Below are 60,948 nucleotides of genomic sequence, written 5' to 3' on the forward strand. Positions count from 1 at the left end.
ACAGAAAGAAAAGGCTGCATATGATCAAACTTGGAATCGATTTTACCAAAGTGATTCTTGTGTGTGGGGGGGGGGGTCTGTTGCGGAAATCGACAAATAGAGACAAATAAGGGACATGGGGGCTCAGTGGCTAAGACGCTGAGCTTGTCGATCAGAAAGGTTGGCAGTTTGGCGGTTCGAATCCCCAGTGCCGCGTAACGGAGTGAGCTCCCGTGACTTGTCCCAGCTTCTGCCAACCTAGCAGTTTGAAAGCACATTAAAAATGCAAGGAGAAAAATAGGAACCAACTTTGGTGGGAAGGGAACAGCGTTCGGTGCGCCTTCAGCGTTGAGTCATGCCGGCCACATGACCACAGAGGCGTCTTTGGACAGCGCTGGCTCTCTGGCTTTGAAACGGAGATGAGCAACGCCCCCTAGAGTCGGGAATGAGGAGCACGTATGTGCAAGGGGAACTTTATTTTTTAAAGGAGATTGGAGGCTACCAGGAGGGTTTCTATGGACACAAATGGACAATGAAGAAGGACAGAAGGGAGAAGTAAAACATGACCGAAACTGTTAAAAATATTAAGTTCTACCTCCTATATGATTTCATAGAATGTAGTTTTCTTGATTCCTAGGCAAACTGTACAGTTCTTGGCTTGTTCGCATCTTTTTGCTTTGAGATGTTAATATTAGCTGCTGGGAAAAGTTACTTTCTGTTTGCCAAAACCTCTACTGCTGCCTTGGAAAGGAACATTGAAAATTATGACGCATATAAAATAAAGCTTTAATCCAACGTATGAAAGAAGCCAATTACAAAGTGAAGGTCAATAGGAGTGAAATGGACTGTAAATTGTCTTTAACATAAAGCTATGATGTGAGCATGGCTGAAATGTGGCATATATAACCTGCTTCAAACATTTAGTGAAAAGAGAAACGAACGCCATCCGAACAGCATCTGTGGGAGGAAAGATGATAACATCTGGGAAGTTGGGCAAAAAGATAATGAGGGAGAGAATTTACAGAAATAAAGTTTCGTTTCGTTTCCTTTCTTCTCCTCTCCTTCCTTCCTTCCTTCCTTCCTTCCTTCCTTCCTTCCTTCCTTCCTTCCTTCCTTCCTAGGGGGGCAACAGGCTGACTCTGTAAACCACTTCGAGAGGGGCTGGAAAGCACTGTGAAGCGGCATATAAGTCTAAGTGCTATTGCTATTCCTTTTCTCCTTCCTTCCTTCCTTCCTTCCTTCCTTCCTTCCATCCATCCATCCATCCATCCATCCTGCCTCCCTCCCTCCCTTCCTTCTCAGATTGTTGGGGGGGCAAGAGGCTGACTCTGTAAACCACTTCGAGAGGGGCTGGAAAGCACTGTGAAGCAGCATATAAGTCTAAGTGCTATTGCTATTCCTTTTCTCCTTCCTTCCTTCCTTCCTTCCTTCCTTCCTTCCTTCCTTCCTTCCACCCTGCCTCCCTCCCTCCCTTCCTTCTCAGATTGTTGGGGGGCAAGAGGCTGACTCTGTAAACCACTTCGAGAGGGGCTGGAAAGCACTGTGAAGCGGCATATAAGTTTAAGTTCTATTGCTATTCTTTTTTTCTTCCTTCCTTCCTTCCTTCCTTCCTTCCTTCCTTCCTTCCTTCCCTCCTTCCTTCCTTCCTTCTCAGATTGTTGGGGGCAAGAGACTGACTCTGTAAACCGCTTCGAGAGGGGCTGGAAAGCACTGTGAAGCGGCATATAAGTCTAAGTGCTATTGCTATGGCTTACAAGTTAAGTCCTTGACTTACGCAGATGGCTGAAGACGTCTGGGCATTAAAGTCCACACCTCTTCAGGTTGCCAAGGTGGAGAAATGATGCTTTGTGTAGCAGTGATCCAGACACCAATTGGCATTCTCAGCGGACATTCAACGCCTCCATCCGGGCCCAGCTGCTGCTGTCGGCGATCACAACTTCATCCTTGCCAGCGATGTCTGTCCCGGAGACCCCCCGGTGTGACGAGAGTGCCGAGGGGAGCAGCTTGGTGCCTTCAGTCGGCGGTGAATGAAATGATTTAATTAGCGCAGCTATAAAAAGAAAAACCAGCTTTGCACTTGAAACACCCTCCTCTCTGCCAAACAGCGAGGCTGGCGAGAAAGGAAGGAAAATCACCAAGGAACATATATATAACAGCATCAAAATATCCCTCATCGCTCAACCCAATACAACACAACCAACACAAACCCTGAAATGAATTAGCACCAGTGTCGGCGAAACTTTTCAGCCAAAACAGGAGCGTTCGCCGAAAATTCCAGTTTCTGGGGCTCCCGCATGTGTGAAGACCAGCAGACCAGTATTCCGGGAACTAGAAGAGCAACTGGTGATGGCTCATGTGCTGGGGGAGGTGGGTCTCTGTGCTACTTCCGGCACGCGTGGCATCGGTTCGCCATCCCGGAATGACACACTGCCGCACATCAAGAATATCTCAGAAACCTGTAAAATGGGATTGTACGGGGTTAGATGATATGTAGCCATAACAACATTCTTTCTAGAAAGCCAAGGTCATCCTTTGTCTCTGCACCAGTGGTGGGTTTCAAAAATTGTTCGAACCGACTCTGTGGGTGTGGCCTCCTTTGTGGGAGTGGCTTGCCACCCATGTGACCGGATGGGAGTGGCTTGCCGCCCATGTGACCGGATATGAAGATGCCGACGACACTTGTCAGAACCACCTTAAATGACCTCCCAAACAGCACTGGCATGCATAAGAATATGATGTCAACTTGTTTTTTCAAAGGCATCTTTGGTTTGCGTTAAAACAACCTCAACACACGCAATGTTCTGATTGCACCACAAACGCAGTAGTCCTCCTTACCTTTCGCAGAGGCACTGAGTTTTATAAATAGGAGCATAATAGTGTAGAATAATCATATCCAAGGACCAGTGGTGGGTTTCAAAAATTTTTGGAACCTCTTCTGTAGGTGTGGCCTGCTTTCCGGGTCCACTGGTGGAGCCTCTTCTAACCGGTTCGGTAGATTTGACGAACCGGTTCTACCAAATAGGTGCGAACTGGTAGGAACCCACCTCTGAATTATACCTAGCAAGAACAGATTGTACAGTTATAGAGACTAATTTGATTTTGAACTTAACAACGGCAGCAAGATTGTTGGTGGCGCAGTAGTGGAAGAAGGAAGAATTGCCTACTATTCAAGAATGGACGTTAAAAGTAGTAAACGTAGCAGAGATGGCCAAAATCTCAGCATATTTGAAGGACTATTCGGATGAGAAATACAAGTTGGAATGGAGAAGATGGATTGATTACATTCAAAATAAATATCGGACTAAGGAATTCCAATTAGCTTATGAATGAACAAGGTATGTTATAATTTATCCAAAGTTAGTTTAATAAAAGGGGAGTTAAAGTACGAGAGGGAGATAGGATGCTATATTTAGTTAGCTTATGTTAGTGTATGATTGCTAAACGTTTATACCCTGTATTTTGCTCTGGGAGGTTGGGGGGAAGGAGGGGTGGAGGGGGGTAGGGTTGGGGTGGAGGGAGGGAAGGGGAAGGGGAAATATTTGTAAAATCTATTAAAACTCTTTAATTTAAAAAAAAAGAATATCTCAGAAACTGAGAACGGTTGGAGACATTGATGGAATTGATTGAAATGGCAAAACTGAGTTCTCTGAACAGAATAGAATATCAGCGTTGGCAGGGACCTTGGAGGTCTTCTAGTCCAACCCCCTGCTTAGGCAGGAAACCCTACACCACTTCAGATAATGGGTTATCCGATCTCTTAAAAACTTTCCTGTGTTGGAGCATTTACAGCATTTCTAGTGGCAAGTTGTTCCACGGGTTAATGGTTCTCACTGTCAGGAAATTTCTGCTTAGTTCTAGGTGGCTTCTGTACTCTGATGAAAGAAAAGGACTTTTCTTCCACGTGGAAAAAACAGCTTCTGAATTTTGTGCTTGGTGGGTAAAAAGAATGTAATTTTGACTTGGGGTTTTATAGATGAGATGGATTATAGATCTTGATAGAAGTAACCTGTTCATATTAATATGGAAAAACAAAAAACTGTGATTGGATGCTAATGCCTTATTCTACTGCAATAGAAAGAGAAGTTAATTCTTTTTTCCCTACCTTTACTCACTCCTCTTCCCCCTTTCCCTTTCCTCCTCATTGTTCTCTTATTTACGTTGGCATTTTATAATACTTAAGGTAAAGGTTCCCCTCACACATACTCCGTTTTATAGCCGAAGAGCCAGCGCTGTCCGAAGACGTCTCCGTGGTCATGTGGCTGGCATGACTCAATGCCGAGGGCTCACGGAACGCTGTTCCCTTCCCACCAAAGGTGGTTCCTATTTTTCTACTTGCATTTTTTATCTGCTTTCGAACTGCTAGGTTGGCAGAAGCTGGGACAAGTAACAGAGAGCTCACTCCGTTACGCGGCGCTAGGGATTCAAACCGCTGAAGTGCTGCCCTGTCTGATCGACAAGCTCAGCGCCTTAGCCCCCTGAGCCACTGTGTTCCTTTTTATAATATTTAATAACCTAATTTAAAAACATTTGAATTGAAGAATATCTCAGAAACCACCAACCACATTGGATCAGAAGAGCACCGAAGCCAACTCATTCGTTTCCACCCATTCCACCCAAGCTCTTCTCCAAACCACCAGAGGGCAGAACAAGAAGCAATGGGTGGAAACTAAACAAGAAGAGAAGCAACTTAGAACTGAGGAGGAATTTCCTGACCGTGAGAACAATGAATCAGTGGAACAATTTGCTTCCAGAAGTTGTGAATGCCCCAACACTGGAAGTTTTAAAGAAGAGATTGAACAACCCTTTGTCTGAAGTGGTGCAGGGTTTCCTGCCTGAGCAGGGGGTTGGACTAGAAGACCTCCAAGGTCTGTTCCAACTCTGTTATTCGATTGGATTCGATTTGACTCTACTCTACTCTACTCTACTCTACTCTACTTTATTCATTTTCTATATTCTATTCTATTCTAATTTTCTCTTCTATTTTTCTCTTCTAATTCTAATTCGATTCCATTCCATTCCAAAAATCTGCATTTATTTTCCCAGGCCCCTAAAGTGCCTGGCTGGTGACATCTTGTTCTCTTTGTATGGTGGTTCTTTTATTGGGCCATCCATCTTTTTGTTCTTTTGTTTTAGTGTTCTCATTTTTCTTTCTTTCCAATAAGCCGAGTGTTGTTTGGCAGTTTGGTTTTTTTTTAAAAAAAAATCGATGCAAATAAATAAGTGAAGACAAAGCACTCCATTAAGGGATGCTAGAATTGGTCCTGCGACACTAGGAAAGGAAAGCAATGTGCCTTGAGCCCGGGAGAAGGTTGGGGAGGGTGGCGGGGAAGGGTCCCATCCTACGCTCGCTCGCGGGCCCCTCCCTCTCCCCCTCCCTCTCCCCCTCCCTCTCCCCTCCCTCTCCCCATCCCTCTCCCCATCCCTCTCCCCCTCCCCCTCCCCCTCCCTCCCTCCCTCCCTCCCTCCCTCTCTCTCTCTCTCTCTCTCTCTCTCTCTCTCTCTCTCTCTCTCACCTTAATTAAGTACCCACCTGGAATATTGCATCCAGTTTTTTGGTCATCACATTGCAAAAAAAAAAAAAAAAGATGTTGAACTTTTGGGGAAAGTGCAGGGAAGAGCAGCTAAGATGGTTAAAAGCCTTGGAGGCTAAAACATATGAAGAATGCTTGCAGGAATTGGGATAGGCTACAAGGTGACATGATAGCAATTTTCCAGGATTTGAGGGGCTGCCACAAAGAGGAGGGGGTCAACTTATTTTCCAAAGCACCAGAAGGCAGGACAAGAAGCAATGGGTGGAAACTAATCCAGGAGAGAAGCAACCTAGAATTAAGGAGAAACTTCCTAACCGGGAAGACAATTAACCAGTGGAACAGCTTGCTTCCGGAAATCACAAGTGCTCCATCACTGGATACTCTTAAGAGGAGTCTAGACAAGTCACTTATCTGTAACGTTCCCGTGGTTCGTCCAGGAGGCCAATGTGGAGAAAAGACAGGACACGATCTTTCTCGGGATGGAACGACCCAGATTGGGGGTCTGGTAGCCCCTTTTATTGAGATAGGACAAAGGCAGGAGGAGCAATAGCATGTGGTTAAAAACAGCCTGTAAAAGTACAATTTCTAATCTACTGCTCAGGGAAGTTCTGTCTATATATGGTCAAATCCTGGGCGTCATTGGTAGGGCACATCTCAGGATGTTATGTTATGAACTATCAGGATGTTATGGAGTTTTAGGAGTTTGTTTTCTCCTGTGTGGTTCAGCGTGGCTCTGCATGCCCTGGTATGAACTGGACCATGGGTGACCCACACCTACACAAGGAACTACAGGGCGTGGCATAACCTTTTCCTAGGGGGTCACAGCAACACTTGTAATAACAACACAAATAATTCATACACCATTCGAAAGCCCATCAAAAACTGAGTTTATTGACACGATTTAATAGTCAGTTTGACCACCATTAGCCCTTCGAACAGCATTCAAACGAGGTGGATAAGAACACAACAAATCTTCAAACAGTCATTATTTTGCAATTCTAGGGCGGGGCATAACCTTTTCCTAGGGGGTCACAGCAAGATCGACAGCAGTTTACAACTTCCGCGACACCTCATTTTAAAGCCCATAAAAAACTGAATTGAATGAGCTATTAAATGTTAAATTTGCTTTAAGAATGGCTGGAAAATTCGATTCGGAAGAACAAAGGATCATTGACAGAATAAAATGCATTGCCTTTCGAGAGGCACCTCGTTTGAATGCTGTTCGAAGGGCTAATGGTGGTCATACTGACTATTAAATCGTGTCAATAAACTCAGTTTTTGATGGGCTTTCGAATGGTGTATGAATTATTTGTGTTGTTATTACAAGTGTTGCTGTGACCCCCTAGGAAAAGGTTATGCCCCGCCCTGTATATTACAACTTATCTAAAATAGTATAGGTTCTCCGCAGGGGTGTGGACTAGAAGACCTCCAAGGCCCCTTCCAGCTCTGTTATTCTATTCTATTCCATTCCATTCCAATTATTTTCCATTCCATTATTCTATTCTGTTCTGTACTGTTTTATTCTAATTTTCTCTTCTATCTTCTCTTCTCCTATTCTACTCTACTCTACTCTTTCCTTATTCTATTCTATTCTAATTCTATTCTTTCCTTATTCTATTCTATTCTGAATTGAAAACTGATTGCCAGAAACCTTTGAAATAGCAGCTTCTGATTGTCCCAAGCTGAGAATAGCGGAGGAGTTGCGATGCTCCCAGACAATTTCTTCCCTTCTTTTTCTTTTTGGCACAATAGCTCATCAAAAGGAAGAAAATGCTGACTGCAGCAAAAAATAAAAACAAATCAGAAAAGAAAAAGATGCTCTTTCTTGCCAAAGGAACAGATCTCATTAGTCTTCATGCAGTACGGGATCAAAATAAGAACGAGGTTTTTTTTTTTTTGCTACGGTGCCAAAAATAATAAATCTGGTTAACCATTAGACGGTTAAAGAAAGAAGATTCAAGGATGCCTGTAAGGAAATGGTTAAAAAAACATGGCAGCCACAACCAGGCCATTAAAGCCACACCCCTTTTTCTATGTGTATCTATCCCATCTCCTCTCCTCTCCCAATTCCTATTCCATCCCATCCATTTCTATTCCAATTCCAATTCCTAATAAATTTATAGGTATTTTAGCTGGATATCTGTGCTTCACGATGAAATTATGTGATTGGGCAATGTAGGAGAAATCCGGTTCTTTCCGGTTCAATCCGTTGGCTCAGCAATGGTCGGTGATTGAAACACAAGGCTCCCGCCACCTTGAGTGTGGAAGCTGTTCCATAGGTGGAAGGCGTAGACATTTTGGTGAGGCACCGACATTTAGTACTGTAAGGAGCCCCTGACCGCCGCTGAGTGAAGGACTGGAACATCTGCCAGTTTGAACTGAGGTAACGGAATGTGAGGTAACTGGCAGTTGGAACAGAGTTCTTTTCAGGTGGGGAGGGGGAGTAGAATGTCTAACTCCTTAGCATCAGAGCCTGTTAATATAAGGCAACTGGCAGTTGGAACTATTCTTTTCAGGTGGGGAGGGGGAGTAGAACTCCTTAGCATCAGAACATGCTAATTACTGTATAAGAAATACTAATGATGTGGTGGCCAAAGGAACATACATGCCAAATTTCAAGTTTGTAGGCTTTACAGGTCTGGAGATTTTGTGTTAAGTGAGTGGTATTTGGCGCATATATATATATTTATATATTTATGTGTGTGTGTGTTTTCTGAGGTTTTCGCGGGTGTTAGTATGTAGGTTTTTGGTTATTTGGGTTTTCTCCCGCGTAAAATTGGAAGTGTCTTGGCGACGTTTCGACGAAGTCTCATTCGTCATCTTCAGGCTTGTTTGCTCGGCTTGGTGCTTCCATTTGCTCCTGGCAATATATAAAATGTTTTTTCTTTTGTCAAAGCACCCGATATGCCCAAATATAGGAGGGAACATACTGCTTCCCTTTCGCCTTTCAGCTCCACTCCAGGAGCCTTTCAGGAAGTCACTTAATCATTCCCCTGGCTCAGCTGATAAGGGAGGAGAGCTTGTGGCTTAGAGGTTAATACAACTGCCTAATATGTAAAAACAGCCCAAGCTTGAATCCCAGCAAGGCTATGGTTAGCTGATGAGAGCTAAGTTGCTTGAAATAGATCTATATTAGTCTCCATTTATTTATCAGCAAAAATGTAATATAGATAGATAGATAGATAGATAGATAGATAGATAGATAGATAGATAGATAGATAGAAAGAATCAGGATCTATTTTGTCTTCAACAGCTTGCTATGGGATGGCGATATAAACAGAGACAGGCAGACTATTTTGGTCAGCCGGCAAAATGATTAAACAGTCAGGGAGGAGGCCGTGGGAGAGCAGACTTGCTCAGTTTTGACAAAATCTTCTGGCAGTTCCATTTAAAAATAATTTGGTTTAAAAGTTGGCAGGAGATGCGGTGGGCTCAAGTTCACGTGGGAGAAGATCGTCCTCCGGGGACAGCCGACTTCCTCAAGGACACCGAGACCACCCTGAAGACAGACGTGGTCTCCCAAGGCCATCTGAAATTTGGGGAAGGCTTTAGCGTCCTAGTTGTTTTAAGTCACGTGATATAAATAGCTAAGTGACCATTGTAAAGGTGAGTGGAAATGATCTTGGGAGATGGAGAAGGGATGCTTAATAGATTAACAGAATGATAAAGAGTTGGAACCTTTCGGACCTCACTAAATTCCATAATTTTAAATCCCGCGGACCACTAATATGATCTGCCGAAGGGCTAGGTGGTCATGTGACTGGCTGGGCGTGGCCAACTCGATAGCACTCACATTGAGGGGGCGCCTCGCCAGCCCCTACTTGCCAACCCTAACCCTCCCAGTTTCGAACGGGATGCGGCCTGGTAGTGGGCCACATCCCGGGGAAGGCAGCCCTCCATCGGGCCTCACCTACAGCCTCTTCTACACCAGGACTATGAAATTTAAATTTCATTGAGGCTCAAATCAGAGTTGCTTTTGACCTCGGAGGAAGAGGGAGCATGATGTGACTGTCTGGGGTGCCTGTGGTAGCCCGAGCACTCCCGAGCACCGTTTTTGGCTGTGACGGCCTCCTGCAGCCATCTGCGAGTGAAAACGGAGCCGCGATTGGCCCCACGGACCAGTCCTTCGCTGTTTCCAGGGTGGCTCCACAGACCAGATCTAAGCACCCTGCGGGCCGGATCCAGCCCGCGGGCCACGAGTTTGACACCCCAGATCTACACCCAAGAGGCTTTCTCACGTTCAGGAGTAGTAGTAAAAAGAGAAACAGTTTTCCAGCTCCGTTAAGTGGTCATTATTGATTTCTTTATTGAGGTGGGAGAAGAGCAAGACCACAAGGAGATGCTGAAGGACGCCGCGGACATTCCCAGCTTACAGCTGCAACGTGGCAACTCGCGCAGCCCGTGGTTTCGACACACAAAAGCGCCTCAAGGACACGGCAGGCTTTGACACACACACACACACACACGCACGCACACACAGACATACGCGCGCACACAAAAATAGTGAGCCGGGTCTCCTTCGCCCCACCCCCCCTCGCTGCTCCGTTCTCCGACTTCCGCAGGGGTGGGGTGGGTGTGTCTCCATTCCTGCCGCTCGCAAAAGCCTGCCCGGATACCAGCCGTCCGATCCCAAAAATATCGGTCTTCCGAACAGGGGGAGGAAGGGGAGGAAGAAAAAATATAGAGAGTGGTTGGTTGTTGTTGTTGGAATTCGTCGTTTTTGTTTCTCAAAACTTGATCCCCGCCGGGCGGCTTTAGTTTTTCAGGATGGTTTCGTAGGCTTGGAAAACATGCTGGGTGACTTCGGGAGCGCGGCACTTCAGGGAGAGCTGCAAGGAAAGAAGAAGGAGGGGATGAGGAGAAGCCAATGAGGAGTCCTCGGAGGAGGCGACGGGGTTAGTAAATCAGAAGCGGGGGGGGGGCAGGGAGGCCCAGAAAAAGCTCAAAAATTAAAAGTTTCGGCCAAGTCGCTCAGAGCGGAGAGCAGAAAGCTAGCAGCTGCTGTGAACAAACCGACTATTGTTTACCGATCGCGACAGCACTGAGACTTATATACCGCTTGACGGCACTTCGGACAGTCACTAAATGGACTGTTGTAAGTCGAGGGCCATCTGTATGGATGCGTGGAAGTGTCAGATTCTACCCAGCTCCGTTGCAACCGGGAACTCGTAGCAAAAGTGCCTTTTCAATTCGATCAAATGGGAGTCGAGGGTTTCACTTTCCAAGGAGATCCGAGGTGGGACAAGACTGACAGTACTCTCTAAATTTCCGCCGTCTGCGATCAGCCGCCTTTTCCCGCCTCCCGGTGACAAAAAAAATCCCCCCCCCCAAACCCCCAGCTGTTTCCCTAACTTGCCTTGAGCAGAGGAAATGCATTTTGGTATTAAAAGGTGGTTAAAAAGCCAGGCTTGGAACAGTACGAGGAAAAAAAGCGGATGGCCTGTTAAAATCAGGGGGGAAAAGAGAGACGCTAACCTCTAGATCCTGTAAGTAGAGGGGGGGGCAGGCCCGAGGGAGGGGCCGATGGCCAGGCAGCAACGGAACAGAAGGAAACAATACAAAAAGAAAAGGGAAAAAAAAAAGAGAATTACATTGCTATCCCAAGGGAAAGGAAAGTCAGGGAGGAAACTGCAGGCAGTTCTCGACTTACAACAACGCGACTTAGTGACCGTTCCAAGTTCCAGTGGTGCTGGAAAGAGGGACTTGTGGCCGTTTTTCACACTTACGACCGTTGATCCAAATTCAGATGCTTGGCAAACAGTGTTGTATTTATGACGGTTATAGTGTCTCGTTTGTGTGTGTGTGACGCATTCCGCTTTTGCGACCTCCCCCCTAACAAGGCAGATTCCGGAAAGGCAGATTCGCTCGACAGCCACGTGACGAACGAAGCAACCGAAGGGATTCGCTTAACAACTGCAGCGAGAAAGGTCGTAAAACGGCTCAAAATTCCCTCAACCAACGGCAGAAATTTCGCGCTCAACTGACGTCGCAAGTCGAGGATTGCCTTGACAGCTTTACCAATGAATTAACCGGCCACATCAGCAAAGTCACACGGTTGTTAAGTGAATCTGGCTTCCCCTTTGACTTCTGCAAAAGGAAATCACTTGACCGGAGGGGGGGGGAGGGATGACCCACACTGTGACCGTCATAAATATAAGCCAAGTTGTCCAGCATACTAATGTAAATGACCTGACCAAGGGATGCCATCACAGTCGCTAAGGGTGAAAAACGGCCGCGAGTCACTTTCTTCAGTGCCGCCGTAACTTCAAACGTTCACTAAACAGACCGTCGTAAGTCCAGGACTGCCCGTATTTTATATCTTGATCCATTAATACAATTTTGGAAGGTATCGATCGATGGAACGGAGGGAGGAAACGCATCCAGAGCAAAAAAAGGTGGAAAGGATGCCCAGAATTGCTGGGCTCCCACCCGACGGGAGCACAAATGGAAGCCATACCGTGAAGTTAAGACTCCCGGGTTGAATTCTCAGCTCAGCCAGGATACAAATCCCGTTGGTGAGCTTGAGGGATTGGTATAACATGTCCTGTCCTTCCACATTCCGCTTGGCGATGGTGAAGATGTTGTTACCTTGAAGCTTGCTGCTCGCGGCATCTGTCCAGCCAGAAAGGAAGCAAAGCAATATATATATATATATATGTATGTATGTATGTATGTATGTATGTATGTATGTACGTACGTACGTACAGATAGATAGATACAGATATATAGATATAGATTAAATAGATTAGATAGATATAGATACAGATAGATATATAGAGATAGATAGCTAGATAGATAGATAGATAGATATAGATACAGATAGATATATAGAGATAGATATAGATAGAAATAGAGCGAGATAGATGATACAGATTAGATATAGATAGAGCTAGATAGATATACAGATATATAGATATAGATGATAATAGATTAGATATATAGATAGATATATAGATATATAGATATATAGATATATAGATATATAGATATATAGATATATAGATATATAGATATAGATTATATAGAATATATATATATATATATATAGATAGATAGATAGATAGATAGATAGAGAGAGAGAGAGAGAGAGATGATATATATAGATATAGATATAGATAGATAGATATAGATACAGATAGATATATAGAGATAGATATAGATAGAAATAGAGCGAGATAGATGATACAGATTAGATATAGATAGAGCTAGATAGATATACAGATATATAGATATAGATGATAATAGATTAGATATATAGATATAGATAGATAGATAGATAGATAGATAGATAGATAGATAGATAGATATAGATACAGATAGATATATAGAGATAGATATAGATAGAAATAGAGCGAGATAGATGATACAGATTAGATATAGATAGAGCTAGATAGATATACAGATATATAGATATAGATGATAATAGATTAGATATATAGATATAGATAGATATAGATAGATAGATATAGATACAGATACATATACATATATATAGATATAGATAGATAGATAGATAGATATAGAGATAGATATAGAGATATAGATTATATAGATTATATATATATATATATAGATAGATAGATAGATAGATAGAGAGAGAGAGATGATAGATATAGATAGATAGATAGATAGATAGATAGATAGATATAGATACAGATAGATAGATAGATAGATATAGATGATAATAGATTAGATATATATATATAGATATAAATACAGATAGATATAGATGATATAGATTAGATAGATTAGATAGATAGATATAGATAGATATAGATGGATATAGATAGATATAGATATAGAAATATAGAGATATAGATATATAAATTATGCATAGATACTTTGAAAACAGCATATTGTTTGGATCTCCCTTCGTTTTACAGAGAAGTAACAAATCATCATCATCATTTCCTTTTAATGACCCCATAATCCAGTGGTTCTCAACCTGTGGGTCGGAACCTCTTTGGGGGTCGAACAACCCTTTCACAGGGGTCGCCTAGCACCATCGGAAAAGACATATTTTTGAAAAAAATACGGAAAACATAAAAAATAATTTTACGGTTGGGGGTCACCACAACATGAGGAATTGTATTAAAGGGTCGCGGCATTAGGAAGGTTGAGACCCACTGCCATAATCCCTTGTGGGGATGGAGTCTGGGCAACTGAATGGAGCTGAGTGTTTACTGCCCTTCCTGTCGCCAGTACATAGTTCTATTCGGCAGATATATTCTCAGTGTGCCCAGAGAAAGAAGTATCTGCCTCTACCTAGGATCAAACTCACAGCCTCCTGATTGTGAGGCGAGAGCTCTACCGCTAGGCCACGGCACCACTCACAGATAAATAACAAATGTTCTGATAATAATAGTAATGATGAATAATGCGCCTTATTCTCGTCTCACCTGCGCTCAGTGGACAGTCTTTAATCTGGAACTGGGCTTCGTTCTCGTTGGGAATGTCTTTCCACGTGGCCAGGAATGTCTGCCGTTCTAGCCGAAAAAAAGGAAGAAAGTTGAAAACAAGGATTTAGAAACTTGCAAATCGCGCTCGGCTGCTCTCAGACGAAAACGAAGAATTAAGATATTTCTTGATTTATGACCAATTTGTTTAGCTAGGGTTCAAAGTGGTGAGGGCACCGGAAAAACAGTGAGTTATGGCTGGCGCTCGCAGTTAGGAGCATTGCGGTGTCCCTGTAGGAGATGACCAGGCTGAGGCCAAGTGAGGGAAGGGTCAAGCATTTTATCAGCCATGAGTCCTTGCATGCCCACAAGAGATCTAAGTTTCTTGCCTTCTTTCGACTCTTGCCTTCCGCTAATGTCCCTTGGCTGTTAGTAGTTCGGATTCTTTTTTTTTATATAAAAAGTTTGTATTTTTAGACAATCATAGACAAACAAAACATAAAACAAAACATAAAACCATCTTCCCTTCAATACAGTGTGTCGATTGGTTACAAGTTTTTTGTGCATTCTTTCCACAGTCATCACTTGCAATTTATATGAATCACATAATATCAAATAGAATGTTTGTACACATTATCATTATACCTCATTTGTTTGACTATCACTATTATTCCTTCATTTTAAACGAGATATACTAAATATTGGGTTCATTTATATTTACATGATAACAATTCATTACATCATCTTCAATCTATCCAATAATAATATATCTTTATGTTATATCCAGTATCATTCTATTATTCTCGTATTAATAACATTCTCTAGTATCTTTCATTTCCATGTTTTTTTAATCTAACCATTGATAAAATAAATCCTACATCTTATAAAGTTGTTTATCTTCTTGTTCTCTAATTTCAAATGTCAATTTACTCATTTCAGCACATTCCATTATTTTATGAATAACTTCCTCCTGCATTGGTATTTTCTCATTTTTTTTTCCAAACAGGTGTGGATTTTAGTCCAATATTCCTCATCATAGTCTTCACTTACAATTTATATAGAATCTCATATCATCAATCTAATATATACGCATAAAATTATTATCATTATTAAACATTTATTTTACTATAACTATTATTACTTCCTTTTACGTGAAATATTCTAAATTTAGAATAAAATTATATTATGGCTTAAACTCGCCGCTTAACCTCTTCTGTCTTCAATTTTAACTTTACTTTTGATCTTTTTGGATGTTCTCTTCTCTAATAATACAATTTATCTCACCAATTTGACACACTTTCTCTCCTGCTTTGCTTCCATTCTTGAGCTGTCTCAACTTTCAGCAGCTTCTCTGTGACTGGAAAAAGGGGTTTCTCCTGGATCTACTGGGGACTTTGTGATGTCCCTGGGATCAGCAGGATGTGCCCTTCTCTATCACCATCTCTATGGGACGGTTTAGGTCCTAAAGGACCATCCAGCGGCAGAGATATCGATGGCGATCCTGGATCTCCAAGATCTTGCGTCATATCGTCATGACATCAGCCCCGCCTCCTCAGTAGTTCAGATTCTTGTACAGATCTTAAGCTTATGATAAACCTTTATTCCCGTTTGATCTGTCGGGATCTCCATATTTTCATGGCGCTTGAGAGTCAACTTACAACCATTCGTTTAGTGACTGTTCGAAGTTACAACAGCACTGAAAAAAGTAACTCAAGACCGTTTTTCACACTTACGACCACAATTGACCGTTGCAGCATCCTCCTGGTCACATGATCAAAATTCGGACGCTTGGCAAACTGGCTTACATTTATGACGGTTTGCAGCGCCCCGGGCTCCCTTTTGCGGCCTTCCGACAAGCAAAGTCGAGGGGGGGAGTTGGATTCACTTAATGACCATGTGGCTAACTGAACAACTGCAGAGATTCACTTAACAAATGTGGCAAGAAAGGTCATAAAATGGGACGAAACTCACTTAACAAATTTCTCACTTCGCGGCATCAGTTTTGGGCTCAATTGTAGTCGTAAGTCGAGGACTATCTGTAATTTAGAGAATTTTCCAATTGCCGAGCCTTTTGACTTACCCATTTTCCCATCTTCCACGAAGAGAATGTAGAGAGGATACAAGGTGCTGAAGTAGAAGACATCAATGTTATTTTTCACAGCTACCTGAAAGCAAAAAGAGAGAGAACAATTCAAGCCCATTGAAAAATGTCAGAGTTGGACTGGCCCAAAGTAACCCTCTGGCTTTCATGCCTAAAGTGGGACTAGAACTCACCGTCTCCCAGTGATTGGCCTAAAGTCACCCAGCCAGCTTTCATGCCTAAGATGGGACTAGAACTCACTGTATCCCAGTGATTGGCCTAAAGTCACCCAGCCGGCTTTCATGCCTAAAGTGGGACTAGAACTCACCGTCTCCCGGTGATTGGCCTAAAGTCACCCAGCCGGCTTTCATGCCTAAGGTGGAACTAGAACTCACTGTCTCCCGGTAATTGGCCTAAAGTCACCCAATCAGTTTTCATGCCTGTGGAACTAGAACTCACGGTCTCCCGGTGATTGGCCTAAAGACATCCAGCCGGCTTTCATGCCTAAGGTGGAACTAGAACTCACTGTCTCCCGGTGATTGGCCTAAAGTCACCCAATCAGTTTTCATGCCTGTGGAACTAGAACTCACCGTCTCCCGGTAATTGGTCTAAAGTCACCCAGCCAGCTTTCATGCCTAAGGTGGAACTAGAACTCACAGTCTCCCGGTGATTGGCCTAAAGTCACCCAGGCAGCTTTCATGCCTAAAGTGGAACTAGAACTCACCGTCTCCCGGTGATTGGCCTAAAGTCACCCAGGCAGCTTTCATGCTTAAGGTGGAACTAGAACTCACCGTCTCCCGGTGATTGGCCTAAAGTCACCCAGGCAGCTTTCATGCCTAAGGTGGAACTAGAACTCACTGTCTCCCAGTGATTGGCCTAAAGTCACCCAGCCAGCTTTCATGCCTAAGATGGGACTAGAACTCACTGTATCCCGGTGATTGGCCTAAAGTCACCCAGGCAGCTTTCATGCCTAAGGTGGAACTAGAACTCACCGTCTCCCGGTGATTGGCCTAAAGTCACCCAGCCGGCTTTCATGCCTAAGGTGGAACTAGAACTCACCGTCTCCCGGTGATTGGCCTAAAGTCACCCAGCCAGCTTTCATGCCTAAGGTGGGACTAGAACTCACTGTCTCCCGGTGATTGGCCTAAAGTCACCCAATCAGCTTTCATGCCTAAGATGGGACTAGAACTCACTGTCTCCCGGTGATTGGCCTAAAGTCACCCAATCAGTTTTCATGCCTGTGGAACTAGAACTCACTGTCTCCCGGTGATTGGCCTAAAATCACCCAGCCAGCTTTCATGCCTAAGGTGGAACTAGAACTTACCGTCTCCCGGTAATTGGCCTAAAGTCACCCAGCCGGCTTTCATGCCTAAGGTGGAACTAGAACTCACTATCTCCTGGTGATTGGCCTAAAGTCACCCAGCCGGCTTTCATGCCTAAGGTGGGACTAGAACTCACCGTCTCCCGGTGATTGGCCTAAAATCACCCAGCCAGCTTTCATGCCTAAGGTGGAACTAGAACTCACCATCTCCCGGTGATTGCCCTAAAGTCACCCAGCCAGCTTTCATGCCTAAGGTGGAACTAGAACTCACCGTCTCCCGGTGATTGGCCTAAAGTCACCCAGCCGGCTTTCATGCCTAAGGTGGAACTAGAATTCACTGTATACCGGTGATTGGCCTAAAGTCACCCAGCCGGCTTTCCTGGTCAAGGTGCGACTAGAACTCACAGTCTCCCAGTTTCTAGGCCAGTCCTTTAACCACTACACCAAACTGGCTCCAGGTGTTTCGAGAGAGCCTGCTTCCTGTGAGGTACGCCCACCTCTTCTCCCCAAAGGTGCCATTCCCAAAGATCTTGCCCCCCCCCTCCTCCCTGAGCCTGGCTGAGTTACAGCGCTTCCCCACATCACTGCTGCCTCTTAAAAGACCCTCCATTCCTTCCTTCCCCTCGGATGCCCCTTTCGGCTCACCTGCAGATTATTCAGGGGGTCCATCTTCATGACTGAACCAACGGTGTTGAGGGGGAGAGAGATCTCCACATTCTGGTTGGGGGCGAGAGGGGTGTGGACTTGCAGAGGGGCAGCAGGGGCCAAGCCAAAGCTGAAGAGAAACGGCCAGAGAGAGAATGGCAAGTCACACATTGGTGGACGGAACAGAAAACAGCTCTACAACGCATTATGCCCTTCCTTTTATGGGGTCAAATTGCCTGGCACTGATCTCCTGCAACGTGGCACTTCCTGAAATTTTTTCCCAGATGCCCCTGGAATTGCTGTCAATTGCACCCCAAACAGATGATCTAGGGGTCGAAATGCTACCGGTTTGGATCGGTTTGCCTGAACCGGTAGTAAAAATGTTTTTAAAAAGTTTTTTTAACTTTTTAACAATTCCAACGATTATGTGGGAGAGCTGATTGTGGGAACCTTTTTTTTTTAGCATTCTTTAACTACCGGTTCAGGAGAAATAATAAAAATAATATAATAAAACAATCCTAAAAAATAAAATAAAAGTAATATAATAAAATAAAATAAATAAAATATAAATAAAATAAATATATAAAACACATAAAATAAAAAGTATAATAAAACATATAAAATAAAATAAAACAAAACAAAACATAAAACAAAATAAACAAAACATAAAATAAAATAGAATAATAAAATAAAACAATCCTAAAAAATAAAATAAAATATAAATAAAACACATAAAATAAAAAAGTATAATAAAACATATAAAATAAAATAAAACAAAATATAAAACAAAATAAACAAAACATAAAACATAAAATAAAATAATAAAATAAAACAATCATAAAACATAAAATAAAATATAAATAAAACACATAAAATAAAAAGTATAATAAAACATAAACTAAAATAAAATAAAACAAAATATAAAACAAAATAAAAGCAAAACATAAAACATAAAATAAAATAAATAAAATAAAACAATCATAAAAATAAAATAAAATAAAATATAAATAAAACACATAAAATAAAAAAGCATAAAACATAAAAAGTAAATAAAATAAATAAAACAAAACATAAAAAATAAAACAAAATAATAAAATAAAAATAATAAAAATGAAATCAAATAACAAAACAAAACATAAAAAATGAAATAACAAAGCAAAACATAAAAAATGAAATAACAAAACAAAACATAAAAAATGAAATAATAAAACAAAACATAAAGAATGAAATAAAACAATAAAATAAAAATAATAAAATAATAAATAATAAAAATGAAGTAAAATAATAAAACAAAACCAAATCAAACTGAAAGCTACATTCAGTTGGATGGGCAGTTTCTGGAACCTTCTCCACCCTGGCTGGCTGGGGATTCTGGGGTTTGGAGTTGGCCACCCTGCCAGGTAAGCCTCTTCAGCCAACTTCTTAGAGGTTTTGGCATCATCGAGCCAGCCGCTCAGTGTAATGGCCATCATCATCAGAGGCTGCCACAGACACAGGTGGGCCGATGGATGCTCCTTACCTGTTCCGGTTGAACTGGATGGCGAAATCCGACATGACCTGCAAGGCCTTGTTGGACAAGGTGAGGTCCATGGAAAGGGAGCCGGCCCGGCGACTGAAGGTTCCAGAGATCTCCAAGCCTTTGGCTTTTACCGCAGGGAGCCACACCTAAAACCAGAGAGGACCATGCAAGGTTTGGCCACCAAGGTCCTCCAGAGAGGTCTCCGCAAAGACTCAACCAACCGGGGGGTCTAAAGGTTGAATCATGGCCACTGGACCAAACCCTTGTTCATCTGAGACAATTCTCTGCCTAACTAATTTTGCTCCAAACTGATGAAGTCGCTTGGATAAGCAACGAAATGTCTCAGATGAGTAAGAATTCCATCCAGTTGCCACGATTCCACCTTTTTAGGCACATGCTCCAGAGATGGTTTCTGCAGGATCGGCTAAGTAACTGGATGTGGAGGACCTCTGGAAAGCAGATGTGGACATGCAGAGCACAATCCATCAAGCGGGAGCCACGATGACTTTCGTGAGCAAGAATTTGGGTCTCCAGCCCAGGATCTTGAGATGGGAACACACTGGTGTGGCCCGCCAGCTGCCAGTTAAGCTGGAGACAAGACTCAGATGATGATGAAGTAGTTGGGGAGGAACTTGGGCCAGTTCGGACGCAGAGACAGAGCCGTCCGACATTTCCCAGCCATCGGAGAGGCAGCTGGAGGCTGAGATAAGCGGGGAGGAAGAACAGCTGGGGCCAGTTCCTGATGCACCTATGCGTAGGGCAGTTAACGGAGGATCAGGAATCGACTTGGGAAGCAAAGCAAATGTGGACGCTGAATGGCCCCTCCTTGGCTGGGGAATAAATAGAAGAAAAGGGAAGTGATGGTCGTAGAAGACAACAGTTCGTATTTCTGAAGGTTTTGCTCATTGTGTTTCGTGCCACAAAGACTGCTTGCCAGAACTTAATATGGGATTTTGGTCAGGCGCCTGGCCTCCTGCTGCTGAAAACCTCCCGTGCCTGGGGAGGGAAGCCCCAGCAACCTTGGACCATGGTGAATATCCGGCCAAGAGAAACTCGGTTGCCTTTGTGAGCTTTTGGCCAGCTGGGGCTTCCCAGGGCTACCACCATCTTTAACCGCCAGGGGAATCCTAGGAGAGGAAAGCTACTCACAGTTTTGGGAGCGACGTGGGAGCCCGACAGGTTGCTCACACCTCCGGCCAGGTCGAAGAGGTCTCCCAGCCCCCCTCCGAGGGGCCCTCCCAGGTTTGAGGGCATGACTGTACTTGGAGCTGCAAAACTGGGCGCTCCCATCTGCAGGAGGATGAAAGGAAGGGAGTTCTTGGAAGTCCGGGATGCTCATCAGAAAAGGGAGGAGGGGGAAGCTACTGCAAAAAGCTGGGAAGAGGAACCCCCCCAAATCAGGGAACCCAGGAAATCCCTTGCACAGGATTCTACGAATGAAGCGTCTTGTCCCTCAAACTGGCCGAGAGTCCGGGACCGTCCAATGAGCAACTTGGGTCAGTAGATCCATCCCATATCAAACGAGGAACCCCGGTTGTTGAGGCACCTCAATCATATCTATTTTATCTATGCCACCCATCCATCTATCATTTGTCTATCATCCATCCATCCATCCATCCATCCATCCATCCATCCATCTATTTGTCTATCATTTATCTATGCCATCCATCCATCTTTTATCTATCATCCATCCATCCATCCATTCATCCATCTATTAGTCTATCTATCATTTATCTATGCCATCCATCCATCTATCATTTGTCTATCATCCATTCATCCATCCATCCATCTATTAGTCTGTCTATCATTTATCTATGCCATCCATCCATCTTTTATCTATCCATCCATCCATCCATCCATCTATTAGTCTGTCTATCATTTATCTATGCCATCCATCCATCTTTTATCTATCATCCATACATCCATTCATCCATCTATTTGTCTATCTATCATTTATCTATGCCATCCATCCATCATTTGTCTATCATCCATCCATCCACCCATCCATCTATTAGTCTATCATTTATCTATGCCATCCATCCATCTATCATATCTATCCAATCATCCATCCATCCATTTATTAGTCTATCTATCATTTATCTATGCCACCCATCCATCTATCATTTGTCTATCATCCATCCATCCATCCATTTATTAGTCTATCTATCATTTATCTATGCCATCCATCCGTCTGTTTGTCTATCATCTATCCATTCATCCATCTATTAGTCTATCATTTATCTATGCCATCCATCCATCTATCATATCTATCCAATCATCCATGCATCCATTCATTAGTCTATCTATCATTTATCTATGCCATCCATCCATCTTTTATCTATCATCCATCCATCCATTCATCCATTTATTAGTCTGTCTATCATTTATCTATGCCATCCATCCATCTTTTATCTATCATCCATCCATCCATTCATCCATCTATTAGTCTATCTATCATTTATCTATGCCACCCATCCATCTATCATTTGTCTATCATCCATTCATCCATCCATCCATCTATTAGTCTGTCTATCATTTATCTATGCCATCCATCCATCTTTTATCTATCATCCATACATCCATTCATCCATCTATTAGTCTATCTATCATTTATCTATGCCATCCATCCATCTATCATTTGTCTATCATCCATCCATCCATCCATCAATTAGTCTATCATTTATCTATGCCATCCATCCATCTATCATATCTATCCAATCATCCATCCATCCATTTATTAGTCTATCTATCATTTATCTATGCCACCCATCCATCTATCATTTGTCTATCATCCATCCATCCATCCATTTATTAGTCTATCTATCATTTATCTATGCCATCCATCCGTCTGTTTGTCTATCATCTATCCATTCATCCATTAGTCTATCATTTATCTATGCCATCCATCCATCTATCATATCTATCCAATCATCCATGCATCCATTCATTAGTCTATCTATCATTTATCTATGCCATCCATCCATCTTTTATCTATCATCCATCCATCCATTCATCCATTTATTAGTCTATCTATCATTTATCTATGCCATCCATCCATCTATCCATCTGTCTATCATTTATCTATGCCATCCATCCATCCATCTATCATTTGTCTATCATCCATCCATCCATTCATTTATTAGTCTATCTATCATTTATCTATGCCATCCATCCGTCTGTTTGTCTATCATCTATCCATTCATCCATCTATTAGTCTATCATTTATCTATGCCATTCTTCCATCTATCATATCTATCCAATCATCCATCCATCCATCCATTCATTAGTCTATCTATCATTTATCTATGCCATCAATCCATCTTTTATCTATCATCCATCCATCCATTCATTAGTCTATCTATCATTTATCTATGCCATCCATCCATCTATCATTTGTCTATCATCCATCCATCCATCCATCCATCCATCCATCCATCCATCCATCCATCCATCCATTAGTCTGTCTATCATTTATCTATGCCAACCATCCATCTATCATTTGTCTATCATCCATCCATCCATCCATCCATCCATCCATCCATCCATCCATTCATTAGTCTATCTATCATTTATCTATGCCATCCATCCGTCTGTTTGTCTATCATCTATCCATTCATCTATCTATTCGTCTATCATTTATCTATGCCATCCATCCATCATATCTATCCAATCATCCATCCATCCATTCATTAGTCTATCTATCATTTATCTATGCCATCCATCCATCTTTTAGCTATCATCCATCCATCCATTCATCCATTCATTAGTCTATCTATCATTTATCTATGCCATCCATCCATCTATCATTTGTCTATCATCCATCCATCCATCCATTAGTCTATCATTTATCTATGTCATCCATTCAACCCTGGTTGTTGGGGCACCTCAATCATATGGCCGCCCCCCACCCCACGCGCCCCCCTACTTTGCCCAAAGGGGAGAGAGGAAAGAGGCTCATGGACACGCAAAGCCCGTTCTTGAAAACGAGAAAGGAGAGCTGAAACGTACCCCTTCCTGTTCTTCCCCCATCTTGGAAGAGAAGCAGGAGGCGTAGAGAAGAACAGCAGCAGCAGCAGGAGCAACAGGAGCAGAGAGAGAGAGAGAAAGAAAAAGGGAGAGAGAGAGAGAGAGAAGGAGGGAGAGAGGGAAGGAGGTAGGCCAAGAAGGGAGACAAGGAGGGAAGGGTGAAAAGTCAGTTTGCTCAGCAACACAACACGGAAAAGCTAGCCCATGTGCCACAGAAGAGCCTCCCTGGTGGGGGTGGGGGTGTGCATGCGAGTTCATGGGTGTGTAGAACGGAACGGAACAGTACGCAGAATGCAGAATGTGAATGCAAATAGAATAAGAATAGGGGTAGGATAGAATAGGGATAGGGATAGAAAGAATAGAATAGAATAGAATAGGGATAGGTCTAAGGAAAGGATAGGATAGAATAGGAATAGGAATAGAATAGACTAAGACTGATAGAATAGGAATAGAATAGACTAAGACTAAGGATAGGATAGGAATAGGATAAAGACTAAGGATAGGATAGAATAGGAATAGGAATAGAATAGACTAAGACTAAAGATAGGATAGGATAGGAATAGAATAGACTAAGACTGTCTAAGGATAGAATAGGATAGGATAGAATAGGAATAGAATAGACTAAGACTAAGGATAGGATAGGAATAGAATAGACTAAGACTAAGGATAGGATAGGAATAGGATAAAGACTAAGGATAGGATAGGATAGGAATAGAATAGACTAAGACTGTCTAAGGATAGAATAGGATAGGATAGAATAGGAATAGAATAGACTAAGACTAAGGATAGGATAGGAATAGGATAAAGACTAAGGATAGGATAGAATAGGAATAGGAATAGAATAGACTAAGACTAAGGATAGGAATAGGATAAAGACTAAGGATAGGATAGAATAGGAATAGGAATAGAATAGACTAAGACTAAGGATAGGATAGGAATAGGATAAAGACTAAGGATAGGATAGAATAGGAATAGGAATAGAATAGACTAAGACTAAGGATAGGAATAGGATAAAGACTAAGGATAGGATAGAATAGGAATAGGAATAGAATAGACTAAGACTAAGGATAGGAATAGGATAAAGACTAAGGATAGGATAGAATAGGAATAGGAATAGAATAGACTAAGACTAAGGATAGGAATAGGATAAAGACTAAGGATAGGATAGAATAGGAATAGAATAGACTAAGGATAGGATAGGAATAGGATAAAGACTAAAGATAGGATAGGAATAGGAATAAAATAGACCAAGACTGTCTAAGGATAGGATAGAATATGATAGAATAGGAATAGGAATAGAATAGACTAAGTCTAAAGATAGGATAGGATAGGAGTAGAATATTTATTTATTTGTTAGATTTCTATGCCGCCCAATCCCGGAGGACTCCGGGAATAGACTAAGACTAAGGATAGGATAGGAATAGGAATAGAATAAAGACTAAGGATAGGATAGGATAGGATAGGAATAGGAATAAGACTAAAACTAAGACTAGGATAGAATAGCATAGGATAGGATAGCATAGGATAGAACAGAACAGAACAAGAACAGAATAGAATAAGGATTAAGAATGGAATGGAATGGAATTTATGGAACAGAATAGAATCTCATGAGCCTTCAAATAAATTTGTAGAATTTTTCTTTTCTTTTCAAAAGCCCGTTAGCCTTTCGGGGGTCTCCATGCAAGAAAAAAAAATACTCAAAACTGCATTATCGTTTTACTGCAATGACATTTTTACTTGCAGGGACTTCAAAAATATGCAACCCCTGGATCTTTATATATAAATACATATAAATATGTATTTATATAAATACATACATATAAAGCTTCTCCTGATTTGGAGGTCACCCACCGGGGGGGGGGGGGGTGATAAGAGAACTTACCAGACTATCCAAGCCACCGCCAAGGAGATCCACGGCTCCCATCTGCACCGACGAGATAGCAATCGGAGGGCTGCTAGCCGGGGGTCCGAGGTCAAGGTTCAACAGATCCCCCAAGAGATCCCCCTGGGTGGGGATGACGGCCGGTTGCTCCGAAGGCGGCACTCCAGCCGACACCGCCTCGGGACTCTCCGCACTTTCGCTCCTGTTTTAACAGGGGAGACGGTGCGTTTTCAAGGGTGAACAGCCTTAGGAGTGGGGGGTGTTTCGTTGTGGTAACACACATACACACAACATGCAAAATGACAGCGGCATGAGGGACAACGTCGCAATTCAAATGCTGCCTCCGTCACAAAACTTGTAGGATCCCTCTGAACCAATCCCTCTGGTGGAACTGACAACTTAGGCCCGTATTTCTGAACTTTGGCGACTTTTAAGGTGGGTGGACTTCAACTCCCAGAATTCCCTGCTCGAATTGACACCCTAGGCTTGTATTTCTCAACTTTGGTAACTTTTAAGGTGGGTGGACTTCAACTCCCACAATTCCCTGCTCGAACTGACACCTTAGGCCCGTATTTCTCAACGTGGCGACTTTTAAGGTGGGTGGACTTCAACTCCCAGAATTCTCTGTTCGAATTGACACCCTAGGCCCGTATTTCTCAACGTGGCGACTTAAGGTGGGTGGACTTCAACTCCCACAATTCCCTGCTCGAACTGACACCCTAGGCCCGTATTTCTCAACTTTGACGACTTTTAAGGTGGGTGGACTTCAACTCCCAGAATTCCCTGCTCGAACTGACACCTTAGGCCCATTCTCCTCAACTTTGGCGACTTTTAAGGTGGGTGGACTTCAACTCCCAGAATTCCCTGCTCGAACTGACATTCTAGGCCTGTATCTCTCAACTTTGGTAACTTTTAAGGTGGGTGGACTTCAGCTCCCACAATTCCCTGCTCGAACTGATACCCTAGGCCCGTATTTCTCAACTTTGGTAACTTTTAAGGTGGGTGGATTTCAACTCCCAGAATTCCCTGCTCGAACTGACACCTTAGGCCCATTCTTCTCAACTTTGGCGACTTTTAAGGTGGGTGGATTTCAACTCCCACAATTCCCTGCTCGAATTGACACCTTAGGCCCGTATTTCTCAACATGGCGACTTAAGGTGGGTGGACTTCAACTCCCAGAATTCTCTGCTCAAACTGACACCTTAGACCCATTCTTTTCAACTTTGGCGACTTTTAAGGTGGATGGACTTCAACTCCCAGAATTCCCTGCTCGAATTGACACCTTAGGCCCGTATTTCTCAACGTGGCGACTTAAGGTGGGTGGACTTCAACTCCCACAATTCCCTGCTCGAACTGACACCCCAGGCCCATTCTTCTCAACTTTGGCGACTTTTAAGGTGGGGGGACTTCAACTCCCACAATTCCCTGCTCGAGTTGACACCTTAGGCCCGTATTTCTCAATTTTGGCGACTTTTAAGGTGGGGGGACGTTCACCCAAGCTGCCTGGGGAATTCTGGGAGTTGAGGTCCACCCGCCACAAAGTTAAGAAACAATACCCTAGCCTAAATCCTGAGGTCCGACTTACGAGCCTGTCCGGGGCGGGAGGCTTTTATGGATGACTCCTCTGCTCCCCTCCACGAACGCAGTGGGGGGCTTGTGGTAGACCGAGGCCAGCGTGCCGATGTAGCAGATCAACTCGTCCAACAGCGTGGGCTCAATCAGGTCCGTCTCCTCCGAAATGAGCGGTTTCTCGGCCAGGACCACCTCCTTGGCTGCCACGGGATCCGTGGAGAGGAGGCGCCAGTAGATGTAACCCCGGTCCCTCAAGTCGGGGTTATCCGAATCCTACCAGGTTGGGGGGAAAAAAGAGGGGGGGATTATTTACAGGTATTTATAAAGTTGATAAGTTGATTTATAACAGTTCTATAGTGAGTGTTCGAAGTTATTGTTGTGGCCCGCCAGCGGTGAGTGGAGCTGGCAGCAGATTCGGACAGTGAGGAGGGTTGGGGAGGAACCTGGGCCAGTCCTGGAGTCTGGGGAAGGCTCGGACGAGGGCTCTGTGTCAGAGGCAGAGAGGGGGCCAGGGCCATATGTCAGTTATCAGCTGCCTTCAGACATCAGTGGGGCAGAAGAACAGCTGGAGCCTGTTCCCAGTGAGCGCAGACAAAGGGAACAGCTAAAGAACAGAGGTGGACTTGGGAGTAAGCCCACAGGTGGGCGGTGAATGGCCCCTCCCAGAGGACATAAAAGAGGAGCGAAAGGGGAGTGGAGTTTGCAGGAGACCATTAGTTCGCTTCATTGGTTCGCGACTCTCTGAGACTCCTTGCCAAGTTCTGCAGAGATCGGCCTGGCAGCTCTCCAAGCCAGATAAGGTCTGTGACCGTAAATCCTCCCTCGAAAGGTTTTGCTGCAGGCGAATGAGCGGAATTCACCGTCAATTAATCAAAGGGGTTTTTGTTGGGACAAGGAGTTGGCTTCAGGTTCTCGGGAAGCCTCGGCTGGAACAGTTTTAACTGCCCTGAAATGGGGCTCTCCACAGTTTTTTTCGGTGGCCGGAAGCAGACCCTGGCGGTGGGGCAGCGGCAAAGAGCTTTACCTGTGTGGCCAGACTCAACACCTGCTGCACCAGCTCTTGCGTCTCGGTGGGCTTCTTCAGGAAGAGCTTCACAATGGCCGTCAGCAACTGAAGCTGGACCTGAACGGGGCAAGAAGCAGATCCGAGGCTAAAGGAAGGCAGCTGGTTGTGTTTCTTGCTAAAGGCTCAGAGAAAACCCCAGGAGGTCGTCCTCGGAGGGAGGGGTTGACACCCCCCCAAAGCAGGAGACAAAGAGGGGAGACCTTGTCCCGTCAGTGTAGAACTGATCTTTTCATTGCCGAAATCCTTCAATCAGCGGTCCCCAAGGTTTCCACTCTATTACCTATCTATGATCTATCATCTGTCTATCATCAGTCTATTAACTATCTACTATCTATCAATATGTCTGTCTCTGCCTGTCTATCATTTATCTATGCCATCCATCCATTCATCCATCTATTAGTCTATCTATCATTTATCTATGCCATCCATCCATCTATCATTTATCTATGCCATCCATCCATCCATCCATTAGTCTATTTATCATTTATCTATGCCATCCATCCATCCATCATTTATCTATCATCCATCCATCCATTCATCCATCTATTAGTCTATCATTTATCTATGCCATCCATCCATCCATCCATCCATCCATCTATTAGTCTATTTATCATTTATCTATGCCATCCATCCATCTATCATTTATCTATGCCGTCCATCCATCCATCCATTAGTCTGTCTATCATTTATCTATGCCATCCATCCATCATTTATCTATCCCATTCATCCATCTATCATTTGTCTATCATCCATCCATCCATTCATCCATCTATTAGTCTGTCTATCTATCTATGCCATTCATCCATCTATCATTTGTCTATCATCCATCCATCCATCCATCCATCCATCTATTAGTCTGTCTATCTATCTATGCCATTCATCCATCTATCATTTGTCTATCATCCATCCATTCATCCATCCATTAGTCTGTCTATCATTTATCTATGCCATCCATCCATCATTTATCTATCCCATTCATCCATCTATCATTTGTCTATCATCCATCCATCCATCCATCCATCTATTAGTCTATCTATCTGTGCCATTCATCCATCTATCATTTGTCTATCATCCATCCATTCATCCATCCATTAATCTATCTATCATTTATCTATGCCATCCATCCATCCATCCATCCATCCATCCATCCATCCATCCATCCATCCATCCACCCACCCACCCACCCACCCACCCATCCATCCATCCACCCACCCACCCACCCACCCACTCACCTTTTTCTGGCCGTCTGTCTACCTATCAATCTATCGTGACCCGACAAAAGGGCGAACGACAAATCCGCGCCCGACTAAACCGCGTCGCTAAAACCGCGACGTCATCAACGTGCCGACAACAGCGCGGCAACAACAGTGCGGAGACAGAAGGGCGCTTTAGAACAGCGCGTCGACAGAAACCCGATTTGACTTAAGGTAAGGGTTAGGTTTAAGGTTAGGGTTAGCGTTACGTTTAGGGTTAGCGTTACGTTTAGGGTTAGGTTTAGGTTTAATTTTACAGCGCGCTTCTGTCTCCATGCTGTTGTCGGCGCGATTCAGCGCTCATTCGTCGGAGCGCTTTAGAACACGTGGTTTTGTCACTGCGGTTTAGTCGGGCGCGGTTTTGTCGTTTGCCCTTTTGTCGGTGAACTTCAATCTATTTGTCTATTTCTACACTAAATGGTACGTCAAACGCCACCCGTACTCCAGCTCGCATGAGGCTCTCCCCATTCCTCCCCCACCCCAATCCCAGTCCCCAGAACCTAACCCGCTGAGGCCCGGCACCTGGGTGCTTTCATCGTGGAAGCCCTCCAGGAAGCTCTCCAGCAGCTCATCCGCGTTGTCGATGCGCTCCGCGTATTCTCCCACGATCCAGATCATGGCGGCCCTGGCTTCCGGTTCGTCGAGGGAGTCCAGGTTCTCGCACAAGGTCGCGATCACACTTTCGTATCTGCAAAGAGGGGAAGACCGTAGGAATTCTCTCAGGCCCCAACGGAGATCCTGGGGGCTGATTAGACCAGAGTGGTCAAGGTGTAAGGATCACAAATAGCATCCAGAATAAAATCAGAGTCCAAAGTATTCCTCAAAGTTCCAATTGATGAAGAGAGCCACGTTGGCACATCTGGGAAAACCCGCATCTGAATGCTCCCCGATTCTCCCATCCAGTTGAAAGTTCAAGATCTTGCCCCCTCACCCACAAGCCCATCCCATGGTCCAATTTTCCCCTTCCACAAACCTCCCATCCAGTTCCGGCCAGGTGCAGAGACAAAGATGACCTTGTCTTTCTAAGAAGGATGTTATTATGGCTACATAATAACAACCTTGAGCCAGTTCAGGACTGAATTCCTGTGTAAGGGTTCCTCTCCTAGCTTAAGAAAGTGAAGACTCTTGAAACAAGAGTGTTTCAAAAGGAACATTTTATTAAGTAGAATGGAAAACCATTAAGTTCAAAGCAACGTCTGAATACCCCTTAGGCAATGCGAGTGGAATGAAAGCAGTAGAGACCGCCTGCTGCCAATTACCTCCACTAGACCGATTAGATCCCACAGATTAGGCCTCCTCCGAATTCCATCCGCCGGCCAGTGTCGACTGGCGACTACCCGGAGGAGAGCCTTCTCTGTGGCTGCTCCGACCCTCTGGAACGAACTCCCCGTGGAGATTCGAACCCTCACCACCCTCCAGGCCTTCCGCAAAGCCCTCAAAACCTGGCTGTTCCGACAGGCCTGGGGCTAAAAAGCTGTTGCCCCCGTCTTGAATGGTATGACTGTTGTGAGTTTTAAATTATGCAATTGTTATGCTTTGTTTTTTAAATATTTTGTCTGTATCCCCCTTCCCCGGTTCGAGTTGTGAGCCGCCCTGAATCCCCTTCGGGGGAAAAGGGCGGCATATAAATATAATAAACTGAACTGAACTGAACTGAGTAGAGACCCCTCCCATTAGTTAGAATGTAGATTTTAGCCAAATACACAAGTGTGAAGATGTTTGATTTACCAACTTTCCCTGAGAACCAGATAAACGTACATTCCCATGGCTATCTTCCGTTAGACATTAAAGTAAAACATCCCACATGGCCATCGTAAACATTCCCCCAAAAGGTGAGGGGATCTCAAGGAAACCAGTTGTAAAATATCAGTTGTCACAGGCACCGCTAATAAATCGACTCCAAGGCCCCCCTCCTCCCAATTGAACGGCAGTATCGCTTTTAGGGATCTGACATCCTGGCTGTGAGCAAAGTTGCCTGCAATACTGCATGGTAAGCACTGCGCCACCATTGGTTCACCTCGAAGAGCCGAGGTGTCACAGTGCTTAGGGTGCAGTACCGCAGGCCACTTCAGCTGACTGTTATCTGCAGTTCAGCGGTTCTAATCTCACCGGCTCAGGGTCGACTCAGCCTTCCATCCTTCCGAGGTGGGTGAAATGAGGACCCAGACTGTGGGGGCGATATGCTGACTCTGTAAACCGCTTAGAGAGGGCTGAAAGCCCTATGAAGCGGTATATAAGTCTGACTGCTATTACTATTGTCCTTCCTTCCTTCCTTCCTTCCTTCCTTCCTTCCTTCCTTCCTTCCTTCCTTCCTTCCTTCCTTCCTTCCTTCCTTCCTTCCTAGAGCCAAGGTGGCGCAGTGGTTAAATGCAGCACTGCAGGCTACTGCTAGATCAGCAGGTCAGCGGTTCAAATCTCACCGGCTCAGGGTTGACTCAGCCTTCCATCCTTCCGAGGTGGGTAAAATGAGGACCCAGATTGTTGGGGGCAATATGCTGACTCTCTGTAAACCGCTTAGAGAGGCCTGAAAGGCCTATGAAGCGGTATATAAGTCTACTGCTATTGCTATTGCTATTGCTATTCCTCCCTCCCTCCCTCCCTCCCTCCACACTTAGCAATAGCACTTAAGACTTATATGCCGCTTCACAGTGTTTTACAACCCGCGGTTTACAGAGTCAGCCTCTTAACCCCAACCATCTGGGTCCTCATTTCACCCACCTCGGAAGGATGGAAGGCTGAGTCAACCTTGAGATGTATAGATGAATGGATGATAGATAGATAGAACATGGATGAATGGATGGATGGAAGGAAGGAAGGAAGGAAGGAAGGAAGGGGAAAAGGAAGAACAAAGGAATAATAATAGGATTTAGACTTATATACCGCTTCATGGTGCTTTTACAGCCCTCTCTAAGCGGTTGACAGAATCAGCCTCTTGCCCCCCCCAACAATCTGGGTCCTCATTTGACCCACTTCGGAAGGACGGGAGGCTGAGTCAACCTTGAGCCTGGGGAGATTCGAACTGCCAAATTGCAGGCAGCCGGCAGAAGTAGACTGCTGTACTGCACTCTAAACCACTCATCACCACCCACCCGCCCCCACATAAATTGCAGTAAATTTTCCTAGAAACCATCTGTTCCTATCTGCGAGTTTCTCGAAGCCTGCGGAACTCTGAACACTTGAAATTCCTTTCAGCCCCGTTCTGGCCTGGCTCCATCCTGCGGCTCCAGCTTGCCAGGCTGTTTATTGATTCTTAAATGCATCCCCGACCTCTTTAGCAAATTCACAACCCCTCAGCCAAGGGGAAAAAAAATATGTTCCTACTTGTTCGGGTATTTGCGGAAAATATCCTTGATGACCACAATTGCTTCCTGCACCACGTAGTTGACCTTGGTCTGGATGAGATCCAGCAACGTGCTCACACAGCGCTCGGCGGATTGCTGAAAATGGGGGGTGAGAGAAAAGGAAAAACAAAACCAGCATGTGTCAATCTCTTTCTCTCATCATTTTCTCTCCTCTGTCTTTCTCTCCCTCCCTCCCTCTTTTTCTTTCTTTCTTTCTTTCTTTCTTTCTTTTTCTCTCCACTCTGTCTCTCATCACTCTCTCTCCTCTCTTTCTCTCCTCTGTCTTTCTCTCCCTCCTTCCCTCCCTCTCTTTCTTTCTCTCCTCTGTCTCTCATCACTTTCTCTCCTCTGTCTTTCTCTCAGTCCCTCCCTTTCTCTTTCTTTCTTTCTCTCCTCTCTGTCTCTCATCACTTTATCTCCTCTGTCTTTCTCTCCCTCCCTTCCTCCCTCTCTCTTTCTCTCTCTCCTTTCTGTCTCTCATCACTCTTTCTCTCCTCTCTTTCTCTCTCCTCTTTGTCTCTCTCTCTCTCTGTTTCTCTCTCTGTGTCTCCGGAGTTACCGTATTTTTCAGACTATAAGATGCACCAAGATTTTGAAGAGGTAAACAAGAAAAAAAGGTTTTGCCCTCCCCAGCCCCTGGGAGCATTCTGCAGGCCTCCCAAACCCTCTGTGCGCCCTATTTTGGCAAAAAATTAAGCCTGTTTTGGGGGGAAATAGGATGTGTGTGGCAGGGTTTCCGGAGGCCAAAAATGGCTATATTCGGTGTATAAGACGCACCAACTTTCCCACCCTCTTTTAGGGTGGGAAAAGTGCGTCTTATACTCCGAAAAATACAGTAATACTGTTGTGACGGGGTTAATTGCTATACACTTCCCAGAGTCACTGCTATGAAATAGGTGGCTCTATAATTCGGGGGGAGGGAAGTTGGGGAGGAAAAGGAGGAAGGGAAGAATGGCAGGAAAGTGGGGGAGGATGGGGAGAGAGAAAGAGATGGGTGGGAGGCAGAGAAGAGGAAAGAAAGAGGGGAGAAGGAAAGGAAGGAGATGTTGACCTGGGCAAAGGAAGGAAGGAAAGAGAGAGGGGGGGAGAGCAGGGAAAGGGGAAAGAGAGAAAGAAGAGAGATGGAGAAGGAGAAAAAAGAGGAGGAGAAGAGCAGGGGAAGGGGAAGGAGATGGAGGAAAAGGGGAAGGAGAGAGAGGAGGAGAAGTACGAAGAGGAGGAGGAGGAGGAGAAGGGGAAGAGCAGGGGAAAGGGAAGAAAATGGATCCAGGAATCCAAAGATTTTTTAAAGAAGGAGTCGCATCCTCCTCTTTAAAACTCCTATAACTCCTTTATAATTCCTTCTCTTCTACCACTGATGGCGTTACCTAGTTGGGTCATGAAACGTCTGCAAGAAAAAAAGCAAGCACAGAGGGCATCAAACAACCAACAATCCTCTTCCTTCCTCTTCTTTCTCCTCCTCCTCCTCCACTTTCCTCCTCCTCCTCCTCTCCCTTCTAGCACTGATGGCATTACCTAGCTGGGTCATGAAACGCCTGTCAGGGGTTATGTCCTTCCTCACCAAGACCTCACCTCAACCTTAATGGCGCATCGGCCGATGGCCCTCACGGCTTTTCTCACAAAATCCACATCCACTTCGGTTGCGTATTCCTTTAACTCAGCCAGCACCTGCGAAGGGACAAAACGGGGATTCAGGCTGGACACGTTAAGGCAAACACAGCCCACCTTCTCTTCAAGAGGGAATGTGGGAATTTCAGGGGAAGGAAGCAAACACCCCCCCCCCCTCCTCAAATCCTTCTTGGAAACAGGAGGAGGTAACGAGCTAGGGTTGCGCAAAATAAGATTCGCGAAATAAATCCCATAAAACGAAGATTCAGAGAAATGCTGGGCTCTCTTCTGCTACGAGCCAACAAAACTCAGCAGGGTTTTTCTTGCAAATATGATTTCGTCCACCTTAAATTAAGAAGGAATATTTTTTTTTTTCTGACGGAGGGAGCCGGGGATAGAATAAAAAGTAAATACGTCCTTGATTTGCCACTGTACAACGGGGCCCAAAATTTCTGCTGCTAAGCGAGACGGGTTTTGACCCCCCCACTTTTGACGACCTTACTTGCCACCATTGTTAAGTGAAGCGTTGCGTTTGTTAAGTTAGCCAGACGGCTGCTAAGTGAATCCGGCTTCCCTATGGACTTTGCGTGTCAGAGGGTCGCAAAAAGGGGATCGTGGCCCTGGGGACATTACGACCATAAATCATAATGTGATTTATGACACAGACTGAGGGAAGGTCAACCGTAATTACGTGAGGTCAGATCTGACTCCGCTTGGGTGTGGCCGAAATGTCGCTCTTAACAAATGACTGGATTTCTTTTGAAACTTGGCTCGAGGCTCATGAATTAATTCGGGCCTCTTTTGGAAACCTGACATGAGTGGGCTGTTTCACGGAAGGCCTACAAAATTCGGGGTTTCTTTCTCGAAACTCCGGACGCTCTCAAACATCTGGCTGCTCGATCCTTGATGGATCCGAAGAGCTGCGCGAGGCGGGCAGAAGTTCCCCTCAAAAGAACTTTTACCTGTGCGATGTTGGCCTGAGAGGCCAGGCGGATCATGATATCCAGCTTCTCCAGCTTGACGTAAATCGGGTCGTTGTACTTCACAAAGAACACTTTCATCTCGTGCTTGAGAATTTCAGGCCTGGAGAAGAGAAATAAGGAAAGGGGACAGCCGGGTTTGTTTGTTTTTCTCCCATCCCAGTAGTCCTCGGCTTACAACAGTTCATTTAGCGACCGTTCAAAGCTACAGCGGCTTTGGAGGGGGAAAAAAGGGACCTTGGACCGTTTTCCCGCGCTGACGACCGTCGCTATGGTGACGTGAGCAAAATTGGCAACCGGCATGGACTTATGAGTAGGGTCCCCTTTTGCGACCTTTGGACCAGCAAAGGCCACGGGGAAGCCCCATTCACTTAACGACCGGGTTACTAACTTATCAACTGCCGTTGAATGGCTTTGACGAGAAACGTCGCGAAACGGGGCAAAGCTCACGTCACAACTGTCTCACTGAGCGAGAGAAATGTGGGGCTCGGTTTCTGGTCGTAAGTCGAGGACTATCTGCATTCAAACGTCCAGCAGAAAACCCTCCATGGCTTCACCAGGCTCTTAAAAAAAACAACTGCAGGTTGCTAAACGTCACGTTCCGGCAGGCCTGGGGCTGTTGATTTTATCCAGCCCTACTCTAAACTGTATGCATGCTGTGTAATTTTAATGATTGTATTCTTATTTTAATTTTTATATATGTCCCTTGTCTGTGAGCCGCCCAGAGTCTCTAGGCAGTGGGCGGCATACAAATGTCAATAAACCTAAACCTAAACCTTAAGCAAATCTGGAGTGGTTAAATGAATCTGGAGTGGTTAAGCGAATCTGGAGTGGTTAAGCGAATCTGGAGAGGTTAAGCGAATCTGGAGCGGTTAAGCGAATCTGGAGCGGTTAAGCGAATCTGGAGAGGTTAAGCGAATCTGGAGAGGTTAAGCGAATCTGGAACGGTTAAGCGAATCTGGAGCGGTTAAGCGAATCTGGAGCGGTTAAGCGAATCTGGAGAGGTTAAGCGAATCTGGAGCGGTTAAGCGAATCTGGAGAGGTTAAGCGAATCTGGAGAGGTTAAGCGAATCTGGAGAGGTTAAGCGAATCTGGAGCGGTTAAGCGAATCTGGAGAGGTTAAGCGAATCTGGAGAGGTTAAGCGAATCTGGAGCGGTTAAACGAATCTGGAGGCGTTAAATGAATCTGGAGTGGTTAAGCGAATCTGGAGTGGTTAAGCGAATCTGGAGAGGTTAAGCGAATCTGGAGAGGTTAAGCGAATCTGGAGGCGTTAAACGAATCTGGAGCGGTTAAGCGAATCTGGAGCGGTTAAGCGAATCTGGAGCGGTTAAGCGAATCTGGAGTGGTTAAGCGAATCTGGAGCGGTTAAGCGAATCTGGAGGCGTTAAACGAATCTGGAGTCACTAAGCGAACCCGTGGTGGGCTAGGGCCATGGCTCTGCCCACAACTTACAATTTTGATTTCCAGCAAAAGTGTTCTTAAAATGTGGTCAGTTGGACCACCGATCTCGCGGTGTGAATCCAGCTAGTCCAGTGCTAGGAATGCTGGTGTCCCTTTTCCAGCCCTCGCCAGGCGTGCAAGAGGAACTCACCTTTTTTGCACAATCAAGTTGATGTTCCGGAGGGCCACGTACTGCAGTTCCGGTTCAGCGGAGAGCAGGGTGACCAGAGGGGGCGCCAGCTTCTTCAGCAAAGTCCCGTAATAATCGAGATCTTTCGAGAGCATCTCGGTGAATTTCATCAAGACCTTCACGGCGGAAAGGACCACGGCAGAGTTGGCGTGGGACAGCCGGGGGGTCACCCGCTCGCAGATGCTGAAAAAGGAAGGGTCGGTCAGGGAGGGGGGGGGGTCTTTTCCGACTCACGAAGTCTGAAGAGCAGCGGGTCCAGGCAGGGGTGGGCTTCAAAAATTTCAGCAACGGGTTCTCTGCCGGGTTGCTGGGTGGGCGTGGCCTAGTGGGCCTCCTGCACTACAGCGGAGGGAGGGCAGTTTTCGTCTTCCCCGGGCGCCAGAGGTTTTCTTCGAGCCTCCGGGAGGGCGAAAACTGCCTCCCCATAGGCTCCAGAGGCCTTCCGGGAGGCCCGTTTCCCCCCCTCCCGGAGCCTCCGGGCGAGCCCTGTATTTACCTCACATCCAAAACAGGCTGCATGGAGACTGCCGGGAGGGGCGTGGTGGGGTGGCAGGGGCGGGGCGTGGTGGACGGGGCCAGCCAGAGGTGGGATTTGGAGGTTCTCCGAACCGGCTATAACGTTAGCTACGGGTTCTCACTAATCCGGGCAAACTCATAGCAGCCGACCCCTGGGTCCAGGCTAGCATCCTTTCCAAGCCCCCGTCTTGCTCCTTCATTGTTACTATTAATTTTCAATCTACATGACATATAACTCAAGGTGTCTATGGAGATTCTCAGTCAACCAGGTCAACAGCTGTCGCCAAAAATTCGGCGCGCAAATTTCAGTTCCGGCTTTGCTTCACTGTCATCCACCTGACCTTCAGTAAACGATACCTTTCTCGAAAAATGGGAGTCCAGGATCGTTCTTACTGGGAGGTTCAAGTCAAGACAGGGCTGACATCTAACTCTCCCGCCTCCTGAGTTTCCCAACCCCAACAACAACCCTGCGAGGTGGGTTTAGCCATTGCAAAGTGGGAAAGAGGAGGTCCAAAAGAGGCCGGTGTGAAGCAGCTTTCCCTGTCAGGTTGTTAGTGTTGTGGTCCGCCAGCAGCCTGCGGAGCTGGCAGTAGATTCGGACAGTGAGGAGGGTTGGGGAGGAACATGGGCCAGTCCTGGAGTCTGGGGATGGCTCGGATGCGGGCTCTGCGTCGGAGGCAGAGAGGAGCCCAGGGCCAGCTAGTAGTTATGTGCTGCCTCTGGAGCCTCCGGAGTCTGACCTCAGCGAGGCAGAGGAACAGTGGGAACCTGTTCCCAGTGTGCGCATGCGCAGAGCTGCCAGAAAACCAGACCAATTAAGAAAACAGGGTGGACTCGGGAGATGATTGGCCCCTCCCATAAGACATAAAAGAGGAGCAAACGGGACGTGAGCCTTTGCAGGAAGCCGAGGTGGCGCAGTGGTTAAATGCAGCACTGCAGGCTACTTCAGCTGACTGCAGTTCTGCAGTTTGGCTGTTCAAATCTCACCGGCTCAGGGTTGACTCAGCCTTCCATCCTTCCGAGGTGGGTGAAATGAGGACCCGGATTGTTGTTGGGGGCAATATGCTGACTCTGTAAACCGCTTAGAGAGGGCTGAAAGCCCTATGAAGCGGTATATAAGTCGAACTGCTATTGCTATTGCTAATTTTGTTCATTCTGGTCGGTTTAAACTCTGAAGCTCCGTTTTGACTCTTTGCTCCGTGTGGCCTTGCAAAACTAATCGTCAATTAGGTCTCTGGCAGCATTTCAAGGGAGATAAAGTTGGGTGCTTATCAGCCTCACCCTGAAAGACTTTGGCAGACTTCTGCTGGACTCTTTACAAACTTTTTGTGAATCATTACGGGCTGTGAATGACCATAATTCACAGCCGCTTGAATAAAAAGAGGGGTTTTGGGATTGAGCGTGTGATTTATGCTTTATCAGGAAGCCTGGCTCAGAACCATTTTCTTTCTACGTCGTGCCCTCGAGAACAAGTGAGCCAAGCTGCATCTCGTTACCTCTGAGCTTCACGGTCATCTTTGGGCATGTAGTTAGCCAGGCAGTCCAAGATGAAGATCTGGCCCCATTCGGTGCATTCGTTCAGAGCGGTCAGCAGCTTGTTGATGGACTGCGGGTTCAAGTCGAGCAGGTTGCTGCTGGGGTGGGACTCGGCGATCTCCGAGAGGGCCGCGACCGCATTCGCCACCACCTAAATTAAAGGAGAACCACCTTGAGTACGGAACCCCATTCTCGCAAACGACACTCCCTCGCGTGGTTCTCCTCAAATCCTCTCCCTCTCCTCCTCCCCCTTCTCACTCTCCTCTCCTCCCTCTCATTTCTTCATCCCCTCCCCACTGACTCTCCTCCTCTCCTCTCCCTCATCCTCCCCCTTTTCATCTCCTCCTGTCCCTCTCCTCCCTTCTCCATCCTCATTTCATCTCCTCCCCTCCCCTCCGCCTCTCCTCCCCTCCTCTTCCTCACTTGTCCTCTCCCCTCCCCTCCCCCTCTCCATCTCCTCCTCTCCCCCTCTCCATTCCCTCTCCTCTCCTCCTTCTCATTTCTTCATCCCCTCCCCGCAGCCTCTCTTCTCTCCTCCCCTCCTCTCCCTTGTCCTCCCCCTCTTTTCATCTCCTCCTGTCCCTCTCCTCCCCTCTCCATTCCCTCCTCCCTCTCATTTCTTCATCCCTTCCCCCTCCCTTTGCCTCTCCTCCCCTCCTCTCCCTCACTTGTCATCTCCCCTCCCTCTCTTTATCTCCTCCTCTCCTCTCCCCTCTCCATTCCCTCTCCTCTCCCTCTCATTTCTTCATCCCTTCCCCCTCCCTTTGCCTCTCCTCCCCTCCTCTCCCTCACTTGTCATCTCCCCTCCCTCTCTCTTTATCTCCTCCTCCTCTCCCCTCTCCATTCCCTCTCCTCTCCCTCTCATTTCTTCATCCCCTCCCCACAGCCTCTCCTCTTCTCTCCTCCCCTCCTCTCCCTTGTCCTCCCCCTTTTCATCTCCTGTCCCTCTCCATTCCCTCTCCTCCATCTCATTTCTTCATCCCCACCCTTCCCTCTGCCTCTCCTCCTCTGCCTCACTTGTCCTCTCCCCTCCCCACTCCCCCTCTCATCTTCTCTCCTCTCCCCTCTCCTTCCTCTCATTTCTTCATCCCCTTCCCACTTCTCCCTCTCGATTGCCCTCTCCCCTCTGCTCACTCCTCTCCCTCTTTTCATCTCCTCTCCCTCCCCTCCCCATTCCCTCTCATCCTCTCCTCCCTCTCAGTTCTTCATCCCCTTCCCTCCCCTCCCCTCCCTCTTGCTTGTCCTCTCCCCTCCTCCCCCTCTCCTCATCTCCTCCTCCCGTCCCCTCCCCCTTTCTTCTCTCAAGGACATTCTTACCACCTATTGCAGTACAGGAGCCCGCCCAGCCAAAGGTTTTAGCACCTTAATGAAAAAGATGATCCCAACTCCCCCCGCAAAAAAAAAGAGGCAATCACCATCGGGTTGGAGTCTGAAATGAGATCTTTCAGAGTGTCCAGGAATCCTTGGTCCTCCACCAGCTGGGCATTGATGTCGTGCAGCTTCGCCACGCAGACGGCGGCCGTCTTGCGCACGTACGGGTCCTCGTCCTTCAGGCATTTCCGCAACGGCTCGCAAAGGTACTCCGTGATCTTGTCAACTCGGATGCAGCCCATCGTACGCACGGCCAGAGCTCGGATGAGGGGGTTTGGATCTTCGCAGTCCTGATGGAAAGGAGGGAAACTGTACGGGTGACCCGCCGGTTTCAGGAAGGCTGTTTCTGCCAGTGGCAAGGTTTTTCATTTGGAGCGACAAATATATTAGAGGAGGGGTTGTTGTGGCCCCCCCGGCAGCCAGCGGAGCTGGAAGCAGAGTCGGACAGTGAGGAGGTTGGGGAGGAACCTGGGCCAGTCCTGGGGGCTGGGGAACGCTCAGACGAGGGCTCTGCGTCGGAAGCAGAGAGGGAGCTAGACAGCAGTGAGGCAGAAGAACAGCTGGAGCCTGTTCCCAGTGTGAGCATGCGTAGAGCTGCCAGGAGAAGGGAACAGCAAAAGAACAGGGGTCAGACTTGGGAGTAAAACCAGAGGTGGACGGTGAATGGCCCCTCCCAGAGGAAGCAAAAGAGGAGCAAACGGGGAGGGGGCTTTTGCAGGAAACAATTCATTCCCACGGTCGGTTCAAGAGTGGAATAATAACCTTTATATTACAATATTGTGATAATCACAATAATCATCACTACTAAAAAATAAAATAAAATATATACAGTTAAATGTTAATTAATATGGGGAAAATGTTATGATATATGATACAACTACAAAGAAGGGAGAATGATAATAAATTATATTGCATGGAAGATGGAATTCTTGGTATTAAATATTATGGATGTTCAGTTAAAATAGGCTATGAGGATTTGATGTCAATAGAGGATTTTACAAACAAGTAAATGAAATGTCAGCATGTAGTTACGAATTAACTTTTTGGCATAGTTAAGGTTGAAAGATGTTTAAATAACTGTAGTTAACTAGAAGTGGAGGTATAATGATGTCAATATGGTAAACATTTGAGTTAAGATATTTGAATTAATATGAATTAATGGAAGAGATGCACCAAAACGTATTGTAACCAGCTGATATACTTTTTATATATATATATATAATATATACCTGTGTTTTTTTTTCTTTTTTTTTTCTTTTTTCCTCCCTGCCTTGTCTTTTGTTCTTTTTGTCTTTTTTGTTTTTGTTTTTGTTTTTTGTTTTGATTTTTTCTTTTCCCACTGGTGTGGGCATGTATTGTTTAAGATTATTATTATTATTATCAATATTTTCAAATAATAATTACAGTCAAATGAAAATGGATATATGACGATGGTGATATGTATGAATATCTGAGTTAAAATACTTGAGTTAATATGAGTTATGTTTGTTGACTATGGAGGAGATGTACCAAAGTTTATTTGTGACTGACTGATACATTTTCTATAACATGTAAAGAAAGATATTGTACTTGTTTTAAATTGAAATAATAATAAAAAAAAGAATCCATTAAAAAAAAAAGAGTGGAAAGTTCTGTTTCTGACTATAAGAGATTCTGTGCCAAGTTTTGTCTTGCTCTGCGTTTGGAAACTAGTTATCTGGCAGCTCTCCAAGCGAGATAAGGTTCGTGTGGATAAACATTCCTCAGAAAGGCTGTTTGCTAAGCCTTGCGGACAAAACCTCTGGTCGTGGTGATGGGCCCAGATTGGAACCTGCTTTTGTGGCCCGCCAGGGGCCAGAGAAGCTGGCAGCAGAGTCGGACAGTGAGGAGGTTGGGGAGGAACCTGGGCCAGTCCTGGAGGCTGGAGAAGGCTCGGACGAGGACTCCGAGGGGGCCGAGGCCGTCTGGCAGTTCTCAGCTGCCTTCGCAGCTTGACAGTAGCGAGGCAGAGGAACAGCTGGAGCCTGTTCCCAGTGTGCGCATGCGCAGAGCTGCCAGAAGAAGGGAACAGCTAAAGAACAGGGGTCAGACTTGGGAGTAAAACCAGAGGTGGACGGTGAATGGCCCCTCCCAGAGGGGATAAAAGAGGAGCGAAAGGGGAGTGGAGTTTGCAGGAGGCACTTAGTTCATTCCAAGTATTGCGGCGTCTGAAAGATCTCGGCCTGGCCACTCTCCAAGCCTGATCAAGGTTGGTAAATTGTGAACTCTCTCGAAAGACGGTGGGAGAGGAAAGACTTCGCTGGAGAGGAATTTGCTGTCAATTCAATAAAAGGGGTTTATCGGGGACGAGGACTCGGCTTCGTGCTGTTGGGGAAGCCAAGGTCAGAATACTCACCTGCACCGCTCAGCCAAAAAGGCACCGCCGCACTCACCTTAACGAAGGTGTTGACCGCCATGATGGCCATGTCGGGCTGACTCTTGGCGTAGTTCATCAGATACAGGTAAACAAGCTTCTTCAGCTCCAGGTTATCGGTCTGCATGCAGTTGACCACATCAGGGAAAAGGGCGCTGGGAGGAGAAACGGAAGGTGGGTTGAAGGATCATTCCCGCCTCTTGAGAACAACACGGGGACTCCTCGACTTACAACCGCGCCGGAGCCCATTTCCCGCTGCTAAGCGAGACCAGGTTTCTCTGCCAATACGGAACCTTGAGTATCCATGATAGGTAACGGTTCGCTCTCCCCGCGCCCGCCCACGCCACCATTTCAGAAAAATTAAATCCAGCTCAAATGATATTCTGGTGTGCTGAAATTAAATAGATAAAGAGCCAGTTTGGTCTGGTGATTAAGACAGCAGGCTAGAAGCCAGGAGACGGTGAGTTCTAGTCCTGCCTGAGGCATAAAACCCAGCTGGGTGACTTTAGGCCAATCGCCAGGAGATTGGGAGTTCTAGTCCCACCTGAGGCATAAAACCCAGCTGGGTGACTTTGGGCCAATCGCCAGGAGACTGGGAGTTCTAGTTCCGCCTGAGGCATAAAACCCTGCTGGGTGACTTTGGGCCAATCGCCAGGAGACTGGGAGTTCTAGTCCTGCCTGAGGCATGAAACCCAGCTGGGTGACTTTGGGCCAATCGCCAGGAGACTGGGAGTTCTAGTCCTGCCTGAGGCATAAAACCCAGCTGAGTGACTTTGGGCTAATCACCAGGAGATTGGGAGTTCTAGTCTCACCTCAGGCATGAAACCCAGCTGGGTGACTTTGAGCCAATCACCAGGAGACTTGGAGTTCTAGTCCCGCCTGAGGCATAAAACCCAGCTGGTGACTTTAGGCCAATCGCCAGGAGACTGGGAGTTCTAGTCCCGCCTAAGGCATGAAACCCAGCTGGTGACTTGGAGCCAATCACCAGGAGACTTGGAGTTCTAGTCCCGCCTGAGGCATAAAACCCAGCTGGTGACTTTAGGCCAATCACCAGGAGACTTGGAGTTCTAGTCCCGTCTGAGGCATAAAACCCAGCTGGTGACTTTAGGCCAATCACCAGGAGACTTGGAGTTCTAGTCCCGCCTGAGGCATGAAACCCAGCTGGTGACTTGGAGCCAATCACCAGGAGACTTGGAGTTCTAGTCCCGCCTGAGGCATAAAACCCAGCTGGTGACTTTGGGCCAATCACCAGGAGACTGGGAGTTCTAGTCCCGCCTGAGGCATTGAGTTAGTTATAAAAATAACAACGGCGGGATATAAATAAACAAAATGAACCGACAGATGGACGGACAGAATCCAGCTGGGTGATCCTACCGTCCAAGGGGCAGCATACCTTACGTCCTTCCCAACTGTCATGGATGCAATCACCTTCTTCACAGCTTCCTTCTTCTTCTCTTTCTTGTCGCTGTTCAGCTCGGCCTTCAGTTCAAATATTTCCCCTGGAAAAAGGATTGGGTCCTCGGCTTAACGACCACGGTAGAACCCCCCCAAATTTAATTGGCCGGCCGTCTCGCGTCGAAGCCCAAAGAATCAAAACAGAATCGTCGTCGGTGGATCCCAGCCGTTGTGATTCGTTTCCAAGACCATTTTTTAAAAGTACGTTTTCGGCCAAGTTTGCGATCTTTCTCGCCGGCCGTTAAGTCGAATCAAGCCACTGCTGGGGTTTCACAGGCCACGGTTCCATTTTGATCTCTTCGGCTTCCAAATGAGACGATCGGCGAATGAATTCAATACATAAAATGAAATAACTCTGCCTGTGGAGGCAACTCTGGCGCCATTTCATCCTAGACTTGGGTGTTCTGTGAATTTGACCTTGGGTCTCTGTTCTACCTTCCCCCCCTCCGTACAACGAGGCACAAGATTACTGCTAGACAATTTATTCACAGTAAATTAACACACCGACAAGATTTTGGCAGCAACCCAGACTTCCAAGATAAGAAATACATACGAGAGCTTCTCCAGCGTTAGTATATTAGTTGAATCCTGCAAACAGACTCCTCCCAAAGTCTCTCCTTATATACTCTCTTGGGAAGGGCCTAATTACAACCCCCTGGCTCCAATTAACTTCTGTATCTGCGTAGTTGCTGTCGGTGCTTATCTGCCCGCCTTTGCCTGGTGTCCGGGACCAACTCCCTTAGCTCCTCCCCACTGCTCCCAGGCCTGACCCTCAGGGACCAACTCCCTTTGGCTTTCACCGCTGCTCCATGCCTCTGGCGCCTCCTGGTGGCCAACCAGCCTCTCTGCACCCTGCTCGGAGTCGGAACCCTGTCCAGGGTCCTCCACATCTTCCAGAGCCAACTCCGAGGGCCCCTCGCTGTCGGAGTCTGGTGGCAGCTCCAACGGCTCCTGATGGGCCACAAAAGGTCTCCCTTGGTGAACCACAGACAGCAGCCCCCCCCCCTTTACCTTTTTTGGTGGTGGTGAAATACTTGGAGTCGCTCATCTTGACGGCTGGTTGGTTTGGTCACCTCTGGAAGAGAAAAAGAGAGAGGAAGAGAGATTTAGATGGAAAAGGAGGCCACGGGTTTAAGACAACGCTGAAGAATTAGCAGCAGAAGGAAGCTCAAGAAAAGGGTTAATTTACTTCTTTGGGAGGAAGGGAGGGAGGGAGGGAGGGAGGGAGGGAGGGAGGAAGGAAGGAAGGAGGAGAAAATAGGATGGGAGGGAGGGAGGAAAGGAAAAAATAGGAAGAGTAGGAAGGAGGGAAGGAGGAGAAAATAGATGAATGGGGGGAATAAAGGGAAAAAGTAGGATGAATAGGAGGGAAGGAAAAATAGGATGAGTGGAAGGGAGCGAGGGAGAAAAGAAAAAATAGGATGAATAGAAGGGAAGGAAGGAAGGAGAAAATAGGATGGGAGGGAGGGAGGAAAGAAAAAGTAGGATGAATGGGAGGGAGGGAGGAAGAAAGGAAAGAAAAATAGAATGAATAGGAGGGAAGGAAGGAAGAATAATAGCAATAGCAATAGACAGGAGGGAGGGAGGAAAGAAAATAGAATAAGAGGGAGGGAGGGAAGGAAGGAAGGAGAAAATAGGATGGATGGGAGGGAGGAAAGAAAAAATAGGATGAATGGGAGGGAGGGAGAAAGGAAAGAAAAATAGAATGAATAGGAGGGAAGGAAGGAAGAATAATAGCAATAGCAATAGACAGGAGGGAGGGAGGGAAAAAATGGAATAAGAGGGAGGGAGGGAGGGAAGGAAGGAGAAAATAGGATGGGGAGGAAGGAAGGAAAGAAAGAAATAGGATGAATGGGAGGGGGAAGGAAGGAGAAAATAGGATGAATGGAGGCAGGAAGGAAGAAAGGAAAGAAAAATAGAATGAATAGGAGGGAAGGAAGGAAGGAGAAAATAAGACGGGAGGGAGCAAGGAAAGAAAATGGGATGAATAAGAGGGAGGGAGGGAGGAAGGAAAGAAAAAATAGGATGAGTGGAAGTGAGGGAGGGAGAAAAGAAAAAATAGGATGAATAGAAGGGAGGGAAGGAAGGAAAAATAGGATGAATGGGAGGCAGGAAGGAAGAAAGGAAAGAAAAATAGAATGAATAGGAGGGAAGGAAGGAAGGAGAAAATAAGACAGGAGGGAGGGAGGAAAGAAAATGGGATGAATAAGAGGAGGGAGGGAAGGAAGGAAGGAGAAAATAGGATGAATGGGGGGAGGAAGGAAGGAAGGAAAGAAAAATAGAATGAATAGGAGGGAAGGAAGGAAGGAGAAATAAGACAGGAAGGAGGGAGGAAAGAAAATGGGATGAATAAGAGGGAGGAAGGAAGGAAGGAAGGAGAAAATAGGATGAATGGGATGGAGGGATGAAGGAAGGAGAAAATATGAATGGGACGGAGGGAGGGAGGAAAAAAGGGTGTATGGGAGGGAGGGAAGGAGGTAGGAATGAAGGGAATAAGATGAATGGGAGGAAGGGAAGGGAAAGAAGAAGGAAAGGGTGAGAGGAAGGAGAAAGAGAGGAAGTGAGGCCTTATCTGGGACTTTCAAACACCTTTCTGCTTCACTTCCCTCCCGGAAAAATCCCCGGCAGGCCCTACTACGGCTAATCTCGTTAGCAGCTGCTCTTACGGAGGGCGTGGAATTAAATCTCCCAGGAGGTTAAACTGGATAAAACAACACCCAGTTCTACAGTTGCGGTTGTGGCTGCAGTTGTCGTTTTCCTCTGGCGCAAAATGGACCCACAAAACAGCGCGCGGAAAGTATTTCTCTTCGGTCCCCCGGAGAAATACCAAATATTTCTCTGGCACGGAGTCCCCGAATTTGTCCTTTTGCTACTCCCAAGATTTCGGGACGCGGCCTGTTCCCAATCGAGGCCAAGATTCCCCTTCCTAAGCGCGACGGTTGTTAACTGAGTTTCTGCCCCCGTTTTCTCGCCTCCCGGCGAAATCCCTGCCGTTGATAAGTTAGCAATCTGGTTGTTAAGCGAATCGGGCTTCTCCCATGGACTTGGCTCCTTCAGAAGGCCGCAAAAGTGGAGGCCCCTCCCTCTCCCGGGACTCTGCAACCGTCGTAAGTGTGAGTCAGTGGCCGAGCGGGTGAATTTTGATCCCGTGAGCACAGGAATGCTCAAACGTTCAGAAGTGTGAAAAGGGGCCCTAAATTTACTTTTTTCAGTGTGGGTTAACTTCCGTCATTAAATGAACTGTCGGGAATTGAGGACTGCCTCAACTAATGCTCCGTTGGGGACACATTCAGTGGCTTTAGCTATCATCCCTCTTCCTTGCACACTTTTTAAAAACATATATTTTATTTTTATTTTATTTTGTATATAAACAATCCATTTTCCATGAACCGGTATGTTGTCCGGGAACAAATATTTCATGCCGAACCTTAAAATACACGCTCTTATTCATTATTTAGGGAAGGAGAGAAGAAGGGAAGGGGAAGGAGGGAGGGAAGGAAGGGGAGTAGGAGAGAAGAAACGAGGGAAGGAAAGAGGGAGGGAAGAAGAAGTAGGACCGTTGTAAGATAAGATGGATCTATGGGATGATAAAAAAGCAATCTTCAAGTATATTGTTAACAGTAGGGAAAAATTGTTATAAATACATATTATTAATAACAGTTATGAGATCATATAATTGTGAATGTATATATGAAATTGATAAAATTAAAAAGAAATTTAAAAAAAATACACACTCTTATTCATTATTTAATCTCATTTTAGTTTAATTTCCAATACCTTATCTAATGTTATAACAACGCCACTGTGATTTGTTTAACTTATTAGTTATATTGACTTATTAGTTATATTGAAATGTAATATATATATTACATTTTCGATGCTTTACATAACTTCTTTTGCTATTAATTCTTATGTCCGTTCTCTAACCACCGGTAAAAAGATTCCCAAACGGTATAATAATAATCTGTTTTTTCCCCCCCCCTCTTTTGACAACCAGCGGCAATCTGCTCATTTCTGGACATTTTATGCCGTTCACACAACAATTTGCGCACAACCCAACAAATCCAGACACACACACACACACCCCATTTTCCTCCCCCAAATCGTCTCTCTATTTGCAGCTACGAAACCAATAATTTCTCAAAAAAAGAAGGGAAAAGGAATCAGCTCAAATTTCACAGGAATGCAACGCTACCCGAGAAGGGAAAGAAAGGCACTCTGTGCGTGCTCAGGCGCTATGTTTTGAAGCTTCGGTCTCCGTTTCAGGGGAGTTTTTAATCCACAATCCAACCTGGGCAATTTAAGCTGGATTAATCTTTTCAATGTGACCTCCTAAACCCAGCCGAGGGAATGAGTTCGCACGGCGTGCAGCGGGCCCAAATCAACGCAGGGAGTCCTCGGTTTACGACCGCAACGGAGCCCGACAATGTCTGCCTAACGTTAAAGCGAGACGCTGGTTGAGAGAGACTCGCCTCGTTGTTTTCCCCCCCCCCTTCATCGTTTAACCACCGTGAAGCGAATCCAAGGCAGCTGTTTAAATGAATCATCCCGGTCGTTAAGCGAATCGGGTTTACCCCCAGCCTCTTGAAGGTCGCAAAAGGGAAATCAATCATCACGTGACACACACACACACACACACACACACACACACACACACGTGACCGTCGTCACTACGAGTCAGTTGCCGATTTGGAAAAAAAAATTTCAGTGCCTTCGTAACTTCGAACAGTCAATAAGCGAACTGTCGTAAGTTGAGGACTGGCTGTAAAGCCATAAATACAGTACACAACACAACACAACACAACACACAACACACACACACACACACACAGCCCACTTCATTCTTTCCAGACCTACACAAGCACACAAAACTTGGATTACATAAGGCTACAGATGTTTTCCAGCGGTTGGGCGGCCTCAGAATAACAGCTTCCTGCTGTTCTTGCTGCCCCCTCCCCTTAATTCTCAGGCCTTCCTGGGGATGTTTTACAGTGGAATGAAATTGGGGAGGGGGGGTGTTTAAGCAGGGAAGTGGAGGGGGCTCTTAAACCTCCCCAGGAGGCCTTCCAGACCCCTCCCCAAGACAGATGTTCCATCCACCGGTGTCCCCCCCAAAAAAGAAGAGGGCAGGTGGCAATGGGGGTAGGGGGCTCCTCTCCCCTTGGAAATGCAGATAGTGGTGTCTGTGTGTGTGTGTTTTTTTTTTGGGGGGGGGCAGATGTCTTCTGCTTTTACCCCCACCCCCAAAATAAACAGGCATGGGGCAGCAATAAATAAATAAATAAATAAACCCAATGAGGGGGTACAGTTACTGCAACCCCCCCCCCCCGAGTCATACACATGGGGTCCTCAAGGCCTCCCCCCTTAGCAGATGGGAGGGGGGGCTGGATCTGGTTCTCCCCCCCCCCATTCCTGGAAAAAAAAACCCTCCTTCTATCCAGGCAGGTGCAAATCCCCACTCTCCCCCCCCCCAAAAAAAAGAGGGGGGTCATTTTCTGTGATTGTCCCCTGACTCAAAACAGACTCAAGGACGGGGGGGGGTTCCTCCAAAGCCAGGCAGGAGCACCCCCCTCCCCAAATAAGCAGCCGGAGTGACTTGCTCTGCAGGCCGAGCCCCCCCCATGCCACTTCTACCCCCTCCCCCCCCAAAATAGACAGCAATAGAAATAGACAGCAATGGAAATAAGCTCAAGGAGGGGGGGTCCTTTTACTACCCCCCTCCTCTCCCCCACCCACCCACCCCCCAAAAAGGAGAGGGGGATCGTTTTCCTTGACTGCCCCCTGCCCCAAAACAGACCCAAGGACAGTTGGGGGGGGGTCTTCCAAAGCCAAAGCAGGAGACCCCCTCCCCCAAAAATAAACAGGCATAGGACAGCAATAGAAATAAGCCCAAGGAGGGGGGTCCTTTTACTGCCCCCCCATGGCTCCCCACTTAGCAAGACAGACCAAAGATGGGGGGGGGGCTAAATCTGGTTCCCCCCCCTTTCAGAAGAAACCCCCTCCTTCTACCCAGGCAGGTGCAAATCCCCCCTCTTCCCCCCCCCCCCAAAAAGGAGAGGGGGGTCGTTTTCCTTGACTGCCCCCTGCCCCAAAACAGACCCAAGGACAGTTGGGGGGGGGTCTTCCAAAGCCAAAGCAGGAGACCCCCTCCCCCCAAAATAAACAGGCATAGGACAGCAATAGAAATAAGCCCAGGGAGGGGGGTCCTTTTACTGCCCCCCCCATGGCTCCCCAATTAGCAAGCCAGACTTAAGGAGTGCGGGGCTGGCTCTGGTTCCCCTCCCCTCCCGGAAGAAACCCCCTCCTCTAGCCAGGCAGGTGCAAATCCCCCCTCTCCCCCCCACCCCAAAAATACAAAGGGGGGGCGTTTTCCTTGACCGCCCCCTACCCCAAAACAGACCCAAGGACAGTTGGGGGGGGTCCTCCAAAGCCAAAGCAGGAGACCCCCTCCCCAAATAAGCAGCCGCAGGACTTGCTGTGCAGCCCCCTCCCACTTCTTCCCCCCCCCAAAAAAAATAGACGGGTGGGAAAAGAGGGGGGGGGATTTTCCCAGGCTCCAGCAAAAAGCAGGCCAGCTTCCCCAACCTGGCGCCCCCCGTTTACCTCCGCGGCGCTGCGTTTGGCTTCGGCCCGACGGAAGTCTCGGGATCGCGGACGCCACGCAAGCGCGGCCCCGAGGGGGTGGAGGAGGAGGAGACCGGAAGGCCGCGGGGGCGCGCAAGGCAGTTCCGCGAGGGCGCGCAAGGGTGGAATTGCAGCCCTTGGGAGCCGCGGGCGCCCGCTGCAAATCAGCCAGCCGGCTTTGGCGGTGGGGGGGGGGGTCTCCGCCCCGAGCCCCGCTTTGGCTTCCAAACCCCCTCTGGCTAGCAGGGGCTGCGACCCCGTCCCCACTGCTTTCAAGGCGGGGACTACAACTCCCAGCATGCTTTGCCAGCGGCCCGCCATCCCCAACCTGGCGCCCCTTGCAAAATGAGGCCGGTTCCCTTTGCTGCCAAATGTAGGAGTTCAAAGCAATACACCCCCCAGCCCCAAACTCAAGGAGGCGGGGGTCTGCAACCTTAGAATAGAATAGAATAGAATAATGTAATGTAATATAATATTAATATAGAATAGAATAAAATAGAATTAATAGAAGAGAAGAGAATGGAAATGGAATAGAATAAAATCAGAATAAAAATAGAATAGAAATAGAAAGTATAGAAATAGATATGGAATGGGAATGGAATAGAATAGAACAGAATTAGAACAGAATAAAAATAGAAAGAATGGAAATAGAATGGAAATGGAATGGAATAAGAACAGAATAAAAATAGAATAGAATAGAAAGTATAGAATTGGATATGGAATAGGAATGGGAATGGAATAGAATAGAACAGAATAAAAATAGAATAGAAATAGAAAGAATGGAATGGAAATGGAATAGAATAAGAACAGAATAGAAATAGAAAGAATAGAATTGGATATGGAATAGAATAGAACAGAATGAAAATAGAATAGAAATAGAAAGAATGGAAATGGAATAGAATAAGAACAGAATAAAAATAGAATAGAAATAGAAAGAATAGAATTGGATATGGTAGAATTGGATATGGAATAGAATAGAACAGAATGAAAATAGAATAGAAATAGAAAGAATGGAAATAGAAAGAATGGAATGGAAATGGAATAGAATAAGAACAGAATAAAAATAGAACAGAATAGAATTGGATATGGAATAGGAATGGGAATGGAATAGAATAGAACAGAATAAAAATAGAAAGAATGGAAATAGAAAGAATGGAAATAGAAAGAATGGAATGGAAATGGAATAGAATAAGAACAATAAAAATAGAATAGAATAGAAATAGAAAGAATAGAATTGGATATGGAATAGGGATGGGAATGGAATAGAATAGAATGGAACAGAATTAGAACAGAATAAAAATAGAATAGAAATAGAAAGAATGGAAATAGAAAGAATAGAATGGAAATGGAACAGAATAAGAACAGAATAAAAATAGAATAGAATAGAAATAGAAAGAATAGAATGGAAATGGAATAGAATAAGAACAGAATAAAAATTAGAATAGAAATGGAAAGAATAGAATTGGAAATGGAATAGGGACAGAACAGAACAGAACAAAATAACAAGAGTTGGAAGGGACCTTGGAGGTCTTCTAGTCCAACCCCCTGCTTAGGCAGGAAACCCTGTACCACTTCAGGCAAATGGTTACTCGCCCAAATCCATTTGTGGTGTAGGGTCCCAACTCTTGTTTATTCTGTTCTGTTAAAAGCCCCGTCGCCTCGTGAAAAAGCACCTTTGGGACTCCAGTGAGGGAGCACCTACAACATCTGGAGGCAAAACTGTTCTACTGCAACGTGCTCTACATGGGGCAGCCCTTGAAGAGTATTCGGCGACTTCAGCTTGTCCAGAATGCAGCCGCGCGAGCGATTGTGGGTGCACCTCGGTTCACCCACGTAACACCTATCCTCCGCGAGCTGCACTGGCTGCCTATTGGTCTCCGGATACGCTTCAAGGTGCTAGTCGTCACTTATAAAGCCCTTCATGGTATTGGACCTGGGTACTTGAGAGACCGCCTGCTGCCAATTACCTCCACTAGACCGATTAGATCCCACAGATTAGGCCTCCTCCGAATTCCATCCGCCGGCCAGTGTCGACTGGCGACTACCCGGAGGAGAGCCTTCTCTATGGCTGCTCCGACCCTCTGGAACGATCTCCCCGTGGAGATTCGCACCCTCACCACCCTCCAGGCCTTCCGCATAGCCCTTAAAACCTGGCTGTTCCGACAGGCCTGGGGCTAAAGACTCGCTGCCCCACTTCGAATGGTATGATTGTTGTGCTTTTTAATTATGTATTGTTTTGTGTTGTTGTCAACGGTCTGTATCCCCCTTCCCTTGAGTTGTGAGCCGCCCTGAGTCCCTTCAGGGAAAAGGGCGGCATACAAATGAAATAAAACTCTAAAAAAACTCTAAACTCTACAGGTTCCCCAATCTAGGCGTTCAACCCTCCGGAGAAAGCAGCCTCTCGCTTAGAGGACCCCCAAATCCAGCATCGCTTCCTGCCCCCCCCCTCCTGCTCCCTGCAACTGCACTTTTCAGCAGGAAACACAACCCGGGTGTGTGTGCTTTTTCCTCTTCTCTGTAACCCAGCAATGCTGACGGGAGTTGTATGCCCTCCAAAGAAAAGAGAAGTCAGCCAAACCAGAATCGTTTTCTGCAGCTGCTTCCTTTTGACCTCCCCTTCCTCAGAAGCCCCCCCCCCCCCCGGCCATCCAAATTTGCTGGTGCAGCTTTTCAGGGTGACTTTGGGCACTTAAACCATCCCAGCCCCTCCTCTCCTGTGTGTATCGACGATTTCAGGATGGCTGCCAAGGTTGTGTGTCTTTGGGGAGGGGAGGGAAACGCCCCCCCCACCTTCGAAGGAAACTTGTGCATCATCACAAAATCTCCAGAATCGCAAAGCCTACAAACTTGAAATTTGTCACTTATGTTCCGCTTCGCTTTTAGGTGCTCGCTAAGAAAGGATTTGTCGAAATGACCGCCAGATCATTAGTATTTCTTATACAGTAATTAACACGCTCCGATGCTAGGGAGTTCTACTCCCCCTCCCCACCTGAAAAGAACTCTGTTCCAACTGCCAGTTGTCTTATATTAACACGCTTTGATGCTAAGGAGTTAGACATTCTTCTCCCTCTCTCCACCTGAAAAGAACTCTGTTCCAACTGCCAGTTGCCTTATATTAACATGCTCTGATGCTAAGGAGTTCTACCTCCCCTCCCCGCCTGAAAAGAACTCTGTTCCAACTGCCAGTTGCCTCACATTCCGTTACCTCAGTTCAAACTGGCAGACGTTTCACTCCTTCACTCAGGGGCGGTCCAGGGCTCCTTACAGTACTAAACGTCGGTATCTCACAAAAATGTCTACGCCTTCCGCCTATGGAAGTGCTTCCGGACTCAAGGCTGCGGGAGGATATTCCCTCGTGTGTTTCAATCACCCACCATCACTGAGCCAACAGATTGAACCGGAAAGAACCGGATTTCCTCTGCATTGCCCAATCACATAATTGCCCAACATATTGGGCAATTCACAGAATCTGCCTTTCCAGGAATCACAAAACGGCCTTAAGCAGAGAAGGAAATGAATACAAATCTTGTCTGCTTTTTGCTGAGTAATTAATTTCTAAATTTCATTCTAGGGAAAGAAGATGTAGGAATACGTCGCTTCCGTTTTTGAATTTGTAAAGACGTTTCTCCAACATGCGCGAAAGAAAACCACAGGGTTTGTGCGGGTCTAAATGGATAATAGATATTTAGCAAGGTCTCCATTTTTGATTCTCAACCTTGGGCACTTTAAGATGGGTGGACTTCAACTCCCAGAATTCCCTTGCCAGCGTGTTGACTCAGGAATTCTGGGAGTTGAAGTCCATGCCTCTTAAGGCCTGCTAGCTAGGGAATTCTGGGAGTTAAAGTCCATGCTTCTAGCCACTACCGCTGTTTTGTTTTTATTCCGTTTTATTTTATTTTTACCCATTTTATTTTACAACATCCACTTGTATTGAATCCGGCACGTTTTAACTTTTTCACGCTTTTACGGAATACTAGCCAGTAAGACGCAGGGGTGTATTCAGCAGGTTCCGACCAGTTCTGGAGAACTGGTAGCGGAAATTTTGAGTAGTTCGAAGAACCGGCAAATACCACCTCTGCTGGCCCTGCCCACATCTATTCTTTGCCTCCAGCATCCCAGCTGATCTGAGGAAATGGGATTTGTAGTATCCTTCCCCCTGAGTGGGGAGGGAATGGAGATTTTGCAGTATCCTTCCCCTGAAGTGGGGAGGGAATGGAGATTTTGCAATATCCTTCCTCCTGGAATGGGGAGGGAATGGAGATTTGCAGTATCCTTCCCCTGGAGTGGGGAGGGAATGGAGATTTTGCAGTATCCTTCCCTGGAGTGGGAGGGAATGGAGATTTTGCAGTATCCTTCCCCCTGCAGTGGGGAGGGAATGGAGATTTTGCAGTATCCTTCCCCTGGAGTGGGGAGGGAATGGGGATTTGGCAGTATCCTTCCCTGGAGTGGGGAGGGAATTGAGATTTTGCAGTATCCTTCCCCCTGGAGTGGGGAGGGAATGGAGATTTGCAGTATCCTTCCCCTGGAGTGGGGAGGGAATGGAGATTTTGCAGTATCCTTCCCCTGGAGTGGGGAGGGAATGGAGATTTTGCAGTATCCTTCCCCCTGGAGTGGGGAGGGAATGGAGATTTTGCAGTATCCTTCCCCCTGGAGTGGGGAGGGAATGGAGATTTTGCAGTATCCTTCCCCCTGGAGTGGGGAGGGAATGGAGATTTTGCAGTATCCTTCCCCCTGGAGTGGGGAGGGAATGATTTTGCAGTATCCTTCCCCTTGGAGTTGGGAGGGGAATGGAGATTTTGCAGTATCCTTCCCCTTGGAGTGGGGAGGGAATGGAGATTTTGCAGTATCCTTCCCCTTGGAGTTGGAGGGAATAGAGATTTTGCAGTATCCTTCCCCTTGGAGTGGGGAGGGAATGGAGATTTTGCAGTATCCTTCCCCATGGAGTGGGGAGGGAATAGAGATTTTGCAGTATCCTTCCCCATGGAGTGGGGAGGGAATGGGGATTTTGCAGTATCCTTCCCCTGGAATGGGGAGGGAATGGAGATTTTGCATATCCTTCCCACTGGAGTGGGGAGGGAATGGAGATTTTTGCAGTAACCTTCCTCTAGAATGGGGAGGGAATGGAGATTTTGCAGCATCCTTCCCCTGCCACACCCACCAAGCCACGCCCACAGAAGCAGTAGTAAAAAAAAATCTGAATCCCATCACTGGGATATATGGGAACCATTCGGCTCCTTTACATTCTCAGGGAAGTTTGTGCTAACCGTTCTTCCCAGTGTAATTTGAACTTCATTTAAATCGAGCCAAATCAGATTTCAGTTTAGCCTTGCTTTCAGGATACGGGCGTGCCGCTTAAGGGGAAGCTGAAAACGGCCAGATTCTCCTTTGGCAAAGCCACGATTTGGATGTCCTTCAAATACGTTTTTTTCCACCTCACTTTGCTGGGGAATGAATTGCAACCGTTCGATAAATCCATTCCAATTTTGCAGCATTGATGTCTTCATCCCCTTTTGGCTTAGCCCAGGAATCACTGCAGAAGACAGAAACCAGAAGATGAACATTGCCTTTATTCGTTTTAAAAATCCGATTAGAAAGGGGATATTTTTAAAAATATAATCGTGGCATAACTAAAAATTAGAAAAGGGAACAAGGGAAGATTACAATTCAATCTAAATCCGTGAAGTACTATTAAAGGTAAAGGTTCCCCTCGCACCTATGTGCTAGTCGTTCCCGACTCTAGGGGGCGCTGCTCATCTCCGTTTCAAAGCCGAAGAGCCAGCGCTGTCCAAAGATGTCTCCGTGATCGTATGGCCGGCATGACTCAACTCCCGAAGGCGCACGGAACGCTGTTCCCTTCCCACCAAAGGTGGCTCCTATTTTTCTACTTGCGTTTTTTTTAATGTGCTTTCGAACTGCAGAAGCTGGGAGAAATAACGGGAGCTCACTCCGTTAGGCAACGCTAGGGATTCGAACCGCCAACCTGCCGACCTTTCTGATCGACAAGCTCAGTGTCTTTAGCCACTTAAAATTACTGTTAGAATGATACAAGTCTGTTAAACCTAACAGATACGATTATTGGTGTTTTTATCTGTAGTAAAAGGAGCAATTTATTATTTATTTATAATTCATTTTATTTATAAAATTTATATGCTGCCCAATCCCCGAAGGACTCCGGGCGGCTTACAAAAAAGAGGGGAAAAAAGAGGAAAAAAGAGGAAAAAAAAGAGGGGAAAAAAAGAGAAAAAAAGAGAGAGAGAAAAGAGAAAAAAAGAGAAAAAAAGAGAAAAAAAAGAGGAAAAAAAGAGGAGAAAAAAGAGAAGAAAAAGAAAAAGAGAAAAAGAGAGAGAGAAAAGAGAAAAAAAGAGAAAAAAAGAGAAAAAAAGAGGAAAAATGAGAAAAAAAGAGGAGAAAAAGAGGAAAAAGAGGAGAAAAAAAGAGAAAAGAGAGAGAAGAAAAGAGAAGAAAAAGAAAAGAAAAAAGAGAAAAAAGAGAGAGAGAAAAGAGAAAAAAGAGGGGAAAAAGAGGGAAGAAAAGAGGAGAAAAAAGAGAAAAAAGAGAGAAAAAAGAGAAGAAAAAGAGGAGAAAAAGAGAAAAAGAGGAAAAAAGAGGAGAAAAAAGAGAAAAAAGAGGAGAAAAAGAGAAAAAAAGGAAAAAAAGAGGAAAAAAGAGAGAGAAAAAAAAGAGAAAAAAAGAGGAAAAAAAAGAGAAAAAAAGAGGAAAAAAAGAGAGAAAAAAGAGAAAACAGAGAAAAAAAGAGGAAAAAAAGAGGAAAAAAAGAGGAGAAAAAGAGAAGAAAAGAAAAAGAGAAAAAGAGAGAGAGAAAAGAGAAAAAAAGAGAAAAAAAGAGAAAAAAAGAGAAAAAAGAGAAAAAAAAGAGGAAAAAAAGAGGAGAAAAAAGAGAAGAAAAAGAAAAAGAGAAAAAGAGAGAGAGAAAAGAGAAAAAAAAGAGAAAAAAAGAGAAAAAAAGAGGAAAAATGAGAAAAAAAGAGGAAAAAAGAGGAAAAAATTATCGAGAATGTGGAGATTGGCATGAAAATAGTATACCGAAATGTGGAATAATTAAGGAAAGATGATAATTCAACAAAGTATGTGTATTACTGCCAAAAGTATATAAGATTGTTACTTGTGCTAAATATGAAGAACAGAGTTTTATTTGGGCTGAAATGCAACTCGCCTTCTACACTTGTTCACGCAATGATATGTTGGGAGAAAAACCGAAAACATCGAAATTGAAAGAAAAACCTACATGCCAGGAAACACCAGCCCAAGACTTTTGAGCTCCAGATCCTCAACATCTCAATATTGTGCTTCCTTAGCCTAAGCGTTTAGGCTTGTGAGGGTGAATCTAGGGCACGGATGCCAACTCTCTGCGGGCACGCGAGCCGTATCACCCAAGCTTAGCTTAGCAATAGCTAAGTTAGACTTATATACCGCTTCATAGGGCTTTCAGCCCTCTCTAAGCAGTTTACAGAGTCAGCATATCGCCCCCAACAACAATCCGGGTCCTCATTTTACCCACCTCGGAAGGATGGAAGGCTGAGTCAACCTTGAGCCGGTGAGATTTGAACCGCTGAACTGCAGATAGCAGTCAGCTGAAGTAGCCTGCAGTACTGCACCCTAACCACTGCGCCACCTCGGCTCTTGCTTCCCTGTGCATGCAGGCACGCTTCCCACTGGCCAGCTGATTTTGGGATCACTGTGCATGGGTGAGGGGGCATGTGTGAGGTGCATGCACAGGGGGGGCGCGTGTGCAGGAGGGGGGGATGCAGGGGGCTCCCCCCGACCCATTTTTTGTCCCAGGAGGCTACTAGAGGCGTGGGGGGGGGTTGCGTGTACATGCGGGTGGGGACAGGGGAAGCACAGGGAGTCATGTGTGTCTGTGCGGGGGAGCATGGGGGTGTCGCATACACATGGGGGGGTGCGCTGGGGGGATGTCAGGCATGCATTGCATTATGGGTGCAATAGCAATAGCAGTTAGACTTATATACCGCTTCATAGGGCTTTCAGCCCTCTCTAAGCGGTTTACAGAGTCAGCATATCGCCCCCAACAACAATCCGGGTCCTCATTTTACCCACCTCGGAAGGATGGAAGGCTGAGTCAACCCTGAGCCGGTGAGATTTGAACAGCCGAACTGCAGAACTGCAGTCAGCTGAAGTAGCCTGCAGTGCTGCACTCTAACCACTGTGCCACCTCGGCTCATCGCAGGTGAGCCATCATGGGTTTAGGCTGCCTCCTCTTAGCTGCCCCCTCCCCTGGAGAATTTGGAATTTATTGCATGCATTTGAGGCCAATTTTCAGCGCAGGACAATTTTTCAGCTTCCTTGCTAGCCGAGACAGAAAATTGCAGATAACTGGCAAAGATTAGAAGGTTACTGCAGTTCTATTTTAACTCAGCAGACCTCAAAAACCATAATGCAGGCTTGCTGGGCCGGGGTGTGGGGTGTGGGGAGTGAGAACTAGAATGCTGGTTAGCAATAAATGTCCAAACTTGTCCGAATCCGAATCAGGATCCCTTATTTCCAATAAGCTTTCTGTAGCAGGATGCAAAATTTGGAATAGTCATGCTGTGAAGGACTACTTTTTGGAAAGCAGATAACCGAATAATGAAATAAGCATTTTCAAACCATCTAATGACAAGTTGTCCTTGACGTACGATTATTTCTGTCGTATGTGTGAAAAAAGATCCTAAGTCACATTTGGGAGGGGAAAAAATGCAGAGAAGGGCAACCAAGAGGATCAAAGGCCCGGAGGCTAAAACATATGAAGGACGGTTGCAAGAACTGGGTATGTCTAGTTTAATGAAAGGAAGGACTAGAGGAGACATTAGAGTTTAGAGTTTTATTTAGAGCCGAGGTGGCGCAGTGGTTAGGGTGCAGTACTGCAGGCCACTTCAGCTGACTGCTATCTGCAGTTCGGCGGTTCAAATCTCACCGGCTCAAGGTTGACTCAGCCTTCCATCCTTCCGAGGTGGGTGAAATGAGGAACCAGGCTGTGGGGGCGATATGCTGGCTCTGTAAACCACTTAGAGAGGGCTGAAAGCCCTATGAAGCAGTATATAAGTCTGCTATTGCTATTGCTATTATTTAGCTTGTATGCCGCCCTATTCCCAGAAGACTCAGGGCGGCTAACAATAAGAAGGGAAGTGGGGGTACAAAAATAAAAACAACACTTAAAAATTCAGCAACAGTCATAACATCGGATGGGGCTGGATAATTCAACAGCCCTCTAGGCCTGCCGGAACAGCCAGGTCTTAGTTGCTTTGCGGAAGGCCGGAAGGGTAATAAGGGTCCAGATCTCAACAATGGGGAGATCATTCCATAGGGCCGGAGCAGCCACAGAGAAGATATGATAGGAGTCTTCCGATATCTCAGTTGCTGCCCCAAAGAAGAGGGAGTCAAGCTATTCTCCAAGGCACCTGAGGGCAGGACAAGAAGCAATGGGTGGAAACTAATCAAGGAGAGAAGCAACTTAGAACTGAGGAGGAATTTCCTGACAGTGAGAACAATTAATCAGTGGAACAACTTGCCTCCAGAAGTTGTGAATGCCCCAACACTGGAAGTCTTTAAGAAGATGTTGGATAGCCATCTGTCTGAAATGGTATATTTCCTGCCTAGGCAGGGGGTTGGACTAGAAGACCTCCAAGGTCCCTTCCAACTCTGCTATTGCATTGTATTGTATTTGGGTTTGGCTAGTCTAAAGAAAAGAAGGACTAGGGGGGAACAGGGTAACAGTCTTCCAGTATTTGAGGGGCTGCCCCCAAAGAAGAGGAGGTCAAATTATTCTCCAAATCACCGGAGGGCAGGAGAAGAAATCATGGTTGGAAACTGATCAAAGAGAGAAGCAACTTGGAATTAAGGAGAGACTTCCTAACAGCAAGGACAATTAGCCAGTGGAACAGCTTGCCACCAGAAATCGTGGGCGCACCATCACTGGGTGTTTTTAAGAGGAATCTAGACCAGAGGTCTTCGTACTTGGCAACCTTAAGACTTGTGGACTTCAACTACCAGGAGTTGAAGTCCACAAGTCTTAAAGTTGCCAAGTTTTGGGACCACAGAAGTTTGAAAAAAACACTTTTGAGACAGTATCTTCCAAGGGAAGCTAGAATGTAATGGATGTTATTGCCTCAATGTACCAGGAGATGGCGCTCTAAGGCCGCCTGCCCTTAATAATGCTATGGGAAATAGTTCTGAAAACTTGCCACATGTGTGTGTGTCTGTGTGTGT

At 45.9% G+C, this 60,948-nt stretch overlaps 1 protein-coding gene across 2 annotated transcripts; it reads right to left on the bottom strand.

Moving 5' to 3' along the window:
* Window positions 1-9,791: 9,791 nt before the first annotated feature.
* Window positions 9,792-50,818, bottom strand: AP1B1 (adaptor related protein complex 1 subunit beta 1). 2 transcript variants are annotated; one of them, XM_087705602.1, is made up of 22 exons: window positions 50,704-50,818; window positions 45,112-45,175; window positions 44,039-44,144; window positions 42,665-42,800; window positions 40,298-40,543; window positions 38,843-39,033; window positions 36,792-37,013; window positions 35,182-35,302; window positions 34,184-34,279; window positions 32,592-32,707; window positions 29,793-29,958; window positions 27,976-28,074; window positions 26,965-27,224; window positions 25,380-25,581; window positions 23,480-23,500; window positions 20,621-20,761; window positions 19,472-19,617; window positions 17,953-18,082; window positions 15,987-16,071; window positions 13,910-13,996; window positions 11,968-12,122; window positions 9,792-10,339 (listed from the first exon to the last, which is right to left on the bottom strand). In XM_087705602.1, the coding sequence occupies exons 2-22, from the start codon at window positions 45,146-45,148 to the stop codon at window positions 10,265-10,267; spliced, it is 2,838 nt and encodes a 945-aa protein (XP_087561728.1). In that variant the 5' UTR covers window positions 45,149-45,175; window positions 50,704-50,818; the 3' UTR covers window positions 9,792-10,264. The 2 variants fall into 2 exon arrangements, with proteins under 2 accessions (XP_087561728.1, XP_087561729.1); XM_087705603.1 differs by lacking the exon at window positions 23,480-23,500.
* Window positions 50,819-60,948: the final 10,130 nt, after the last annotated feature.

This window comes from Thamnophis sirtalis, unplaced genomic scaffold, assembly GCF_051295495.1.
Source record: "Thamnophis sirtalis isolate CommonGarterSnake01/CBP01778 unplaced genomic scaffold, rThaSir2_p1.2 scaffold_2, whole genome shotgun sequence".
Taxonomy (NCBI): domain Eukaryota; kingdom Metazoa; phylum Chordata; class Lepidosauria; order Squamata; family Natricidae; genus Thamnophis; species Thamnophis sirtalis.

Bases quoted from the DNA above. Each gene is read 5' to 3' on its own strand.
- AP1B1 (XM_087705602.1), bottom strand. From the start codon at position 45,148: ATGAGCGACTCCAAGTATTTCACCACCACCAAAAAAG. The intron at 39,034-40,297 runs GTGATTGCCTCT...CCTTTAATTTAG, and splicing joins TTTCAGACTCCAACCCGATG to GTGGTGGCGAATGCGGTCGC. The intron at 32,708-34,183 runs GTGAGGTCTTGG...CCCCATTTTCAG, and splicing joins GATGCGCCATTAAGGTTGAG to CAATCCGCCGAGCGCTGTGT.